Source organism: Camelina sativa, chromosome 20, assembly GCF_030686135.1.
Source record: "Camelina sativa cultivar CO46 ecotype springtype chromosome 20, ASM3068613v1".
NCBI classification, from domain to species: Eukaryota; Viridiplantae; Streptophyta; class Magnoliopsida; order Brassicales; family Brassicaceae; genus Camelina; species Camelina sativa.
The window spans coordinates 27,686,542-27,758,630 of NC_141899.1; the positions used below are offsets into that span (position 1 = coordinate 27,686,542).

Sequence of the window (72,089 nt, forward strand, 5' to 3'; positions counted from 1 at the left end):
GTCAGCAAGTAAACATCATCATCAATCACTCGCAGTCCATGGAGATCTACAAGGTACGTCATGTGCATGTCTTCATCGTCTGTTAAATATCTACATACAGCTACTGATCTGTTCATTCTCATAGACCGTTGGTTTGTATGTTGACCGAGATTGAATTTTTTTTAAACAGATGTGCCAAAAGAAAAAAGAACATGATATGTGGAGGTTGCAGATCATCAACGTTTGTCAGTCCTACAACTCAGTCAACAAGGGAGAGATTGAAGATACATTGTGTTGACAAAATTGTGAGAATGACAACAAGGCGTAAAGGAGCAACTTGTAAAACAGATAAGAGAAGATCACGATGACAGAATCCTCTCAAGGTAATGAAGATGCCAAAGTCTCAGTTACAACATGAAAGCTTGAAGATCATCAAGTGCAAGAATAGAGAAAGCTTGAGTTCTATAACTCAGTAACAAAGGGAGAGATTGAAGATATATTGATGTTGTTACTGGTTATAAGACTCAAGAGAGATGATCAAGAAGCAATGAGTAAACCTGATACAAACACATGTTCAGACACATAAGCAGTGAGCAAGTTGGAGCATGTGTAACCAGCTACAGACACAGACAAAATGATTCCTCAGATTGAGAATCAGAGAATCTACCACAGCCAAGACAGCTCAATGTGAAGTCACATGGAATGAAGTGACATGCGGAACCTTGGAGTCTTATTGTGAAGAACCAAGAAATGAGAACTCAGACAAGATATTCTTAATCAGCTAAGGAACCTGAAAGCGCATCAGAGCAGAAAGAAATGAGCAACTATAACAGAGCATAGATATATAGCAGTTGAGTAAACCTGAAGTACAAGAGAGCTGGAAACAGAGCAGCCAATGTTTAGTGGCTGTGTAGTGCAACAGAGCTGGAAACAAGGGAAGCCTCGTGAAGAGGTTGTGTAGTGCAACAGAGCGGAAAAGCTTCAAGTTTCAGCAAACAGTGGAACGGCTGTGTCAGAGAAGCACGCTTGTGTTAGGTGCGACAGGAACAAAAGCATGGGTCAAGTTGACGAAAAGAGAACAAACTTTTACCCAAAAGTCAAGAGGAAGAAGCTTGTGGAACCTAGGGTTTGTGGAGAACTCTAAGAGGTATAAAAGGAAGAGGTGGTAGCAAGAAGAAGCTTACGCACCCTAGACCTAAATTGAGAGAAGCACACATGTTGTGTGTGGTGTTGTCCCACCAACAAGATAGAGAATCTGTTGGTGGTTTTTGTAGAGGTTCACACTCGTTGGAAATGACAAAGAGTGGTGGTTCCTTCAATTCATGTAGATAAGAGTGGTAGGCACAAGTGTGTCATAGATATCATTGGCAAATGTGACTTTTGCGTTCTTATTCTAGTGAATGATTTTGGACTTGGTCTCGGGGATGTAGGTTATCCAAACCCCGTTAACAAATCTCTTGTGTCATCTCTTCACTATCCTTCTATCTCTCTGTTAAGCTTCACACATACATAAATGTCATACAAATCTGTAGATGTAGCACGCATCTCATTGTTTAAACCGCTACAATACTTGTTATTTTACACCACACAAAAAAAGAGAGAACAGTTATTTCGCTATTGGGAAAGAAAGTATTATTTTCTTTGTTCTTATCATCTTGAAGCCTACCAAACCTCAGTTCACACTAATCCCTGTTACATTTAGCCGTGTCAAAGCCTCTTTCCGCGATAGTCGTAGAAATTTAGCAAACAATATAATATGGTACCACGATGGCACGATCCTCTTTCTTGTGCTTAAAGAATCATTCATCCACGGTATTTTACAATGTTACGTATGGGTTATGGGCCAATGATGAGGCCTGGACCTATCAAGCTGAGCCGGCATAAATAAATTCTTTGAAAAGAAAACCAAGTTTCAAACTTATTTGTAGAAAAATTAGATGAAAGAAATTTTGAAAGTCTTAGCTGCTAGATTGGAATAGGTAATATTAATGTTAACCCTACGTGTTCATTATCGGATCTAGATGAAATAATTTCATTTAAATTGAAATATTGTCATTGATTAATAATTTTAATTAGGTGACGACGTATCTTGGTGTGTATAGTTTCACATGTCTAATTTGTATGGTTAGGGTTATTTATGTTTTTTTTTTTAATTGAATGTAGGGTTATTTATGTTTGCTATATCCACTATTTGTTTGTTGTCGCCTAGAAATATACTCCGTCTGTTTCATAACAAGTGTCATTTTGACACTTTGCACACAAATAAAGAAAACATATTAAAATATCTCTTATACCCTTAAAATTGAAATTGATTCTTGATATTCTTCAATGAATATGAGGTTAAAGTTGGAAATTTATGCTTAATTTTACATTGAAAATCTAAAATGACACTTATTTTGAAACAAAAAATCAGGCTAAAATGACATTTATGTGAAACAAAGGGAGTATCTTTTAGATTTCCGTTGATCATCGAAAAGTAAGACAGTTTTTTTAATGAAAATTAGAGAATTCAAAACTCAAATTTCAAGATGTTATAAAACAAAATGATTTTATGCTGTCCACTAGATATTTAATTTCACTTTTTAATTATTTTAATCATTATGATTACTCCAAGTCCAAGGTATTTGATGAGCACAAGCGTCCATGGGGAACAAAACCCGAAGTTCTGAAGGAAGAAGTTAAGGTCGCTGTTGGCCTTACGTAACAAAGCTAACGATCAAGACCAAAGATCATATCTTATTTTTCTATATTTTTAAAAAGAAATAAGCATTTCAATGAGCATGATACCAGCTTCTACCACACATCTTGCAATTTATTTTTATTGACCCATTATTCAATCTCACCAAATGATTTACTTTAAACTATAGATTTTATGTTTATAGAAAAAAAGTAAAACACAATTGACTATGTTACAAAAAATCTCTCCATATATACCAAAGTGGGAGCAGTGGAGCATACCAAAAGAGGAAAGAGGCAGTATAAACTTTTTAGTTACCAGAGAATCTTTTCCAGTTTGTATTAAAGTATGATAATTGAAGATTGAGATGTTTTTTTTTTGAAGATTGCAACAACAAAATTATCTCTACTTGACTTGAACTTGTACTCCCTTCTCATCTAGTACAACAATACCATAGCTACTACTTAATCCGATTCTCTTGTTTATACATCCGAAAACAATCATAGAACATTATAATTGGAAGAGGATCATATGTGACGATAATGATTCTTCCAAAGTCCATATGATCTAACAAGTTAAATTATGTTAAAACTGGCAATCTAAGCTGACTTATTTGTTGTAGTTCTTCACGTTAAACAATTAGCACTTGAGAAGGGTTAGATCGTTGGAGGGTTCCGCATAGTCCATCCCCCAACTCGGCCGCCCCAATGTGAATTCCAAATTGAGATAAACGTTTGTCGCCTCTTTCTCCTTGTTTTCCTATTTTTAAAAGATTACACATTTTAGGAACATAAGGTTATATTAGTGTATATATATATATATAATATATATATATGTGAAAGTGTACCATTTTTACCATTGTGGTTCCCGGTTCTAGTGACTACACAATCAATACACGAGATGAGGGAGAAGGAATGTACCTTAGTGTGATGAGTTGTTCCCAGTTGAGGCTCTGCATGCTTAGATATGCTCATAGATACTCCCTTTGTTGATGACCAAGAAGCCCTGTCCAAATTTTAATATTAAAATAATAAAATACATTTGAGAAATCTATTTATATAACTCGTATTATATTGCTGGACTCTATTAGTTATCTCTTCTTGTTATATCACTAATATCAAACATATTCAAAATGTTTTTCTTTTGATCTCAAGTTAAATTCTTTACAATCGTCAATTAATGTATATGAAGTTTGCCTAAGAAAATCAATAAGACCTTAACGGATTTAAAGATCAGGAGAAGTCCAAGTAACTCTACATAAAGCCCTAGGAGAAGGTCATATTCATCAACATTCACGCAGAACTAAGGCAAAAAGAGATTAAATGCAAAGCTTTTTAGAAAAAAATAAAAGAAATAATAAAGGAAACCTTTGGGTCTTTTGCACAGATGATGAGTTTGGCGAATTTGTGTCAGTTCCTTCATCAGCTTCTTCATTATTATTATTGTCCTCCATCCTCTGCTCTGCCTCTTTCTCTACCTTTCCTTCTCCTGTTTATTCCCAAGAATAAAAAGACAAATTTTATACAAAAAATAGATAAAGAAATTCTCTTAACATTTATATCTAACGGGAATACAAAAATCAGTGAAACTAGTTTGAATGCAATACCTGATGATCCTTTATCAGTGCATTTCACTGTTCTATACATCTGCATCCACAAACATACATTCGTGAAAAATAAAATAAAAATAAAAGGAAGACAAGAATAAAATAAATGGTTGGTTAAGTTTATTTCAACTGTGCAATCATATGTTAGCTAGTGGCCCAACTATATACATTTTCATAAATATTTACATATACTTATATTGCATTGGTATGAGATTCCATTAAGATTAATATTAAATACAAAACATAAGAAAAAAAGAAAAGAAACGGACCTGCAAGTGACTCTTGACATGAGCTAGGGTTAGATCCTTCACGTTCATCAGCTCCAACACTGATTTAGGCGTTGCTCCTAAGACCAAAAAAAAAAAAAAAAAAAAAAACAAATCTTAATACTTTGGTTTCAAAACGTTTTACTAAAGTAAGAGTCTAAGACAAAAGCATAAACTTGATTAGTTATGTCTCTCTTTATTTTATTTTTGTTTAAACAAGGAAAATGTAAGAAAAAAAAAAATACTTTCATGGCCGCCAAGAAGTTGAACAGCATGGACAAAGTGAGCATGAAGAGTGGAAGTCCATCTCATTCTTGGAGCTCGAATGCTTCGTTTAAGACCAACCATTGATGATGAGCTTCTCTTGAAATCTCTGCCGTAGATTTGGGGTTGGAACATGTTTGAGTGCCTTTGATGATGATGTTGGTGATGATGGTGATCAAAGCCTAAGCTCAAGAGAGGTTTGTTGAAGAAGTTGTTCTCATGGCTCAACTCACTGAGGCTGCTTCCGGAGTCACTGCTTGTAGAGCTCCGGTCCCCGCCGTGAAGAGGTTTCCCGGCTTGAGAGTTAGGAAGAAGGCTGATCTGAAGGGACAGATCTGGAACTGAGTTTGAAGCTCTCATGATACTGTTTCTTGACTCTAACATTATCATCTCACTACTTTCTTTATAGAACTTCTCTACTTAAATAGTGGAGATCAAGAATGTGCGGAGAGAGAAAGAGAGAGAGCTGCAAAAAACAACACTTGTATTTACTGAGAGAGAAAACTAAGAAAAAGGGAAAAAGTGGGTATTTCTCAATCCCTGTCACTATGTCATTAATTAAACAAAATTCTATTTTTTATTTATTAAGTGTTTATTATATTACTCGTTAAAAAAAGTGGTTATTATATTTTCACAAAACAATTTTGTACAATATAGTAACTATATAATCCCTCTGTATCATAAAGTTTGATGTTCTATAATTTTTTTCTTGTATTATAAAAGATGATTTCTTTAGTGTATTTAATATATTTTTATTCTTAAAATCAAATATATAATTAATGTTTTTTACCTTTATAATAAATAATTAAATATAGATATGCATTTGAATGACAAGTGTAAAAAATGTATGAATAAATGAGTTTAAACAAAATATAAAATAAAAGTAATTAATAATAATATACCATTAATTGTTTTCTTAATCCTTGTGAAAATCCTAAAACATCATGTATTCTGATATAGAGGGAGTAATTTATTTTGAAAATTCTTGTTACACCTCTCTTATCGTAGTTCTACAAAATGTTAGAGTCCTCACGTCCACAAAACATTATGAGTAAAAATATGAATGAGGAGTTATAAGATCGAATGATCGATAGTGGTTTTTTTTTTTTTTCTTTGGATGCGTTGATCTTTGGACTTAATGTTTAAATATTAAATAACAACTATTTTGACTTTACTAAAGTTTTCTTTGGACTTAATAATAATGTTTTTTTTTTCTTCGTTATAAGTGGAGTAACATACTAAAGCTTCATTGTTCTTGATCAGAGTTTGTGTAATGAAGTCTATAAATGGTAGTCGATATACAATTTGTTATGTAGGAATGATCTTCATACCAAACATTAGCTTTTTCCGAATTTTTTTTTCAACTCAATTAGTAGGGAGTCGAATTTTCAACTCTCATCAAACACCAAGAAATCATCTAAAAGACGAACGTAAAAGAAAGAGTGGTTATATTTCTATATAGTTGGAATTGTGAGAGTATTTTGGCTCGACACAAAAGTGATATGAGTTCACTTGAAGAAACAACTAATGATAATATATATTACCTCAACAATAATTATCTAAGAGAAACAACAAAGAGTAAAAGAGTTGAAAGACTATTATAACAATTGTATATTTTGATTAGTGGTTAAAAAGGTGAAAACCAGCAGAGAGAGAAAGAGAGACTGGATGTGAGATTATTAGATAATGAGTACCCTATGATTACTATTTTTAATAAATAAATAACAAAAACTTTAAATTTCCAATGCAATATGCTTTTAAAAGGTCTGCCTCTTTAGGGTTTTGATAGAGAATACAACAGAGGTTGTATTTAATATTTCTACTGCAAAACCTACAGATTTGAAAAGTTGACTGAGAAAGCAACTGCGGTTTTGTCATGAGGATTCTTGTTTGAACCACAACGTCGCTCCAAATAGAAAAATTTGTTTATCTTTTGAGAGTTGAAGAGAGAGACAAAGACAACTAATTAGTATTTACTCCCAATCGAATTAATTGCATTCTATTTTTTTTTTGTTTTTGTTAAATGCATTCTATTTATTTACCTCTATATCTATTAAATTTTCATGCTATGTTTCTTGGGTCGTGGCCATTAAAAAAAAGAATCGTACAGTCGGAATTATTTTGGTTCCATTCCGCCAATAATTCTGGTTTACAACTTTACATAAGCATGCATCTTATTATTATTATGTGTGTGTGTGTTTTCTTTTTGTTTACTATAGTCATCTTATTTTTCATGATTTGTAAGCCAAAAAATGTCCTATTTCTTTCATTGAAGTTTTGTATACCTAATATTTCTTATGAAAATTTAATATTTTCTTTTACCAATAACCAACGAGTTATTTTTTGCATACATCCAATATTATTATACCACATTACCGAAAAACAAAGTTTATATGTAAATTCTATATTCAGCCAAAAATAAAACATAAAAAAACTTCATTACTATCACTAAAAAGAAAAGGAAAAGAAATAAGTCATTTAATCACATTTTGGGTATTGGACTTATATAATATCACTATTTTAGCACATTTATAGCTAGTATATAGTATATACATATAACATATTACATGTCTCAAGACGCGAGATTAATGGTTTGGCATCGAAAATGCCGAAGTGGTAATATACGATGGAATATTTGGAAAGATAATTTGCTTTGTTATTGATTGATGGGGACACCTTTTTAAAAAATTTAGTAGTATATTGTTTAATTTTTTAATTCATATAATTTCTATCTGCTTCCTTTTGTTTGTTTGTTCTCTCTACTTTTGTTGACACTGTCAAGGCTCCTTTTTAGGTAAAATTACTGGAAACTCTCAAGGCTCTTGCTGCTCTTTGCTTTACCATTCAAAAACAATAAGATATATCACTTATTTATTGAATAAATGAATGGTAATTTGTTATTATATCTAATTTTGGTTTTGAGAACTAGACTTTATTTGAAGGGGAGTATGATATATTTATTATTATACTCATAGTAGATAAATAATAAAGAAAACGAATTTCAACATTCAAAAAGCTAAGATTGGTAGCCATGTGACACTGATTACTGTTGACTATATGGGTATATATGTAACATGTTCGAAGATGATTTTAATCAATAAACATATAAAAGTAGGCATTTATATGCATAAATAGTAGTATTATAACTCTTGAGAATTTCACCTATTCTTTATTTTTAAAGGGTTTAAGATGATAATCATGAGCTGTGAATGTGTATCCTAACTCCATGTCACATCTTATTCTTTATTTTATAGATTATTTTTGTATTATGTTCAATTTATATATAATTCGACGGGTTAGATCATAGTCATATAGATAAATAAGATATGTATTGATGAATGTGTATCCTAACTCCAAGTGTTATTTAAGCATTGCAAGGACGAGATTCATGTATACTATCATACATGTATATATATATATATATATATATCCCCTTTTAATAAAAGAGAAGTACACAATATAATTTTTGTAAACTTTATATTTTTAATAAATGGTTACAAATGCTTACAAATATGTTATAGACAGGTTATAGATTAATCCATATATTAATATTAATGGTTACACCTCAATATTAAAAATATTTCAAATTGATAATTGATATACTAATGGTAACAAATAAAATCATGGATATTTCAAACTGTATTTTTGGAAGATTTTAGTCCTATATCATGTTGTTTCCAAAGATCTTTAAACACAATATTACAAATTTATTTTCCACAGATTTTATCGATAGACCACAACGTTAACCAAAGATAGATTACGAAATTGATAGATTGATTGGTTACAAATTAAATAGTGGGCTACAAGATAAATTACGAAATAAAATTTAACCAGTGTTATAGCACATGTATTTATCTAGAATCGTTAACAATATAAAACTTACAAAATATGTGTTTTTTTCAAGGTTTTATATTTAGCATATGATTTTATTGCATAATGTTTTATCCAAAAAAAACTTTTAAAAACAATAACGTAAATTATATTTTATATAAAAATACAATATAAATAAAATGAATTTCACGAAATAACATTTAACCAGTGTTATAGCATGGGTACTTATCTAGAATCATTAACAATATAAAATTTACAAAATAAGTGTTTTTTTCAAGCTTTCATATTTAACATATGATTTTATTGCATAATGTTTTATCCAAAAAACTTTTAAAACCAATAACATAAATTATATGTTATATAAAAAATACAATATAAATAAAATGAATTTCAACCCGTACTCTAGCACGAATTTTAATTAGTATATATATATATATATATATATATATATATATAAGATTTCCAATGGAGAGAAACATGCACTAATATTTTAAATGTGTACCCATGTGGTGTGTGATATTGTCAAATGTCCCTTTTGTATTTTATCTTGTTTCTTCTCGCATTTTATTTATAAATAAACCATGTATTGGAGAATGCAAAATATTCCATTTTTTAGAAAGATTTGTATCATTCCCACGTACGTCATCGAGCTCATACATCGCTTTTGCATAACCCCACGGACCCTCATCACTTATAGAAAACCATTTAACATTCATAAAAAAATACAATTTGTTTCATTTGTATCATTCTAGCTAGTAGTTATCATTCTAATGGCCAGCTTCCAATCTCTCACCTAATATATATATATATATATATATATATATATATATATATCTTAGCATTTTCTACAACTTACATTCAATGTTCTCTTCCACATTGAAATTTAAAGTATAAAAATGTCCAAAAAAAAATGTAACTAATCTCACTAATAACCATATGAAACCTAAAACTGCCTTTATCGCTCGCGACCTAACATCCGAGGACTAATTTTATGTTAAATACGAAAGATAACGCGAAAGATTAATGGATAGACTAATAACTTAATGATTTAGAAAAACACAAAACACTAATAATCTTGTCATGGAATGGAAATCAAAATAAAAGATTCTACACGTCCTGTATTATAACTGGGCGCACGTACGTAGCAAATATGGACCAACCTGTACACGTGCTTGGACCCATCGAATATTGATTTGTCATAAATAATAACTGTGGTCAATACAACTTGCATATATTGTGATTACAGAAGGGTTAAGAAAATGAGAGGCAAGAAAGAAGAGTTGTTATTAGTAGTATACTAATTATGGGTAACTAAGAGTCTTACCCACACTTCCTTCTCCCATTTTTTATTCACCCGCTAGTTTCACACACACACTTCACAATTAACTTAGAAAAATACGTTAAAATACAGGAAGAGAAATTTTATATACATAATTATACCACAAACTTTCAAATTAACACTAATTGACATAAGTACAATATTTTAAATTTTACACTTCACAACACTCAAAATTTAATTTGAAACTAAAATTTATCGTGTTAATAATATATTTAATTAGAGAAATAAGTTGAAAAATCCATATATGATCTAAATACATGTAACTTAAGTAAGGAAGATCTATAAAGAATTTTGTTAAAAATTTATTTTAGTACATTGTAATAGCAATAACCAATAATAGTAATTAGTAAATAAAACAACAATATATATAGTAGTAAATATAAATAGGGAAATTCTTACCAAAAAAAAATAATATATATATATATATATAGGGAAATCATTAATTACAAAATGTTGATAGAGAGGAGAGGGCAGGGGAAGGCATTAGCATTCTATTCTGTTGGTGCGGGAATTAGCACCCCCAACATACCGATCTAAACCCGATTAAAGAAACCGGTTATCTAAATCGGGAGCTCGACCTTGATTTGGACTTCATCTCTGAAGGCCCAATAGTACCGAGAAGCCCAGTGCCGAGATGACGGACCGACGTCTCAACTCGCCCTACGGCTGACCTAGCAAGAAAGGAGGGACTTTCCTAATCAGCTCGGCCATAATTAGGAAAGTAAATATATTCAGTAGATCTTCGAAAACCTATAAATAGAGGGCAATCCTCTCATTGTAAGATCATCCAGCAATTAATACAAAAACCCTAATTCCTCTTTATTCTTGAGCAAAACCCTAACTTGTTTTCAAGAGATTTCAATTCCTCCTTGCTTGTTTACTTTGATCCGAGTTCTTAGAGAGATAGTGCTACTGAATTTGTTTCCCCCTTCAAACAAATTCATTGTAGAAACTCAGTTTCTACAATTGGCTTCGTCTGTGGGGATGCTAAGTTCTCAAAGTCACTTCTCATTTTAGATTCCTTCACAAACAAGCAAGAATCAACACCATGTCTCCGGCCTCCAAAAACGGTGTCACCAACACAGTTGCTCTGCAACAAGATGACCCAGCCACCGGAGCCACCGGCTCGCGAGACGTCGCCGCGAATCCAACTGGTGGCGCACCCACTGCACGTGTCTACGTCCGGACGGGCGTCCGCTGCACCTCGGAGAACCCAGCAGACGACTCAACGACACTCTCCGAAGGAGTAGAGGACGCTGAGGTACCCCACCACGGGACCCAGGAACCTGACGAAGTTCCACCAGTTGACGGATTAGTTGATAGACAGACTTCGTCTGCAAAAATCGCCCAACCTCCCCAGCTCGTATCCATGGACGGCCTCCGTCACATGTTCGGAATAATCTCCAAGGATCTCCAAGGATCTCTTTCAGGCGATCTCCGCAACAAACCAACGGTTGGACAAGATGGAGCGCAGCGCTCCCCCGCCACTCCAGCAGAATGAGGCACCACTGCAGGAGATTCGAAGGAACGATCCCCTAAACCGCCGCCTGTTTAGCGATCCGCCACCTTCGGCTTTCCGATTCCCAAGCCAGCGTGTACCATCGGTACTCACCTCGGGAGTACAGCCCCACACCGAGCAGCCTTCTCACGGAGATCCAATATAGCCTTCTTGTCCCGAACTGGAGGAAATCCACCTCAAGATTAAGGCTATGGGGTCCCTCCTCCACCGAGCTGTGAGCTCGGCACCAGAGATCGATAGGATGTTCGAGGCCACACAACGGACTCCATTTACCAAGCGCATCTTGGAAACATACGTTCCAAATGTGAAGATAAGACTTCCAACCTACGATGGGATGAAAGATCCGATGCAGCACTTGACCTCGTTCATGGCTACCGTCTACAAAGGCCAGATTCACCGAGGAGCAGAAGGACGCCGGTCAGTGTCAAATGTTCATCGACAACTTGATAGGGAACGCACTCACATGGTTCTCTCAGCTCCCGGCGGAGACAATCGACAGCTTTTCCCAGCTATTGACGGCTTTCTTACGAAATTATCGGGTCTTCATAGAACGCAACGTCTCCAGTGCCGAACTATAGGAGATAGTTCAAGAAACCGGCGAACTACTGCGGCAATACCTCACCTGATTCAAGGAAAAGTACGCCATCGTAACAGTCGCCGAGGACGTCGCGATCGCCGCCTTTAAAAAAGGACTCATTCCCGGCTCCAGACTGCATGTGGATCTCAATATCCGAGAAGCCAAGGACCTGGACAAAGCCCTTCATCGGGGGTCTTGTGTCACTTACGTCGAAGAGAACAAGGAGAAACGGGCCACCAAGCCCCCTCCTCCTCGCCCGACTGCGTCAAAAGAAAAAAGCCGAGAAACCTATCAGGAACCCCAGAAGCATCACGACCCAAGAGATCCCAAGCGCGGAGTGGTCAATGCAATATCCGAGGATGAAGGACAGAGTGCCGTCTCCCCCGACTCACACGAAGAACTTATTTGCGATTTCCATATGTTCGGCGGCTATTCGACGGCCGAATGCAAGCACCTGTCCAATTACTTATTTGAGAAGTACCTATCCGGCGAAATCAAAGCTGTCTATCAACCTAAGGCTTCCCGCGGCGGTCGCGGAGGCAGAGGCCGAGGAGGAAGATTCGGGCGATCCAATCCTGGTCGAGGTCAGAAGGGCGTTAACCAATCGAGTAACGCACCAAGTGCTCCGCAATAACCACCTCCCGTCGAGCAGCAAAATCCAGCGCCAGTAGAGGTCCTTCCCACACCATCCAAGTGTCAAAAAGGACAGCAGAGCGAACAAGCGGCACCTCGGGGTCGTATCTCTATGATCATTAGTCAGACCGATGAATGCACAGATTCTGTCCGAGCCCTGAAAAAGCGAGCGCGCCAGATTTGTAACGTTCAGGCGATTTCCGAAGAGGAGGCGCTAAGCACTGATCCCATCGTAGAAGTCATGATGGGCGAGTTCGATGTAGACCAAGTCTTGGTGGATACCGGCAGCACGGTTAACGTTCTGTTCTTACAGACATTGCAAAAAATGGGCGTCACACCGACGCAAATCAAACCAAGAGCCAGAACGCTGAGTGAGTACGATGGCGTAGCCAAAACATCGATGGGGGACGTGAAGTTGCAAGTCCAAACTGGTGGCATAACACGTAAAACTAAGTTCGTGGTCATAGACGCCCCACCAATCTACAACGCCATCTTAGGTTCACCTTAGATCTACTCGATGCAGGCGGTCCCTTCCACCTATCATCTCTGCGTTAAGTTCCCAACGGTTGCGGGAATTTATACGTTATACGGCGATCAAAAGATGGCCAGGACCTGTTCCGTTCTCGAGAAAAAGCAAAGGCGGAAGGACGACACGTAGCAATTAGAGGGCGAGAATCACTTCGGTGACCCTCACAAACTGGAGCGAGATCGGCTAAAAGCCACGGGATGCCGAATTATACAAGTCAACATCGATGGAGCAGACCCCTCTCGAACGGTTGGAATTGGGGCCAAACTCGAGGATAGAATCAAGACCGAGCTGGTAGCATTTCTGAAATCGTGATCCTTGATGTTCGCCTGGTCCACTAAAGACATGGTCGGAATTGATCCTTCAGTTACCTGTCATAAGCTAAACGTCGACCCCACTTTCAAACCAGTGCAGCAGAAGCGTCGGCGTCTTGGCGTCGATCGAGCAAAGGCGGTACAAGACGAAGTGGAGTGACTCCTGAAAGCTGATCAGATAATGGAAGTACAATACCCCGACTGGCTGGCAAATCCAGTGGTGATTAAGAAAAAGAACGGCAAATGGCGGGTCTGCGTCGATTTCACCGACCTCAACAAGGCATGCCCTAAAGACTGGTTCCCGCTACCTCACATCGACCGACTCGTCGAGGCCACAGCAGGTAACCAGTTGCTCTCGTTCATGGACGCGTTTTCCGGCTACAACCATATCGCGATGAGCCCGGCCGATCGCGAGAAAACTGCATTCATCATAGACAGAGGAACTTACTACTATAAGGTAATGCCTTTCGGTTTGAAGAACGCAGGGGAAACCTACCAACGCTTGGTCAACACGATGTTCGCCGACCTCTTAGGGAAAACGATGGAGGTTTACATCGACGATATGTTGGTCAAATCTCTCATAGCAGAACAGCATGTCCAGCATCTCGCCGAATGCTTCGATATCTTTGATCGGTTCCAGATGAAGTTAAATTCCACCAAGTGCACCTTCGGGGTGACCTCGGGGAAATTCTTGGGATATATCGTCACCGAGCGTGGAATCGAAGCCAACCAAGGCAGATCGAAGCAGTGTTGGGACTCCCATCGCCAACCAATAAACGAGAGGTGCAACTCTTAACAGGTCGAATAGCCGCACTGAACCGGTTCATCGCCCGATCAACAGACAAATGTCTCCCATTCTACCAGCTCCTCCGGGTAACAAAGATTTTCATTGGGATGACGCCTTTGAAATTGCCTTCAAACAACTTAAGGAGTACCTAACCAATCAGCCGGTACTTGTCAAGCCTGAAGAGGGAGAGATATTGTACCTCTACGTCTCCGTTTCCAGTTCGGCAGTAAGCGGGGTGCTAGTTTGGGACGATCGCGGCGATCAGCGACCAATCTTTTATAGTAGCAAGGCCCTTAACGATGCAGAAACGCGCTACCCAACATTGGAAAAACTGGCTCTCGCCTTAATTGTTGCCGCTTGAAACCTCCGACCTTACTTCCAGTCGCACTCCACTGTCGTGTTCACTGACCAGCCGCTCCGGACAGTTCTTCACAGTCCCCTTCAATCTGGGCGAATCGCAAAGTGGGCGATCGAACTAAGCGAGTATGACATCGAATATCGATCTCGCCCGAGCCTGAAATCGCAGGTCCTAGCGGATTTTATCATGGAGTTATCTCCTAAACTCGAAGCGACCTTACCTAAGGAGGAACCTTGGACTCTGTTCACCGACGACTCTTCTTCCTATCAGGGATCCGGCGTCGGGATTATACTCTGATCTCCAAGAGGCGAGGTCCTCGAGCAAGCACTGAAACTCGGCTTCAAAGCATCGAACAACGAGACCGAATATGAAGCCGTCTTGGCCGGACTATGGCTAGCGCAAGGCCTGGGGGTGACATGCATCCAAGTTTTTTGCGACTCCCAGCTAATGGTTAGCAAATTTAGTGGAGAGTATGGCGCTAAGAACGGGCGCATGGAAGCATACCGCCAGTTACTTCGAAATCTCTCGGAGCAGTTAGCCTCGTTTGAATTGATCAAAGTGTCAAGGAGGGAGAATGCATCGGCGGATGCCCTTGCCGCCCTGGCAAACTATTCTGATCCGGGTTCGCGACGAATGATCCCGATCGAGTGTATCGAAACCCCTAGCATCGATCACACCGACTTGGCGTGCACCATCAGCGACACCGAGGAACTAATGGAAGTCGACGAACCTGCCCAGGAACCCGTTAATGTAACACAACCTCCAGATGATTGGTAGCTTAAAATAAAGATGTATATCAAGGACGGCAAAGTTATTGATGATCGCTGGCAAGCTCGGCGATTGAAAGCTCGATGTGCACATTACACCATGATGAGGGGCAGTCTTTTCCGACGCAGCTCGACCGGAACTCACCTGTGTTGATCGAGAGGAGGCGGAACAAATAATGATGGAAGTTCACGAAGGCGACGGTGGCAACCACTCTGGAGGGCTTGCACTCGCGTTGAAGATAAAGAAAGACGGGCATTATTGGCTGACCATGGTTGTCGACTGCAAGGCATTCTCGGCAAAGTGCGAAGCCTGCCAACGCCATGGACAGATGAAACACGTACCCCTCAAACTGCTGAACACTGTCACCGCGCCATATCTCTTCATGCGTTGGGTAATGGATCTCGTCGGCCCACTACCCCCTTCAAAATCAAAGAAATTCCTTTTGGTTTTGACCAATTACTTTACCAAGTGGGTAGAAGCTGAATCGTTCCACAAGATACAATCGCTAGACGTCACCAATTTCATCTGGAAGAACATCATCTGTCGCCACGGGCTCCCTTATGAGATCGTCACTGATAATGGAACACAGTTCACTTCGCTTATCACAAGACGCTTTCTAGGCAAATGAGGAATACGCTTAAGCACCTCGACCCCCCGATATCCTCAGGGGAACGGTCAAGCCGAGGCAACCAATAAAACAATAATAGACGGATTGAAGAAGCGTCTCAGACAAAAGAAGGGAGCTTGGGAAGATCAGCTTGATGGCGTGCTATGGTCCTACCGAACTACTCCACGGCGAGCCACGGGGCAGTCTTCGTTCTCGTTAGCCTATGGTATCGAAGCACTGGCTCCAGCCGAGGCCGGAGTACCAACACTTCGCCGTACTATGTTGGTCGACGATTCCGAGCTCAATGACAGCATGATGCTCGACCACATCGACTTCGCCGAGGAATTGCGTGACAAAGCCCTAATCTGAATTCAGAACTACCAGAACGCAGCGGCCAAGTATTACAACAAAGCAGTCCGTCAACGACGATTCAACGAGGACGATCTGGTGCTGCGCGAGGTGTAAAAGAACACTAAGGAGATCAACGCTCGAAAACTAGACGCTCGTTGGGAAGGTCCATATCTCATCTCCAAGGCAATCCGCCCTGGAGTTTACGAGCTCCTGACCATGGAGGGCAAGCAGATCCAAAACTCGTGGAACGCGGCCCATCTTAAACGTTATTACCACTAGGTCATTTGGTCAATTTCAGTTTTGAAAGCATGTATACTATGAACTACGACTGGCTTGATCCCAATTTTGTGTACGTAGGCAGCCCTCGATCTCTCTGACGAGATTTCAAGGGCACAGATGGAAAAATAATAAGATTTCTTTCGAGAGGAATTTTATTACTTGTTTTACAATTTATGAAAAAAATTCAGTTCGACATTTTGCCGCATACAAGAAATCTCCTACTTCGGCATATCGCCCACATGAGGAACAAAATCGATAAAAAAAAATATATACTAAGGTGCGCCGACTTAGTGGAAGGGGGCAATGACAAGCCTTCTGATCTCGGGGAGCAGGTACGAAGTGTGAGCTCCCTCCTGTGATCTCAACCTCCTCGGCGAGTCACAGGCGCAGAGCTCGAGAGGTCGTACTCCAAAGGCTCTTCGACAGCTATACCTTCAAGATAAGTTCGCCAGCGCTGACGCTCTCGCCTTAATTCCTCGAGCCGACCTGCCGGCACATCCGCACCCATGTCCGCTATTTCTTCGAGAAACGCGCATGGACCTTCCACAGTATGGCTGTCCCGAAAATGATGATCCGTGGTTTTTAGATGAAGAATGTAGCACCGTAGCCTTTCTATGCAACCCCTGTAGATCTGGACTTCCGCAACATGCAGATTCTCCGATTCGCCCAGCGGCTTGTAATCACCTTCCGGCAGGTCGGATAACAAGGCCCTGACAACCTCCTCCTCACATCGATCACGATCAGCGAGCAGTCGGGTCATGCGCCAGTTCGCCAGGTAAAAGCCGTTGGCGATGAGCTCATCAAGAACCGAGATGGTCCCTTCCAGCCGGCAGAGTTGGAAGATGAGGTCGTACTTTAGATGAAAGGCCTTGATATACGAACTCATCCTTTGACAGCGAGCTTGGTAGATGCGGATTTCTCTCTGCAAAGGGTCCTCCTCAATTTCCGCAACAAGTTCATGGGATGGAGACGGAGCCGTCTCCTATATGGGGAGAGCGATATTCGTCGCTTTTGGGTCGAATCCACTGACACCAGCCGCACTCAGCTCTCGAGCTCGCCTCAACCATGCAGACCGAGTTGTGATAGTCATGCTTTGCAATTAATCTTTCTGAATTTTGGATGAGAGATGGTCAGCAAACGACCTTTTCACCTATTTATAGGGGAAGAGGGGGAGATAAATGCTGCGTCTCGCAAATCTCGCACCAATCAGATCGTGGGAAGATACGCAAATCTCGGGACGCAGCGCGTATCTTCCCACGATCTTTCAGCCAATTAAATTGCATCGTGAAACCGCGTCCTTATTTAATGACGCGTTTATGCCTCGGGAATGAGTAAAAAAAAAAAAGAGACTATTACGTCTACCTAGTTCGGAACCGAACTGCTCGATATCTCGGCCAGATGATCGACCTACTCTCCAGCGTGAGATAAACCGAACCCAGAGAATTCTGTTTGAATTGTTTTGATAGCAAATATCCAATGCGAGGCACATCGAGCCTAGAGAATTCTTTTAAGAATTGTCTCGATAACTCCTTGACGAGAGATAAACCAAACTCAGAGAATTCTTTTGAATTGTTTCGTGAGTCCCAGCTCGGACGGATATAAGCCGAACCCAGAGTCGTAAGTTTTGCTTTTTGCTTTCCGAACTAGGGCAAAGAGGGTAAGCTGAAGTTCCGTACTTCGCCCTTCGCTAAAAAGCACATTTACGCTTGGGCTAAAATTGCCCTCATAGAGGATTACTCAGTGTAAGCTGGGAGACGTTCCGCCTCGGGTAAATTTCTGAATAAAATAAAAACTTTATTGCAAGGATAAATTGTCTGAACAGGACAGAATCGATGGAGAATTAAAAATAATAAAGTAAAACAATGGGATCAAATCGCCAATTCCAAGCATATCAGCCGTCCAGATCAAGTCCCGCAGCGATCTTCCGAATATCTGCTTTAAGGCGCTTCGGCATGGGCCATAGGAGCTGAAGTCCCGTTTTCTCCCAATCAGCAGGATGCGGCTCCAATGCCCTAATCTTCTGTTCGGCCTCGTCAAGACGACCGATGGTTCTTCTTCTCTTCGCCCTTAAGGTGGCAATCTCGGCGTCCAGTACCGCTAGACGGTCGTTGATTTCATTCTTTTTCATGCGGTGATAGTAAAGCTTGTGGCATTGTTCGCGGTGCACGGATTCAATCTGCACACAAGGTCGTCGATCAATATAACAACAACAAAAAAAAACAAGAAATTCGCATAGACGAAGTTACCTGGCGAACGAAGGCATGAGCGGCAGCAGCTTCTATGTTGTTGGCATGTCTGTTCATATAAAACGGCTTCACCTCGGAAGCCATGAACTCGCCGCTCAGAGAAAAACTTGGCTCGCTTGGAATCGAATTTGCCGAATGATAGCATTCACTACAGTAATCGATCAAGCACTGCGGCATGTCTGCAACTCTGTCCAGACCATTTTCAATCCAAAACCTTGGATGGGAATCGAGCACTTTAAGTTTGAACAGCAGTTCACTTCACGACTGCTCTATGGCGGCTAATCGGTTACGGTACTCAGAATAACGTTCTTCGATGCGAGAGAGGAAGGTCTCTAATTCTGACCTTTTTTCCGGATTAACGCGGAACATCAACATCCAGGGAGCTCGGGTATTCGAATAATAGGGCATCTCTCGTTCAATGGCTTCTGAGTTCGAGAACGTCGAAACGTCATTCCCTATTTCGAGTGCGGGGTCAACACTGCCTATGGAGCTCGGCATCTTAGAATTGCTTTGTTTGGTGAAAGTTGTAATTATTTCAAGTATAGGGCTAACATATTTATATTAGACCTAGTAGAACGTTTTTTCAATTATGAAATTGGGAAATTCCCATTTTCGTCGTCTACCAAGAAAGGGGATATTTTACGCAAGCACGAAAGGGGAAAACTTCCAAAAAACACTGAGAGGCCGACCACAAAACGGGCAATGTCATCACAAAGTCTTTAAAAAAAAAGAAGCAACCGAGTTCGAAGCAAACATAAGCGGGTCCTAAAAGTTTCAATCAGGAAGCAACGGTCAGAGCTCTGGAGGGTCAGTCAGATTGGCCTGGAAGAGCTCGGCATTGGAGCCATACGGATGCCGAACAGAATCTGGAGCCGTGATCCCGGGGTGGAGAAGGCCGAAGCCGAGCTGGTCCGGCGACATGTCGAGCTCGCCTTCTCCGAACTCCAGGACATCCAGCGCGTCCACTTCGCTTCTTGCCACCTCCCGTTTTTCCTTGATCTTGGCAATCAAGTTGTCAGGAATGGATACTCCGTTCTTCAGAAGGTAGTCCATAACCTGCTCAATCCCTTGTGCCTGATTGAGGACGTTTTCTTTGGGGCGGGCTACCTTTTCCTGCTCGAGCAAATAAGCCTTTACCTTATCCAGACGACGTTGCGCCTTCTTCGTGGTGCCTTCGACCTTGGCCTGGGGATCTAGGCGTATTCGCCTCATTTCCGACTCCAACTTTGCTCCTAGGTCATCGAGCTCTCTTCTCAGCTCGCCTTTCTCCTCCTTCAGGGTTTTCTCCCGCGACTCCAGTTCGGCGATTGTTGCTTCCAGGCGCTTGCTGTTTTCTTCTCTGTCCGCAAGAAGGCCCCTCAGCTCCTTGATACTCTCGTTTTTCGATTTGTCCGCTTCCCGGAGATTATCCAGGCACTCCGTCATCTTTTCGAACTCGGCCTCTGAAGATGCCATCAACTTGACCTGCCTATGGTACATAAGGGTGAGTGCACCGGCATAGGCGGCGGTCTGGAGTAATAAGCGGAGTAAGATAGAGAGAAGGATGATCTAAAATAACAAGTAAAGAAAAAGGCCAACGTGGTTAGAAACTGAAGGGCGGACTGGGCAACTTTGATGTATTGCTCCTTCAATTTCAGCTCGTCCAGCGGCGGTAGCATGACGGAGGATACCTTCAGCTGCCTGCACAACTCCGCAGAAGCCTCCTTGTTACAAACGAGAGGAGTTTCCCCAAAATAATCAAAGACAAATTGATCAGATCGATCATTTTGTCGTTTGACTCGGAAGCGGTCATAGGACTCGAGTCCGGCTTCCTCCGCAGAACGCTTCTGGCTTGTTTCCTGGTCGGAACTTTTTCCCTTGCTCTTGTCCTTTTTAGCCTTCTTCTTTCTGGAACCGCTACTCAGTTCGGGGGCGAGCTGCATTGGGATGATCGGTTCGGCCGGTGGAGGCGGGAGTGAATCATTAGGGGCAACATTTTTGTCTCCAGGATCAGGAGCGGTCAAGTTGTTATCGAGATCTTCAACATTGACGAACTCGTTCCCCTCTTGCTCAGGATCAAGATCGACGATCGGCTCATCGTTTGGGGTTACAGATCGAAGCATGTCGGCCTTGACAATTGTGGTTGGCGGGACTTCGGAAGATTGACCCAATGAGCTTGCGAAACTTGCAAAGTTGGTTTTCGCCTTTCCCATAGCTTCTTCGACGCGGCGTCGGGTAATCTGATCCCAGCTACGATTAACTCCGGCGAAAAGAATATCCCTGACTTGTTGAAATTCAGAGGGAAGATTCCCAGCTGAGGTAGGACGAGCTGCAAAAAACATCGAAATCAAGATCAGGTCAGAACACGGATATCCAACCAAAACAAAACAAGGATCGAAATGATACCGGGTGACATGTTCCACACTCTTCGCCGACCGCATTTCGGATTTTCAAAAGAGCTTTTGTCAACTCGAACATAGAAGTAGCTAGCTTTCAATTTCTTGAAGTTGCTAACTTTCTTCCCGGGAAGTAAGTTGTGAGCTGGTTTCGTACTGATCATCCACGACGAGCTTCCTTGGGGATTTTTAAAATTTGTTAGTTGTTCAAAACATTCAATCCCAAGGTAAGCTCCGGCTTCGGCCATAATAGTGAGAGCGGCGATAAAGTTGCAGATACTTCCAGGGGAGAGCTGACATATCGGGATCTGTCGGCGATGTGCGTATCGAGTGAGCAGGCTAGGAAGTGGAAACCACAATCGGCATTTGGAAAAGAAACCCTCATACAAACATATGTACCCGAGGGGTGGGTTCTATGGACGCTGATGATCTCCGGGAATGATGATGTGGACGCCACAGTTCAGTAAACCGCATGAGTTCAGCATTGTGCGCACCGAATCAATGCTGCTGGTCGTCTTCTTGCCCCCAATTTGACCTCGGTGATCACGCCGAGGAAGGATGTCCTCAATCATAACACCGTCTGGAGCGAGTCGAGCTGTTCCTTCATTTAGATTGTCTGGCGGGAGATCGGGGATTGAAGCGGTGTTGCCAGAATTCTCGCGGATCTCTTCATCGTTTAGAAATGGGACTTTCAAGGTCGAAATTTCGTCTGACCTGGGTCTCGAAGAGCATTCGGCGTTTTCCTTGGGTCTATCGGGCACTTCGCCCTGATCCGATCTGTTAGCCCGAGAAAGCCTCTTGTTGGAATTTTTGCGGATCAGTGGATCGCTCTCTGTGGCAGATGAAGAGTCCATGGCCGAGGTGGAAGGTGACGCAGATCGCCGAAGAGTGTGGAGGAAGGTTCTTAGAAGTAATAACAAATTATAAAGGAAAGAAGAGAAAGAACAGAGTAAATACCTTAGACGATTTGGCGAAAATTGAAAATAAAGAGTGGGGGTCGAGTATTTATAGCACAGAGTGGGCGGCAACCGTACGCGGAGACATAATTGCCTACTTAGCCTATGCGACGTTTCGGCTTCCAAGTTGATGGATGCGACGTATCGGACGTGTGTCATTCAACCAATGGATGGCGAAGCGGCGCGACGATCCAGGTAATTAGATTCGGATTCCTTTATGGATTAAATCGGATATTTTCTCTTGAAGTCTGGTCATTCGAATTAACTTCTGAATGTACCAAACTGAGGGGGGACTAATTGTTGGTGCGGGAATTAGCACCCCCAACATACCGATCTAAACCTGATTAAAGGAACCGGTTATCTAAACCGGGAGCTCGACCTTGATTTGGACTTCATCTCTGAAGGCCTAATAGTACCGAGAAGCCCAGTGTCGAGGTGACGGACCGACGTCTCAATTCGCCCTGCGGCTGACCTAGCAAGAAAGGAAGGACTTTCCTAATCAGATCGGCCATAATTAGGGAAGTAAATATATTTAGTAGATCTTCGAAAACCTATAAATAGAGGACAATCCTCTCATTGTAAGATCATCCAGCAATTAATACAAAAATCCTAATTCCTCTTTATTATTGAGCAAAACCCTAACTTGTTTTCCAAGAGATTTCAATTCCTCCTTGCTTGTTTACTTTGATCCGAGTTCTTAGAGAGATAGTGCTACTGAATTTGTTTCCCCCTTCAAACAAATTCATTGTAGAAAGTCAGTTTCTACATATTCACCGGGTAGCATTTTGTCGTGGCACGTAGATGCTGCATGAGAGCCCCATTATTCCCTCCACGTTAATTTTCTATTCATTAATCTTCTTATATATTTTACTATAAGTTTAAAATGCATTGTTACATACATCTATAACCTATGGTATTAATGTGTTTGACGTTTTATATTTTGTTCGGAGGAAGCTGTCGAGCCCCACATTCCTCGGCGCCAACATGGCCTCCCCTCTCACGTGACATTTGTTTATAATTCTTGGTTGCTTAGTTAATTCCATTTTCCGACATCTACATATGCTTCTTGTGTATCCCACACGCACTCTATATAGATTAACATTGTAATTGCCGGATCCTTCTATCAAACATATGCTCCGATACTTTTTCAAAAGATATATTGTCCGATAAATCGTTGATCGAATAGATCAACTTTAGCTATTCTCTCTAACAGTCTAACTATAGCATTTTCCATACCCCAACAACTCATTTTCTAACTAACTTGATATCAAATCGGCTTAACTAATGTATCAGTCTAGTCAGTTTAGCTACCACATTTGAATTCTTAAATTATATTATATATAATCTATTTTGTCTACGATATCTTAGAACTTTAGCTGATCAACGGATATATCTTAACAAAAAGCCAATAATTTTAGTAAGAAATATCGTAGGATTTCGTGATGTTTTCTTGTTGGATCCAACGTTACAACAAAATACGGTCTATTAAGGAAAGTATTATAAGAAAATGATACAAAGCCTCTTATCTATCTCTTATACGATGCATTTGCATTATTGGTTGTCTAGTCCTGTAAATAAAAAATAAAAGGAAACTTGGTTTTACTAGACATAAGACTGATATGAAAAGATCTAAAAGAAAAGGAAAAAGCCTAACTCTTTTTTAGCTATTAAGAGTCATATTATTAAATTAGATTAAGAAGCAAGGGTCAGCGCCTAATGCGCTCTAGATTCTTTGGGAAATGTGATAAATTCTAACCTCTTATATATAAAAATCAAAATAGCAAATACAAGTGACAATAAATTATAATTAACAATTGAAATTGGTACTAATCGAATAATTCCTTTTTGATCTACTTGGATGTATCGAAAAGGTTGTGTGTAATATCCGGTCAAGATATCTCTCTCCTCTCTCGCATTTGTTCTTTATTCCATATTCCATGTGTTTGTCTTGTCACAGCTAGCTCGAGCTCCTCTTAATTGCATTTTAATTTTGTTGTTTCTTTTGCAATTTTATAAGAAATTGTTTTAATTAGTGCATTGGAGAAATGTACGGGCACATTGTCTACAATACGTAACTGGAATGATTTGTTTTTAACCTTTTTTCTAAAATACTTCCTTTGTTTTGCCAATTTGTGTAGGTTATTTGTTTACTTAATCATTTGTTTATTATTTTTATTTATTTTAAGTGAGCTAAATATCACATTCAAAATTACTGTTCGTTCATATGTGCTGTGCATCTTAATTCTTTTTTACACTATAGAGCTTGTAGAATAAATTACTTTTGAATCTTAAACTCGTCTCAAATGTTATATGGAATAATATGGTAATAACCCAGGATATACTCGATGACTTTGCAAATTGATTTTGTCACAAGGATCTTGGAGCACTGTGCCACTTTCTAAGGATTGAGGTAACTCGGACATCTGATGCAACATAAATATATCATGGATTTATTCACACGTATGCTTGAGATGAGGTAAAAATAATGACCACGAAACGGTTATGACTAGAATCTCACATTACAATTTGATACACTTATCTTGGATGCCCCTTGAGATTGTATGGTCGTCATTGCTAGCTTACAATATATCCTTTACATGAAGAAACCTCACCTATGTAGTTAATTATAGTTTATCTCTAAGTTTATGCATTATGCATGAGCATAGGTGCCAGTAGAGGGGGCAACTGTATATATAGTAGCAGAACAAAGTACCAAACTCACGGTGATTTTATTTATTCTCGACCAAGCGAGAACCTTTTAAAAGAAATTATGAATTCTCATGTTATAACTTCTCAGACCGAAACCTCTTGTGCTAACTGGCTAGCACAAACAAGGCTAATTCCCTAACGTCATATGAGATTATGTTTTCGGTTCTAGTCTAAATTACGTTTATAATTAGTATGAGTCATTTTCTCGCTCTTCGAAGCATATTACAATCTTATTTTGCGGTAGCCTAAGTTATATGCATGTTAGGTACGTAGTCTATTTTTCATGCTTCTTGACTATTTTTTTTTCCTTTTGTTTTTTTTGGTAAATAAAACTATGGAAGAACTTGAGTGGACATATAGTCATTGGTAGTGGAATCGAGAGACTCTATTATATCTTGTTGGAGGCAAAACATGGTGATGTGATCTATGTGATCTAGTATATTTCCATATAATTGAGTACTTCGGATTGTTTTCATGCAAATTCATCTTATTACAACACGAATTAATTAGATCTGTTACAATCTCTATCGTATTCAATTTATTGCAACACTAGCTATACACATCAGTACACATTAGCCTGCGATTTGGTTAGATGTCGCTATAAAAAACATTGAGTTAAAAACATAAGATATTCAATAAACACATGTCAAAAGTACCAAAAACTTATGTTATCAATAAGAAACTCAGAAAAATCTTAATTATGAGATGGAAACATCACAAAGCGAAGACATTTGTATCTTTTACCCGAATTTTACTAGTTTTGTAAGTTTTAGAAATGTAGCAAAAGGATTTTACGTTCTCAAATAGACAGATTTATTTTTGCTGTTGTGCCTTGTTTGTAAATTACAACAACAACATGGTACCCCATACTTTAACAACATTGTACCCCATAGACCATAGTGATAAGGTCACCATCAGTTAACTACTCATAAATGTCTCTGAATAAAACTGTTTTCTTACCAATTAATATTTGGGTTAAAGTGTTCAACGTTATTTGTAATAAATATAACGAAGAAACAAAGAATGGACCACAAAGCGCAAGGTACAACAACAGTTTCATGAAAATGGAAAAGATAAACTAAAATGCTTCTGTCTTAACATTCCTTGTTTTTTGACTCTTTCATTCTAAAACTGCCTTTTCTGGTCCTTTTACTGTCAGCTCCTACACAAGAATAAACAATATTCCATTTACTCATTTTCTTGTAAAATACTCATTAATGCTCTCTCTTACTACAAACATGTCTTTATCTCAAAGTCGTAATTACACATCTCATTTTCATTATCGAATTCAACAGAAAATTACAATATCGTTTTGGTTTTGGTTTGTGACGTTTGTTGTATCTTGTTTAATTCTGTGGTCGTCTACCAGTTTCAGAGGCATCTTTGTTATGTGGAGTGACGGTAATGATGCATTGAAAGACTTTCAAACATTGCAATTATTATTATTTTATTAATTTTTGAATTTTGTTGGTCTTTGGGTATATGTTCACTACGTAAGCAATTGAAATGTGTCGGACAACTTTTCTGTGGGATCTTATACAAAAAAAAAAAAGTATTTTGGTGGACAATTTTGAGTAAAATGTTATTTCTTTTTGGCAGAGAAAAATGGTTTTAAAGCAATACTATTTTTATTTGTCCAAAAACAAAAAAAAAAGCAATACTATTTTTAAAACCGATTTGGGCTGCAACTCCGATTATCTTCCGGGTCAGCGGATCACCGGATCAACTTAGATCAATCGCTCATTAGTTATATATAACTTTTAATTTTATACATCATTATCTATATATTATAAATATAAAATAAATAATTTCAATCCAGATGATGTGCAATAAATTATAAAATGAGATAAAAATTCTTAATAACATTAAAAAAAAACACTAAGATGTAAATTGCTAATGATGAAATAAATTAATAATGCATCATATTAACCAATCTTGTTTTTTTTTTCTGTCACCATTCCGTTTTTTTTTTTCTGAGCAACATGGTGAAATACTAATCAAAATATAAGGACTCATCTTGTTTTATTCGGTAGCTGGTTGACAAGTTCATACTGATATGAGATTAGAGGTTGTATACACAAGGTCTGTTCTGGTTGTAGAGTCCTCACTGAATCAAAGTCCTTGTTTTTGCAGGATTGGCAACAGTCTTTTACATGATTTTCTCATCTCGAATGTTCCAAGGCAACTGTCTGATCTTATTTCTTTTCAAGTCACATGCAAGGGAAGAGTTACTAGCTTTTGAATTCGGAGTTCCCAGCTTTTGAATTCGGAGTTCCCATGGAAGTACTTAAATTTTTTTATAAAGATGTAGAGTCTAGTTCTCTCAAGGGTAGTTTGAATTTCGGTGTGACTTGGAGGATTACATGGCCTAAATCATGTTCATAGAGTAATAAAAAAAGCCGGTTCAAAGTATTGTGGTTGTGTAACCAGTCAATCTCTAGGGCAACTAATGCCTAATGATGTGCTTTACATTACCAAGTCGTAAGGGCTAAAGTGTTAGGTGGTCATACTCCTCGAGTTATATTGGGCACTATAATATCTGTCTCAAATACCTGGCCCATGAGATCAAGTTCATCTAAAACTCAGTTTTACACTCATGGAAAACAACACATCACCATCGACTACTACTTCATTCGAAAGAAAATTTGAATGTGGATTTCTATGTAGCACATGTCTCTGTTAGAATTTAGATTTTGAATCCAACCCTCTGAAAATTCTTTAACCCAAGAAAGAAAAAGCACACACATAAAAGGAAGAGTATGATGCTGGAGCAAGTCAAGTCTTCGCCGAGCACTTAAAAGGAACTGCTCTAAGTTGGTTTTCACGACTCCCATCAGGATCGATTGATAATATCAAGGACCTGATAACCGAGTTCTTGAAGCAATTCTCCGTTCTGATGGAAAATAAGAACTCCCACGCCGACCTATACGCCCTAACTCAGGAACGTAACAAATCACTTCGATCCTTTATTGGAAGTTTCGAAGAAGTCGTCGTCAACGTCTCAATTCCAGATGCCGCAGCTATCGTCGCACTCAAAAATGCACTTTGGTATGAGTCTCGATTAAAGGAAGAGCTGTCCTTGACACATGTGGAAACCATAGCCGATGCTCTGTGTCGAGCTGCAAAGCATATCGAGGTTGAAGAAGAGAAGGTTGTCAACGCTAAGAAGCACGCCGCGAAGACAAACATCGCGACCAAACAACCAACAGTCGTAGCTGCAAAAGTCGAGCATGTCGAGCCATGGCAGCACTTTACTCGGAACCAAGATCGAACTCGTCGGACCTTCTCGATCGGCGAGAACAAGTACATCCGGAAGGAAGGAGGTGAAAATAGTGCGACTCAATATTGCGATTTCCATCAAAGTACCACCCACGCAACCGAAGAGTGTCGCTACCTCAAAAATATCCTGATGGAGCGGTACAAAAAGGGGGCAATAGTTGTCGAGTCTGACAGAAGTAAGACAGCCCGACCCGGAAAAAACGATGCCAAGCGAGCCAAAAATATCGCCCGAAAATTTGTAAAAGATTCCAAGACACTCGCCGACCAAAGTGAGGACGAGATGGAAGTCCCAAACGATGTCAATCATGAAAAACGACCGCGCACAGATCATCAGCCCGACCGACGTACCCCAACAATACGACGAATAAACATGATTATGGGCGGGCTAGCAGGGTGCAACGACTCGGTCAGATCGATAAAGGAGTATACCAAGAAAGCCGAAATGAAGAAATTCTGGCCATCAAAGATCAACTCCGAAAACACGCCGATATCCTTCAACAATAGCGATCTAGAAGGTTTGGATCTGCCACACAATGACCATTTGGTCGTCGAACTCCTGATCGGCGAAAGCAAAGTTACGAGAATCCTGGTCGACACCGGAAGCTCGGTAAATGTGATTTTCAGGAATGTCCTGGCGCAAATGGAGGTCAGTGAGGGTGACATCAAGCCGGAGTGCCATTCTTTAATAGGTTTCGACGAAGATCATATCATGTCAGTCGGCACCATTGATCCGCCGATCTTCGTGGGGGGGGGGGGAATGGCTAGATATCCGATTCGCCGTCATCGACAAACCGACTATCTATAACATCAACCTTGGAACCCCATGGCTTCATAAGCTGAACGATGTCCCATCGACGTACCATCAGTGCATCAAATTCTCAACCCCAAAAGGTGTGTATACACTGCACGGAAACCAGCAGAGTGTGAGGGCCTGCTTTCTGATTGAACACAAGATTCGCACGAAAAAGAAGTTATAGCAACCAAAGCAGCGGATCAGCGACGACAGCTCGTCACCGACTGACTGAAAGCCGACTCCAATCCAACAGGGCGTCGCTGCAACAGAAGAAGTGAACCTTGACGAGAATGATAAGAAACAATTCGTGAATATCGGAACGGAGAAAACTCCAGCCATGCGCAACGAGCTAATCCTTTTCCTCAAAACAAACATCTCGACGTTCGCATGGACTATGACCGACATGAAAGGAATCGACCCGACTGTTACAACTCACGAGCTCAACGTTGATCCTACGCATAAGCCAGTCAAACAGAAACGGTGCAAGCGAGGCCCCGAAAGATCGCAAGCAGTAAATGACGAAGTCGAAAAGCTCCTCGGCGTCGGGTCCATTGTAGAAGTAAAGTACCCCGTGTGGTAAGCTAACCCGGTAGTCATCAAAAAGAAGAACGGGAAATGGCGAGACTGCGTGGATTTTACCAACCTTAACAAGGCCTACCCAAAGGACAGCTTCCCACTACCACGGATCGATCAACTCGTCGAAGCAACCACAGGCAACGAGCTATCGACTTTTATGGACGCTTTCTCGGGGTACAATCAAATCTTAATGCACAAGGACGACCAGGAAAAGATGTCGTTCATTACAGATAAGGGATTATATTGTTATAAGGTCCTGCCCTTCGGCTTAAAGAACGCGGGAGCAACTTACCAACGACTAGTCAACAAGATGTTTGCTGAGCAACTCGGCAGGACCATGGAGGTATACATAGACGACATGCTTGTCAAGTCACAGCGCGCGGGTGACCATATCACCCATCTCCGACAGTGCTTCGATACTCTAAACAAGTATGGGATGAAATTAAACCCAGCCAAGTGCACCTTTGCAGTCAAATCGGGGGAGTTTCTCGGCTACCTTGTAACTCGGCGAGGCATTGAAGCAAATCCAAAGCAAATCAAGGCGATCATCGACCTACCATCACCAAGGAATGCTAGAGAGGTGCAGCGGCTAACTGGATGAATTGCCGCTCTAAATCGCTTTATATCCAAATCAACAGATAAGTGCCTGCCATTTTACCAACTCCTCAAGACCAAAGGGAAGTTCGAATGGAACGAAGCCTGCCACGACGCATTCAGTAAATTGAAGAGTTACTTATTGACGCCCCCGATTCTCGCCAAGCCAGAGTTCGGCGAGGTCTTGCTCCTTTACATCACGGTCTCCGAGTCGGCGGTCAGCGGAGTGCTCGTAAAGGACGACCGAGGAGAGCAGCGACTTATTTTCTATGTGAGAAAGTCACTTGATGATGCAGAAACTCGTTACCCAACAGTCGAGAAGGTCGCCCTGGCAGTCGTAACATCGGCAAGAAAAATCCAACCATATTTTCAGTCACACATCATCGCCATCCTGTCCAACCAGCCCCTATGATCCATATTGCACAGTCCGAATCAGTCCGGCCGATTGACGAAGTGGACGATCGAGCTCAGCGAGCCCAAGTATTGGCCGATTTTTTAATTAAACTACTATTGGGCAAAGCCGAGCCAATACCCACTGATCCATCGGACGGCCAGTGGACCCTACATGTCGACGGTGCATCCTCATACCTTGGTTCCGGCGTAGGAATCCGATTAACTTCTCCAATCGGAGAAATCTTGGAAAGTCTTTCCGTCTTTGGTTCCAGGCGACCAAAAATGTCGCCGAGTATGAGGCACTTATCGTCGGACTCAAGCTCACCAGTGGAATGCAAATCAAGCGAATCCAAGCTTTCTGCGACTCACAACTCGTCGCCAATCAGTTTAGCGGCAAATACGATACAAAGAGCGAGCCAATGGCTGCATACCTCGACGTCGTCAGGATCCTATCCAAGCGTTTCGACGAGTTCGAACTCATTAAGATCCCCAGAGGGAACAATGCTCTGGCCGATGCCTTAGCAGCACTCGCTTCAACATCGGACCCAGACCTTTGACGGATTATCCCTGTGGAAAGCATCAACACGCCAAGCATAGAAGAAACGCGAGCTGGGACATGCCTTGCCCTTCACCAGCCTAACAGAATCAGGACCACCTGACAAACGGCAACTTCGCGAAGGCAGTTCAAGCCTCCTTCGGACGACGACAAAACAGACTGGCGAGTCGAGATTCACGCAAATCTCGCCGACGACGATGTGCCAACAGATAAATGGGCCAAACGACGACTGAAGATGAAGGCCGCCCACTATACCTTAATGAAGGAATATTTACTCCGATGGACCGCATCAGGCGCCCTCTTGCTGTGTTTACACGGAGACGATACAGAACGGGTCATGATGGAAACTCACGAGGGAGCCGGAGGTAACCATTCAGGAGGCCGAGCCTTAGCACTACAAATTAAAAAGCACGGCCATTACTGGCCGACGATGATGTCCGACTGTGAGAGGTTTATCGCCAAATGCGAGAAATACCAACGACACGCCCCTATTATTCATCAGCCGACCGAGCTGCTACGAGCCATCATAGCTCCGTACCCTTTTAATGCGTTGGGCGATGGACATTATCGGCCCGCTACCCGCCTCCAGACAAAACGCTACATCCTCGTCCTCACCGACTATTTTACCAAGTGGGTCGAAGCTGAATCCTACCCCAACATCAAAGCCAAAGACGTCCAACTCTTCGTATGGAAATACATCATCTGCCGTCACGGCCTTTCATATGAAATAGTCACCGACAACGGCTCGCAATTCATCTCCCTACAATTTGAAGACTTCTGTGCAAAATGGAGAATCAAGTTAAGGAATTCAACGCCAAGGTATCCACAAGAAAAAGGGCAGGCCGAAGCAACGAATAAAACCATACTCGACAGCCTGAAGAAAAGGTTAGACGCCAAGAAAGGTGCTTGGGCCGACGAGCTCGACGACGTACTTTGTTCATACCGTACGACCCCGCGACAAGCCACCAACCAAACTCCATTCTCCTTGATCTATGGGATGAAAGCAATGGCGCCTGCCGAGTTCAGCAGTACAAGCCTTCGACGAACAATACTCGTCCAAGATATCGCATTCAACAGTCAAATGCTTCTAGACAGACATGACGAGTTGGAAGAAGAACGCGATAAGGCACTTCTGCGAATTCAGAATTACCAGCTCGCCGTGGCCAAGTACTACAACAAGAAGGTCCACAATCGACACTTTGACGAAGGGGACCTCGTCCTCCGGAAGGTCTTCGAAAACACCGCCAAGCCAAAAGCAGGAAAAATGGGGGCTAATTGGGAAGGTCCATATCAGGTGTCCAAGGTCGTCCACCCTAGTGTGTATAAGCTTTTAACAATGAGCGGCAAGCCGGTACCCAGATCTTGGAAGTCCATGCATCTAAAGTGTTACTACTACTAAAAAAAAAAAAAAAGAAACGAGCTCGGCTACGTTTAGCTCCCTCTTTTCAATTTCGAACAATCATGTAATGTGAACTACGAGCGACTTGATCCCTCATGATCGGAGGGTACGTAGGCAGTCCCGTCTAATGGGACACAACTGTCAGTAATATAATTTCCTTTTCTTTTATCATATCAAGTTTAAGTCGCTATCATTTACGAACGATTTCACGAACCACTTATAAATCGTTATCCTGGCCCCATAACGACTTGACGTTCTGATGTATTATCTAAGCCGAGTCGCAACTCGCATAATAGGGATAAGCCGATCATCACAGGTCGCACCTGATTTGATAGAAAAATTAGCTGAGTCGCAACTTGCATAACAGGAGTAAGCGGATCGTCATAGGTCGCACCTGATTTTATAAAAAAAACCAAGTCGCTACTCGTAATAAGGATAAACCAACCATCGCGCGTTGTACCTGAACGGTTAAACGACGACATTATAAAAAAAAGGAGAAGCTCCAATTAATTGACAAAGGATGTCGACCCTTAGCTCGACAATAGTTCAATACGGGAGCCGACCCCATTATGGCACATAAAAAAAAAAAGATAAAACTCGACGGGGCGAGTATTACATGCGACAAGCCCATCATTCAATTCCCAGATCGGCATTGGAAGGTTCGTCAAACTCCAACTCACTGAAAGTTACCTGCCAATAGCGGCACGACTCGTCAAGATACGAGTAAATCCCTTCAGCACGATTGCTCTCGCAGAAGTAGTGACTCTTGCTTTCCAGCTGATTGATGTAACGACGCAACACGTTGATACTCCAATCTCCGCGTGGTCTTCAAAGGGTCTTCGGCCGATAAATTCAAGGTCGCCTTCCTTGAGATCAGGAATCTCCACTATAGCAAATGATGCCTCGTGACGAGAGCGCTCCTCTAGCAATCAATCCCATCTCCACTTCGAGACAAAGAGTCCTTCGTCGATTAACATTTCGAGACACTCCACGGTTCCATCTATGCGACAGACTTGGAAGTAGCGCTAGAACGAACGACGAATGCCAATGATGTAGGCCCTCAGCCTCTGAATATGAGCACGATAGAATTCGAGCTCCGAACTGATTACGTCATCGAACCTTACAACGAGTCACTCCCGCACCCTTCGTAATTAAGCCGACCTCGTTGTTACAGGAATCAGAGCAGTCCCACCAATCTGAACAATGAATTACTCTAAAAAAAACGGAATGAGATGTGCAGAGTTTGGAAGCTTATTTATAGAATGAAGGGCACAATTTCCAAAGACAAACGACCAGTCAGAAGAACCTCAGAAATTGCACCCATTAAACGACCAACACGAATCATAGAGATTATCGGATAAAAAGAGGCTAATGCAATAAACCAATAAAATTTCAAAGGTAGCTGACCCCCAGAAATGGCAACTCAAAGCAAAAACAAACAACGAAGGGAGCCTACCCCTGAACACGACAATCCAAAGCTTACAATAAAAATATAATATTAGGAGCCAATCCCCAATACGGCTATGACCTTATAAAACCAAACCGACGACCGGAGAGTCTTCCTCTCGTTCTTGGGTGGAGACTTGCTCGTTTTGCTCTTCCCCTTGAACGGCGACCTGTCCACCAGTACGTTTTGTCCATCCTCCTGGCCGACAGCTTCTTTACTCTGCACTTCCACTCGTTCATTCCTCGGAATCTCCGTCACTAAGGTACTCCCCTGCGCCTCGATCGCCTCCTTCTCCTCGTCGCTGGATGCCCCGTCTTCACACTCATGCCGAGTTTCCTCAAAGCCCGGTGACCTAACCCATTCTGCCTCTGGGAGGGGAGTAACGAAACATGAAGACATGTCGAAGTCGCCATCAACGATATCGGGAATGAAGACCTGTTCAACTTCCTCCTTAAGCTGAGCAGCCACGTCTCAATAACCCCGTCAGCCAGGAGAGAGATTTGACCATCCGCGACGAGTGCCTCCAACATACTTTTATTCTCGACGGCCTGATTATACTCCAAGAACTTCGGACGAGAAGACTCAAACTCATCAACATAACTCTTATGCTTCGAAAAGAGCCTCTGAGCACGACCGGCGAGATGGCGATAGGCTGAAATTTTCATGTAATGACCATAGTCCTCTCGACAATCCTGCAACCTTTTTGTTTCAGACTCCAGCGCCATCTTCAGCTCGTCATGCGACGACTCAGCAATCCCCAGCTTGACACGAAGCTCGTGCCTCTCGGCTACCAACCCGCCATAACCATGTTCGAGTTTTGCGGCCTGTTCCTTCAGCTTTCGGTTTGAACGCAAGGCCTCCGCCTGTTGATCTTCGAGCCACTTGACTTTGTCAGCAGAGGGGTCAGGACGATCGGCAGCAGCGGCTTCCAACTCGCAGATGTTGCGCTCATAACGGGAAACCGCCCGATTGATCGTCGCAATAAGGTGCAAAACAAAAAACTCAGTTAAAAATATTCAAGAGGATGACTGTAACAACACACATCCAAAAAACAGAAATACAAACCTCAAACGACGTCTTTGCAACGTCTGTGACCGAGTCCTTCTCCCTCAACCGATCGACCAGTATAAGGCGTCCTGTACCACAATGAATTTTGCGGAATAAATCAGTACAGGAGAGAGTGTCATTTGGGAAAGCACGAGCCACCGTGGAGTAACGGAGTTCCCACTCGTAGCCCACCCTTCTCTGCCTTTTAGCTGACTTAGGTTCAGATGAGCCTGCACCATACTTCCTCTTTTGAGGAGTACTCGCTCCAGCCTTTCAACAGTGTCCGGACGACCAGAAGTGTCATTTCTTTTCCCTAAGGAAAGTGTTTCAGCCAGGCCGACCTGACTCTTAGGAGGTGAAGGAGGAACTACAGCCTTCTTCCCTGTGCGTGCCTCGGCCAGACAGGCGTCCTGCGACGACACAGTTTTCTTGCCCGCCAAAGGCTCGGGCAAAGAACCCTCTGAACGATTGGTTGGACGAGGAGGGTCGGAAAGCTGAATGGACGGTGTCCCGGTGGATCGACGGAAACGAGCAGAAACGTCAAGAACTTCCAAGTTTAAGCGCCCCATTCCTACTAATCGACGAGATATTAAAAAAAAAAAAATGAGCTCGGTCACCCGTAATTCGCTCAAATAGTTACTTGTCGGTTTGGAAGCTTTTGACGACAATATATTCCTCACTGATGTCTTTCTTGTTGCTTGAGTTGTCCCTGGCCAAACGTAAGGACCAACCGACTTGATCTTGTCAACTTCAGAACGAAAAGCAGCAGGATAGGGAAGCACACACCTTGGCATAGAAACTGGAAGACAAAAACAGGGTTAATCACGATACCAGAAAACCAAAGTAAAAAGCTATAGAGCAAGTCGGCTACCGGGTGAAAGATTCCACCCAGAGTACAAGGGAATTGAAGGATCTTCGACGACCCCCAAAACTACTTTCATAAAGAAATACGATCCGGCCCAGTTGTAAGTCTTCCCCTTCATCCCCTCGACAAGTATTGGCCTTCTCGAGCCAACATAATAGGTGCCCGGTGTTTTGTTTCGGTTTATGGGAATAAACTGGGTAAGTTCCTCAAAGTGTTCGACTGAAAGAGTGACCCCCACTGCCTCGGTTAAGATAGAGATGCTGACCGCATTCCAAAAAGTCGCCATCGCGAATTGGGATATCGCCATCTTACGGTTGGCCAAATATAACATTAAGAAAGCAGGGAGGGGAAATGTAATCGCACACTCGGTGAAAAGCTTCTCTGAGAAACAGATGTAATCATCTGGAGCATCCTAAGGACGCTGACTTTTGTGCGGAATAATAATAGGAGGAAGAGGGGATAACCCGCCGAGTGTAACTGCTCTCTCAGCCGAGTCAAGCTTAATAGTCGTCTGGGGAACGTGTGAGAGGATGTGCCTCCTAGCCCCAGAAATGCGAAGAATAACCGGCAACGACCCACGAACAATAACATGATCCTCGGAGATGGGATCGCACAAGGGAGATGGGACGAACTCGTAGTCGCCGCATGGGAGAAAGCCCAGCGTTAAAGTTCAGCGAATAAAGCTGAATCAGAAGACGAAGACCTTGGCCCACCACGACTCAGCCTGTTGACATCGTCGAAATCCGAGGAGGTCGCTTGTCGGAGGTGACTTGCCGCAGAAGAATCGGAGGAAGCAGATCTGAGGGAAGACATCGGAGGCGAACAAAAAAAAAAAAAGATGAACGATTTAAAGAAAGAAGAGAAGGAAGAATACCTGATGACTCGAGAGCAGAGGATAACTCGTAGACATGATGAAGAAAATGGAGAAGAGAGGAAGTATTTCTAGGAAGAGGTGGAGGATTATCGAGACGCAATCATTACAACATGCGTTTGGTGACAGTACGAATTCCGGATTTCACGCGCGTCAAGAACCGCATACGGAGATTCAACCCCTAGCATAAAAAATCGAGGAATCTCATGCGCGACCGTTCACTCCCTCACGTCCTCTCCAGAATTACTGCCCCAACGATCGAGAGTTAAAATCTGAAATCGTACTGACAAGCTAAGTTCCCACGCCGAGCCACCAGGGAGAAGACGAGTCCTTTGGACAAAGTTCTCCGTCTAAAGACAACGAACTGGTGATGAGGGGGGAATACTGTTAGGGTTAGATCCTCACCCGAACAAAAGGCCCGGCCCAGAAAAGGCCCAAATAAACCTCCAAGGAAAGAGGGGTATTTGGTCCTTTCGGAGGATGAACCGACACAGTTCCCTATAAATACGTGCATATGGTGTTAGAGAAAGGGGGTTGCACGAAAAGGGAAAGAATACGGAGAACAAGTACAAACTATCTCTCATCCAAAGTTAGAATCGACGAGCTCACAGCTCGTCAATTATCTTTCATCCGCTGTTTTTAACTCATTTTAATTACGTTGTAACCCGTCCTTTTATGCTTCGGCACCGATCAATAAAAGAGAACTTCGACCTCCTTTTCACCGAACTAAAACATTCTAATTGTGACTGATTTGGACATCAAAAAGAATCAATCTGAAAGGCTTTGACGTCATTGCCACACTTTGTTAGGATTCTGATTTATAGACACATTCTTATGATATAAGAGTTTTCGTTTTGCTCGTTCTCCTTTATCCCTAGAGAGCATAATCAGTAAGCTAAAAACGTTCTTTCTCTCGCTTGTATGTGAAACGTCATTTTTAGCAATATAAGAGTTTGGTTGATAAAAAAAAAACAAAAAAAGACACATCCTTATGATCTATTATTTAAGCCTTTACCTAATCTCTTTTTATCATACTGTCTCTATTTGTTATTAAGGGAAGGTAATTTTGAGATGCTAATTTTCAGAGAATATGTAGTTAGATTTGGAGACGCATGCATTATTAAGCTTCGGCCTCCCGCAACGCTTCTTCTCCTCTCTTGCCAACTCATATCAGGTGATGAATGTCTTTTTTGACATGATGACGGGACCTCTCTAGGTCCTCTGCTTATCTGCTAGTTATCACTGCTTCTAACGAATTTAGACGGTACCCCAATTTATAGTAACTCCATCGCAAATACGTTGCAAGCTGCAACCCTCGCAACTTTGCGACATCGATTTTATTTTGCCTATCCTGGACTCGGTATAAGTTGGGAATAGAATTAAAATTCCTAATGAAATCCACATTTTAAATAAAATCCAAACTGAAAAATGAAATCTAAATTGAATTTACAAAACATATTGTCTTTAAAATAGGGTTGATAAAGGGAAGAGTTTTTAAAAATATTCAGAGAGAGAGAGGTGATGTTTCTGGTTTCTGTTCCGCTACCTACATTTCCTGTTTCATCGGTGTTGCCCTCTTCTCCAGCTTCTGGGTTGGCTTTTGGGTTGGTCCTTGTTGGGTTTCAAAACTTAGCAGCAAAGTTCAGATCTTTTTCAGCAAGATACTCGAAGTATGCATCATAGCTATGCATCCTCTCTGCACTTGGTTGAATTTGAGTCGCCTGAGTTTGAATACCTTGCTCAGTGGCAGCTAGCTTCTGAGCCAAAATAACCGGATCATTAGCCGGAGACATAGGCGGTGGACCGCTACTGCTAGAGGATGCTTCAAACTGCAAAGAACCAACCCCATAAATCCTGTGTTTCTTCTTTAGAGCAACCTACCAACAAAACAACAATACAACAATGAACTTTAAAGAAAGACAAACACAAAACTCAAAGAAAGACAAAGACAACGAATTATGCACCACTTAAACAATGAATTTGGCATCCACAAGACATTAAAAGTATATAAAACAAACAAGTATTTAAAACTTACCGATGTTTAAATTTTGTTTTTGACATGAATGGGCACCCCACCATAAGCAGTGCTCTCTCCATTATCTCTTGTACAAAGCTCAGATTCCAACTCTTGAATCTTGGACGACACCTCATTGAACATATACTTAGACTTTCCATCCGTAAATGACCCATAAGGCTTTCGATGAGTCTCTTCTAGGATGCGTACAAAATCAGGAGTTAACTCACCTGTTAGCTCAGACTGAAAAGGAGAAAAAGAGAGATGATTAGTCAATTATTTATTGTCGGTCAATGCTGCTGAAAAAGAGGGCTTAAACACTTACATGTTTTCGAGCATGGGCTTTAAAAGAGGTTTGGCCTGAGCGGTGCTTATATATGCATGTGCCATCAGGATCATGATATCGAGCATTACGGCTGTTGGTACTCTTGACTTATAATTTGGGATCAAGCCAAAATTTAACAAGACCACCCCATACTTGAGGATCAATCCACCTTGGCGTTGCCTCATCACCTTTTACTTTCCACTTTAAATTCCACCTAGACACTTGATCACACATCCTGTTCTGAAGCTTGTCTTCAAACTCCTTCCTAACTCTACCGTTTATGGAACGGTCCCAATTATATGTTTGCTTCAAAAAAAAAAGAAGTAAATTAGTATATGTTTAAAAACGACAAACAAAACATATTGTAAAGTAGCAAAAGAGATTTGACTTACCGCAAAAGATTCATACCAACGGTCTACCACTTTAGTCGGCGTCTGTGTCCAATTGGCATGAGGCTCTTTGAAATCTCTTTCAAAGATGCTTTGTACAGTAGCAGCAACAGAGGAATCTTGGTCAAACCTTCAAACAAAATACAACATGAAAGGAGTTGAATGAAGAATGATACTTGAATGATTCAGATTCAAGATGCTTCGAATCATTCTTCATTCTTCATTCAAGTATCATTGAATGAAGAATGAAAGATGATTCAGATTCAAGGCTTCGTACAGTAGTGGCATACTTGAATGAAGAATGATTCAGATTAACCATGCAACTATCAGATTTCAACATCCAACTATCATACTCCTAACTGAAGAAACTATCAGATTTTATTCTAAATAAAATGAAAAACATTAAAGTGATTTCTTACTAGAGAGTTCCTGGAGGTCGACGCGGATGTAGCTTCGTTAAACCTCCACGCCCAGGAATATCAAGTAACTCTTCTAGTGTAAGATTGTTGAGACGTGTAGAAGCTCCTGTAAAAGATGAACGAGCGTGTGAAGACGTCTCTTGATGCTCCCCAGAGCCAAGATTCCCATTAGAGGGTGAAGGAGAAGGAGTATGATAAGATGGCGTCTGAGGTAGTGTTTGCGAGGTTGAACGGCGAGAATTTGAACCGGTGGGAGTCCGTGTAAGGTTATAACCGGTGGGAGCAGATACACCTTGATATGACAGGAACCTTGTGTAATTGTTGTCATTAAACATCTATAAGAAAAATCAAAATCAATTTAATCAAATCTAAGAAAATTATTAGAAACAATTGAAGTAGAAAAAACAAAAGAGAGATTAGGGTTAATACCTTGATGGAGAAGAGCGGCGAAGACGGAGAAGACAAAGGAGATTAGGTTCGGGTTTGACGGAGAAGACGAAGAAGAAAGAGAGATTAGGGTTTGACGAGGAGGATAAAAAAGACAAAGAAGAAATCGGGAAAGAGGATTAAAACAGAGCCTAAGAAGAAATCGGGAAAAAGAGCCAATTAGGGTTTAACGGAGAAGACGAAGAAGAGCGGCTAGGGTTTGAGAGAGTGAGTTTGAGCTTCGCTCAAACCAGAGCTCACTTGTATATATAAATATTTTTTGGCCTCGTAAATCCCTTGCAGGCATTGCGACGGACTAACTACGAGCCCTCGCAAACTAGTTGTAATAAACCGACAAACATACCAATAAAAAACACCAAACTTTACGAGGGATTAGCGTGTCCTGATCGCACATCCCTCGCAAACCAGTCGTAACAAGCCGACAAACTGACCAATTAAAATACACTTACTTTGCGAGGGATTAGCGTGGATTAATCGCACATCCCTTGTAACTTTGCGATGGATCTGCAGGGCCCAATAAGAAATCTCTCACAAATCCCTCACACCAGTATGCTTTTAATCAAATTCATTTTCAAACGTGTATTTAGTTCATGTTTTTTTTGGAAAGCTCATTGCTTGTATCATCACATCTTGATTTAATATATATCTTATGTGTCTTAACGTCAAAGTTTCTTTAAACATCTTAGCATTTTTCAGCATGTGCCAATATATTCCTTAATTTCAAAAGTTTCTTGTCTCTTGATGTTGGTTAGTAATGCTCTTCTTTAGTTTGCCTGTAAAATATCAAATTGCGAGGGAACCGTAAGGAGCTATAGAGAGATTAGCTAGGGTCAATCGCACATCCCTCGCAAATTGTGAGTGATTTGTGAGGCTCTGTAAGAAATCCGTCGCATATCCCTCGCAAATGTATATATTTTTTTAATCAAATTCATTTTCTTAGTGATACAATCTCTATTAATTTCATGTTATTTCCTATGTTTTGGAAAGTTCATTATTCGTATGGTTGGTGATTACTGGACTATGGACTCTACATTGCAATTGTTGATCAAAAAACTTTAACACTCGGTCTCATGATCATAATGAAAGTAAATCACATTTTGATATATATATATATATATATATATATATATTCCATGTCTTCACGTCAAAGTTTATTTAAACATGTCAACATCTCAAAAGTTTCTTGTCTCTTGATGTTTAATGGGAACTTCACTTCAGATTTAAACCTAAACCCTAAACCCTAGATCCCAAGGACCTCACAAATCCCTTGCCGCTTCATCGCAAATTTGCTAAGGATAAAGCCACTCGCTAATGCTTCACAAATCTGCGATAGATTTGTGAGGGATTGTTTCCCCCTTGCAAATCACTCGCAAATTTGCAAGAGATTTTTCCCTAGCAATTTTGCGAGGGATTTGCAAGGGTCCTCGTCTTCGTATCAAATTACCCGCAAATCCATAGCAAATTTGTGATGGCATATATCCGTCGCAGGGATCCATCACAATGAGTGTGTATTCTTGTAGTGCCTGCGGCATAACGGTGCGACGAACACTACGTTCTGTGGCTAAAAAATTTAAACGCGATTAGATTGCTGATGTCGCAGTCGTATGCGGCGACGAAACGAACATGTCACTAATCCTATAAATAGTAGATGAAAAGAGAAAATCATAATACTACAATATTTAATATTTATAATTTATGAAATATATTATTAAATATAAATTTAAGGGTTTTAGTTTTATTTATGCTTTTATAAAATTTGATATGTTTAAATTTGTTGATTAAAATAACATAATTAATTTTATTGAATTAATTTATATATGCAAAGTTTAAGGGAACACATGTAAAATTTTTATATAAGAAATGAATAGTTAATGCATTGTCTTGTTTTTTTAATTATATTAAAATGAAGTAAAATTTAAGGCATGTGGCATGTTGAAGTGTCAAACTCTGGAAAAACTATTTAACTATATTATATAAGATTGTTAACTATATCTTTCTATTCACATGCTTAAAATAAATTTAATTTAAAAATATTCCTTAATAATGTAATGAAAATCATAATTTTTATATTTTGGTACTTTTATATCTTTCTTAAATTATTTAGAAATACATATTTTTGAAATGGAAATATACATTATTATTATTATTCTCTCATTACTTTTTCAAAAATAATTAAATTCAATTCAACACTAGAATATAAAAAAATAATAATATTAGAATACTTTTTTTGAAGGAATTCCTCAGTATTTACTAATTAGTCAGTATTTACCAGGTGGGTGTCGGTCGACACCATGGAGCAGCATCGATCGACACTGTGGGGTAGTGTCGGTCGACACCAATAGCCAGTGTCAATCGACACTTGGCTGGTGTCGGTCAACACCTCCGTTCCAGCGAAGACAATACTTGTTTCCCTAGTTTGTATGTCTTGATTGTTGACTGTTCTGACATTGGAATCTCAGTTTCTTGTGTGTATAGCCCAGTAGACGGGTGGATTGCCTCACTGAGTGTTTATAAAATACTCATGCATCTTAATTTGTGTTTGTGGTGCAGGTCAATTGGTGACAGCTTGTCATGTGGGAAGGTTGTTGATAACACTCTAATTTACATGTTTTTAGCATCCTTTTTTGTCCATATTTTGCATTGTTCATACCTCTAACTTAGCATTTTTAGGTCATTTACTGTAAGAATCAAGTTTTAGAGCATTTAGGGTGTTGCATTTCTGCATTTGCATATATTGGATGAAAACAGGTGCTAAAGAGCCAAAAATGGGGAAAAACAAGGACAATTCGAGCATATACCCGAAGGAGCCATCGAGCTACAAGAACAAGTCCGAACCCAAACATGATCGAAGAGGATCCAAGAGTGCGAGGAGCAACCCGAAGATCCACCCGAGGAGTTACCCGACTTCACCCTCGTGTACCCCATGGAGTAGACCATCGGGCAGGTCTGGGAAGCTAGGTCAAATGGGTTTCCATATATAAACCCCCTCTTTCCCTAGCTCGCAAACGAGCACGCCGCAGACCCTGAACCAGAGAGCGAGAGCTTCTGTGAGAGAACTGAGCGACTCAACATTTTCTTCTTGTTTTTGTACTTTTGTTTTGTAGTTTTTCTTAGATCTTTATCCCATACTTTTTCTACTCTACTCTATCTTTTAATATAATGTCATTTTCGTTTATTTCTATTGCTTTGTCATTCGTTTCTATGTCCGAGTAGTGTAGCAAAGTTTCTAGGGATGGGATAGATGATTAGGTGTTCTTGATCGGTTAGGATGCTTTAGTTGATTGTTATGATTAATAGATTTCCTTCTAGGTTGATGTTCTTAATGCGGTCAACAGACCGAAAGGTTGAGATTAGATCTAGGGCGTTTACAATGCTACATGCCGAAAAGAGTAGATAAAATGCTTGATTAGGTCAATGCTAGAGGTATAATTAACTTTGAGTGACAAAATTAGATAAGTCTAAGTTTACTGACAAAAATGAATTGTTTCTTAATGCCTGCTTCATCATATTGCTAGTGCAACAATGTGGTAGTATATTCAAGGTTGATTGTTGCTAGTGCGAAAGTGTGGTGACATGGTTTTAGAGGTTCATTGTCTAGGAATTAATTGCTTGAGGCATGTAAGGCATCCGTACTGGTCTAGAACACTTAGGATTCGATTACCCCCATCCTTAGGAACTTTCACATTTCATTTCATGCATTTTCTTTACTTACTCGACCACTTACCCGATCAGGTACACGATAACCTGCATCGAGTAATACCTCGAGCTGTTCATAATTTACTTGCATACTCGATCACCCCACTCGATCCTGTACTCGATTGCTTGCATCGAGTGCTTAAGTCGTGTGGTTTACTTCTTTATATTCTTTTACTTGGTTTATATTAGGACTGTTAGAACCAAAACCTTAATTGCTTGGCTTGACTTGTATTGTGCTGATCATATCCTTCCTGCTAGCAATACACAATCATTTGGATTGATAACCCTTTGTACTACAACTGCATAGGAAATTTATACACTGGGTGAAAACCTATCTATCAATTTGGCGCCGTTGCCATTTGGTTGTTTTAAATTTGCTACGTTTAGGATTTCAGGACTTGCTAGATCAAGTTCGTTTGTTTATATTTGTTTCGGATACTGACTTGTTTGCCTTCGCTTTTGTTTGTTTTGAATCTCAGGTACAACCCGAGCACCCACCCGACCCGTCACTCGATCACCTGGATCAAGTTGATCCTCGTGTACACACTCGGATACTTACCTGTGCATGCAAACACGATCCAAGGGTAGCCAGAACCTGAGTCATTTCATCGACAACATCGACAGACCTCGGCTACTCAGACACCAGCAAGTTCAACCGAAACCAGCAATCATTGAGGAGACGATGAATAATCAGAACGGTCCACCAGCTCCTCAAGCAAGGACCAACATAGGAGCAAGAGATGCTCCGACTACTCACACTCAGAGGAATGGCATTGTGCCACCAGCTGTGCAGAACAACAATTTTGAGATCAAGAGTAGTCTCAACCAGATGATACAGAGCAACAAGTTTCATGGACTGCCAATGGAGGACCCATTGGATCATCTGGACGAATTTGATAGGCTCTGTAGCCTAACTAAGATAAATGGAGTCAGTGAAGATGGATTCAAGCTCAGGCTTTTCCCATTCTCTTTGGGAGATAAAGCACACATCTGGGAGAAATCGCTCCCTAAGGAGTCCATCACCACTTGGGAAGCGTGCAAGAAGGCATTCCTAGCCAAATTCTTCTCCAACTCCAGAACCGCAAGGCTGCAAAATGAATTTTCCAGCTTTGTACAGAAGAACAACGAAACGTTCAATGAAGCTTGGGAATGTTTTAAGGGGTACACTACTCGATGTCCACATCACGGCTTCAGTAATGCTTCATTGCTGAGCACACTATACAGAGGAGTGGTCCCCAAAATACGGATGTTGCTGGACACCGCAAGCAATGGTAACTTCCTCAACAAGGATGTTGATGAAGGTTGGGACCTAGTTGAGAACTTGGCTCAATCTGATGGCAACTACAATGAGGAATATGATCGCTCTGTGCGATCTACAGGAGAGGAAGATGCCAAGTATAAGAGGGACATGAAAGCCCTCAATGAAAAGCTCGATCAACTCCTCAACCAGCAGAAGCATGTACATGGTATATCAGAGAAAGAGCTGTTTCAACAACAAGATGGGGAGACTATGCAGCTAGAGGATGTTAACTACATCAACAACCAAGGAGGTTACAACAGAGGGTACAACAACTTCAAGCTGAATCCGAATTTGTCTTATCGGAACCCGAATGTTGCGAATCCTCAAGACCAAACCTACCCATCTGCAGTTCAAGGGAACCAGACTCAACAGAAGCCTTTTGTCCAGTACAACCAAGGCTATGCACCTAAGAGGCAATACACAGGGACCTACAACCAACCACCTGGTTTCCAACAACACCAAGGTCAACCAAACCAATCCCAAGAAGCCGAGTTACAAGGTCTTATTCAGCAGATGATTAAGCAACAGGCTACAGCTTCTATGGATATCGCGAAACGGTTCGCGGAGATGAGCAACAAGATCGACTCAGGATACAATGACCTCAATGCCAAGTACAAATCACTCAACAAAAAGGTTCGATACCTGGAAGGCCACCACAACAACCATCCCGCACCAAAGGTCAATCAACTCCCAGGTAAAGCTGTTCAAAACCCCAAGGATTATGCGACTGCTCAGGCCATTTTCCTAGATGATGACTATGAGGATTACCTCACTGGGGACAGTGATGATCAAGATGGGGAGGATGTGGAAAACTCAATGAAAAATGAGGCAAAATACTATATATCCGAGTATGAACACGAGCCTTCACCCGAAGAGACTGATCGAGTTGATGATCGAGCACTGGTTCGAGAATCACAAACTGAAGAACTACCCGAAGTGGAACCCGATGACCTACACGATGGTGTTGATCGGATGATGCATCGAGTAGATGTTGAGAAGGGAGATCAGCCTCAACCACCTGCACTGGTAGGAGGGGAGTTGGAGGAAAGTTTCAATGCTGCACTTGACATCTAGTTGGAGGCGCTTGCAGAGCGAATGGCTAAGCGCAAAGCTCCACCACCTAAGCTTTTGCCCCCACACGAGCTTCAGCAGGAAGCTGCTAAGGAAACAGCTAGATTGGAGGATGAGGTTAAGGAAGCTATCAAGGAGATCGGATTTGAGATTCTGAGAAGTGGAGTTTGCTTGGATCCTGAGGTGAGAATTGAGGAAAAACTTGAAAATCCTGGCTCTTTCACATTGCCGTGTTTGATAGGACTTCGGATCTTCAAGAGCTGTTTGTGTGATCTTGGAGCTTTAGTCAGCATTATGCCGCTTTCAGTTGCTAACAAGCTGGGATTCACTGATTTCAAACCAAGTAAGCTGTATTTGAGTCTAGCTGATAGAATGGTGAGACATCCGATTGGCATTCTGGAGAATCTGCCTCTAAGGGTTGGGAGAGTGGAAGTGCCTACCGACTTCATGATCCTGGATATGGATAAGGAACCAGATGATCCACTGATTCTAGGAAGACCATTTTTGGCAACAGTTAGTGCGGTGATCGAAATGAAACAAGGCAAAATCAAAATAGAGCATTGTGAGCACTTCAAGATGGAGTTTGATGTGAAGAAAGGGGTTAAGAGGCCAACCATAAATGGTTAAGCTTTCTCCACCAGGACCAAACACAAGAAAATGCTACATCTTGAAGAGGTCAAAACCACATTTGCTATAGAACTTGGACAAAATCTAGAAGATCTTTTGAACCAGCCTACTGTAGTGGAGAGGATTCCAGAACCTCTTCCACATGGATCCCATGCATAAGGAGCATGAAGAGTCAAGCTTAGTGACTTTAAACAAGCTCACTTGGGAGGAAGTCCCAAAGGTATCCTTTAATTTTAGTTTATTTGCTTTATTTGCTTTTATTTATTTTTTCTCTTTTTGCAATTTTATAAAAAAAAAAAAATGGAAAATTGGAAAGAGGGAATTGGTAAACCCGAGGGTCAACCTGACACCTTACTCAACGCGCCTGATCGTGTCCCTGCTCGGGTAGTGAGTGGAGTCCGAATTCCGCAAGGAAGCCCACTCTCGGTGAAGCCCACCAACCGAAACCCTAGCCTATTTAAAGGAGTCGAACCCTTCTCCCTCTTCATCACCGATAAGTCTCCCTTATTCTCTTAAGCTTTTCAATTTTCATAAGTTTCTATTCTTCTCTCTCGATTCCAAGCTCATTCGATTTTCTTTGGAGACTAACCCTATTAACCTCGAGAATTAGCCTTTCTTTTTCTTCTCAAGGAATCGACATGGAGCCAACCGCTAGAACCTACCAAAGGAAGGGAAGAAGATCCACCTCCGCTGCTGCCACAACCGGAGGAGACGCCGCCGAAGTTTGACAATCTCAAGGGAGAGGAAACGTTCCACATTCCCAACCGTTGGATGGACGTTTAGCCTCCCCTACCCGATGCACAACTCGATCCACCACCCGACCTGATGCTCGAGTAACCGATCGAGTAGGCCCCCGAGTTCGGTCACCGAGTCCAATGGCGAGTGCTGTCCACCGTTCTCCTCGACGTAGGGACCTGTCTACGTCCGAAAAGACACTTACCGACCCTATGGAGGTCGATTCTGATGCTGGAGGGGAAGACCAAGGTGAGATCCAAACCTCTTGATCAAGGAGTAGAGCCGCAATTGCAAGGGGAAAGAGACCAGCTTTGGAGAAGGCTGAGAAGGTGGTTGAGAAAGCAGAGTAGGAAGAAGATCAACACGCCGAGGAGGAGGAAAGAGAAAGAGAAGAGGAGCATAGAGAGAGAACCCGCCAAGCCTCGCGGAGGCTAAAGTAAAAGGAAGTAGACACTCCGGCAAGACTATTCAAAGTCTTCCGGAAGATGAGCTTTGTTGGTACCCGATACCCTCACCGTGAGACCATGAAGCAATTGGGCATCGCTAGACATGTAGAATTTCTGTTCGATATGTGCCACCTGGGCAATATGATGCGATCCCACCTAGAAGCATATGAGGAGGAGACGGTCCACTTCCTTTCGACCCTAAAGCTGCACTATTTTGAGGACCACCCGACCCTACTACTCGATGGGGGATCGGGTTCATCACCTTCTCCGTTAGGAACATGGAATACCGGCTCACTTTCAAGGAGATGGAGACGCTGTATGGCTTCAAAGCTGGTAGTGGGGAAGGTATGGAGGTGAGCAAGGAAGAGATGAGGTCCCTATGGCTGAAAATAGGAGGCAAACACCCCTACAAGTCCACGAGCTCCAAATTTGCTCAAATAAGGAGCCCTGTTTTGAGGTATTTTCACAAGTCCCTCGCATGCACTCTTTTTGCTAGAAAAGAGACTGGAAATGTGAACGACCATGAGCTTCAGTTGTTAGATGTTGCACTGTGTGGAGTTTTGGATAGTGCTACGGATGGAACACCGCTAGTAGGAGACATAGCTGATACTAGTATGTTGTTCGTGCTACTCGATCAATTCCTCTACTTGAAATCATGGGCTGTGAAAAGGAGAGAAGGAGGCGGAGAGATCTCTATTGGGGGCCTAGTCACACCAATCTTAGTGGCATGCGATGTGCCCTTGAAGGGAGTTGTTCACGAACCAAGGTGGCAGGATGCGGACTACCTCGTGCTGGCGAGATTTTTGGCCTATGAGAGGCCTAATGACATGACATTATTCAAATTTGTCCATCCAACCGCCGGAGCTGCTCAAATGGTTTTACCCAATGTCATATGCACCAAGGTTCGGCTAGGAAACAACATTGACTTTGCACCACCGTTGGAAGAGCTATACAACCCAGAGGAGGAGTCTGAAGCTGAGAAGAGACAGGAGACCGGGCAGAGACAAGGAGATAGCTCGGAGGAGTTTGATTTTGAGGAGTATGCATGCTCTCAAAAGCAACCAGTTGGAGTGAGGGAAGCTCACAAGAGAATTAGCTGGCTGAAGAAGATGAACAAGTTCTTGGTGAAGAAGGTGAAGGATCTTGCCGGTTCGGTTAAGATAATGGGAGGTCAGATCAAGGAGTTGCAAGACAAGGCAAGCTGTGCCTCAGCTCCTACCGCGGCACAAACACCTACTTGGATGGGGAGAAGCGGACCACTAGGAGGAACTCGAGGACTGCCACTTCCGAAACCTCAAAGAGCATCATCATACGAGCCCCGAGCTGAGGAGGACACCACCCGACCAGAAGCATTGAGGAAAAGCCATTCTGACGCCTACCCGACACCCAATCCGATGGGTTATACGATGCACTATCCGATGCACCCATCGAGCACCCAATCAGGTGATTATGCTAGACTTTTTCCTCCACCGTACCAGATGCCATTCACGATGCCGTACACGATGCACCCTGCGAGTTGATACACCGTTGATCATTCTGGACCTCTTCCACCATTTCCATCCTACTACCCGATGTCCTACCCGATGAGCTACGCGATCCCACCCTCGATCAACACCTCGGATGCTGGTTCGAGTAAGTTTTCTGTACGCATATCTAAGCTCTCTGACGAGCAAACACCGGCACCTGCTGAAGCCGGCGGCGACCCTCGCTACACGTTGGCAAGTATGGAGGCTGCTGCAACCTCCTTCTTCACCAACCCATGAGGTATCAATTTCATCTAACACTTATATATACCATTGCATTTAGTTTAATTAATTTTGTGTGATTCTTGGATTCTTTTCCAACTTTTATTTACACAGGGACTGTGTAATTTAAGTTTGGGGGAGGGTCCTAGAATGTATTTAACATTGTGTTTTATTTTCTTATTTTTATTATTTCAAATTTTTGTATGCTAGTTTTATTCATTTGAGTCTGCATCTATGTGCATTAAAAAAAACCCAAAAAAATTTGAAAATTAAAAAAAAAAAAAAAAAAAAAGAGTGTTCATGTAGTTGCATTTACATATTAGGATTGAGTCTAGTTTGTTTCATATAATTGTTGCATATGCATCTTAGGGGACAATGATTAACACCACCTTGTTTAAAATCAAACCTTAGGATTGAAGCTATAGCCCTTAATCAAAGTTCATTGTTGCTAGATCAGTCTTTAGAAACAAATGAAAAATCTTTGCTTAGACCCTTTGTGTCGATTGAATGCTTCTTCCACCTGCTTGAACATTAGAACATCTCTATATTATTGGATTTAATTTGAACTTTAATTGTCTTGGTTATGGAACTTGAATACTTGCTCATGGTAACTCTAAACTCGTGTTAGCACTCCACTTTTTGCCAATCTTTTCGTTTAACCCGATTCGCTTGTCCTACCCATGAACCCAAACCTTTCTTTCAAACCTTGTTGTGAATTGTTGAGTGAGGCCTCTTTCATTGTGCTATAGGTTGTGAAACCTTGAGAGTATTGAGAACGAGAAAGAACTGCCTCTTGATTTAGCTAAGTTAGATTTGAACTAGCTAATAGATTTGGTTTTGAAAGATAGGTGGTTAGAATGTTTATTTGGGGTTGGGTTGTGGAATAAAAAAAAAAAGGAAGAAAGTCCCCAAGGTTAGAATTAATTAGCTCTAAATCTCTATGTAAAAAAAAAAAAAAGTTCTTGCTATAGTCTCCTAGAAAAAAAGAAAATAATATATGTATATTAGGAGTCTAGCAAAGATAAGATAAAAAAAAAAATAGAAAAAAAAAGAGAGATTAAGAGCTAGAAGTTTAAAGTCTAAAAGTCTAAACCTTAGGGAGTAAAAAAAAAAAAAGAGTTAAAATCAATGGTGTGGGTAGTTAAATTCTAGGAGGTTTAAATAAAAAAATATATGATGAATGTATGAGAAACGGGTAGATCATCAAGAGTTAAGCTTTGTATGCCCAAATTGTTCTCAGTCTTAGATAGTTTTCACGACTGTCTAGCATTCCACTTTTTGAGAGAAAACCACCTAAAGAATTTGCTTGAAACCACCTTATCAAAAATCCTTACCCTTGAAACCGATTGAGCTTGATTCACCTTCCATTTGCAAGAATTCGCCAAACACTTAATTGAATGTGAAAGAGATGTTCCGTATCTTTAGTTGGAGGTTGAGCTAGATCGATGCATGATAATAAGCATAGAAAAATATTTGTAAGTATGTTGATTGATCTTAGCACCATTAAACTATCTTTAAGGACGATAGCTTGCATCCTTCGGTTAGCATCTTAAGGTTATGAGTCCCCACTTTCAAACCGTACCTTCTTACTTCCTTGCTAGAGGACTAGCAAGATTTAAATTTGGGGGTCTGATAACACTCTAATTTACATGTTTTTAGCATCCTTTTTGTCCATATTTTGCATTGTTCATACATCTAACTTAGCAATTTTAGGTCATTTACTGTAAGAATCAAGTTTAAGAGCATTTAGGGTGTTGCATTTCTGCATTTGCATATATTAGATGAAAACAGGTGCTAAAGGCTCCATCGAGCTACAAGAACAAGTCTGAACCCCTACACGATCGAAGAGGATCCAAGAGTGTGAGGAGCAACCCGAAGATCCACCCGAGGAGTTACCCGACTAAACCCTTGTGTACCCCATCGAGTAGACCATCGGGCAGGTCTGGGAAGCTAGGTCAACTGGGTTTCCATATGTAAACCCCCTCTTTCCCTGGCTCGCAAATGAGCACGCCGCAGACCCTCAAACCAGAGAGCAAGAGCTTCTGTGAGAGAACTGAGCGACTCAACATTTTCTTCTTGTTTTTGTAATTTTATTTTGTAGTTTTTCTTAGATCTTTATCCCATACTTTTTCTACTCTACTCTATCTTTTAATATAATGTCATTTTCGTTTATTTCTATTGCTTTGTCATTCGTTTCTATGTCCGAGTAGTGTAGCAAATTTCTAGGGATGGGATAGATGATTAGGTGTTCTTGATCGGTTAGGATGCTTTAGTTGATTGTTATGATTAATAGATTTCCTTATAGGTTGATGTTCTTAATGCGGTCAACAGACCGAAATGTTGAGATTAGATCTAGGGCGTTTACAATGCTACAGGCCGAAAGGAGTAGATAAAATGCTTGATTAGGTCAATGATAGAGGTATACTTAACTTTGAGTGACAAAATCAGATAAGTCTAAGTTTACTGACAAAAATGAATTGTTCTTAATGCCTGCTTGATCATATTGTTAGTGCGACAGTGTGGTAGTATATTCAAGGTTGATTGTTGCTAGTGCGAAAGTGTGATGACATGGTTTTAGAGGTTCATTGTCTAGGAAATAATTGCTTGAGGCATGTAAGGCATCTGTACTGGTCTAGAACACTTAGGATTCGATTACCCCCATCCTTAGGAACTTTCACATTTCATTTCTTGCATTTTCTTTACTTACTCGACCACTTACCCGATCAGGTACACGATAACCTGCATCGAGTAATACCTCGAGCTGTTCATAATTTACTTGCATACTCGATCACCCCACTCAATCCTGTACTCGATTGCTTGCATCGAGTGCTTAGGTCGTGTAGTTTACTTGTTTATATTCTTTTACTTGGTTTATATTAGGACTGTTAGAACCAAAACCTTAATTGCTTGGCTTGACTTGTATTGTGCTGATCATATCCTTCCTGCTAGCAATACACAACCATTTGGATTGATAACTCTTTGTACTACAACTGCATAGGGAATTGATACCCTGAGTGAAAACCTGTCTATCAGTTGTTAAAGGGTGGGGACCAGGGTTTGAGGAACGCCTGGTGCACCAATAACCTACTGTGGATTTGGATGAATAGTTTCATTTGCCCAGTGAGGGGTTAGGATCGATGCCCTGCAGGGCCAGCTTGGGGTCCGTTGGGGCGGCTAGCCTCACTGCTAGTCCACTAGCCTCACTGCTAGCCGCCTAAACGGACCCCAAGCTGGCCCTGCAGAGCATCGATCCTAACCCATCACTGTGGATATCCCAATCCACTAGTAGGTTATTGGTGTGCCAGGAGTTCCTCGAACCCTGGTCCTTACCCTTTAACAACCTTCCCACAGGACAAGTTGCCATCAATTGAGCTGCAGATCAATTGGTGACAGCTTGTCCTGTGGAAGGTTGTTAAAGGGTGGGGACCAGGGTTCGAGGAACGCCTGGCACACCAATAACCTACTGTGGATTTGGATGAATAGTTCCATTTGCCACGGTGAGGGGTTAGGATCGATGCCCTGCAGGGCCAGCTTGGGGTCTGTTGGGGCGGCTAGCAGTGAGGCTAGTGGGGTCCACAGACGGTCCGTTCGGGCGGCAAGCAGTGAGGCTAGTGGGGTCCACGGGATGGGTTGTCACAAGGATGTTCTAGTGGCTCGATTGGTTGTTGTTTGGTTTCTGTTAGGTTGCTAGAGTTGAGTCCTTAGAATGTTGTTTAGGATTGCTGCTTCTTTGATTCATGTTGATTTGGATTATTGGTTTAATTTTTTTTGGAATTAATACTAGTTATTTGAGTATTGGATATTTATTAGTTCCATGGTATCGTTTTATGTTATCCGCTGTGGTGTGATTGTGGTTAGGTTGTTAGTGGGTATTGGACCACTAGCTTAGATTATTTTTATTATTATTAAAAAAAAACAAAACAGGTCGGATCGTTTCAATTAATTACCAAACGCGATTAGATTGCTGATGTCGCAGTCGTATGCAGATCGTTTCAATTCTGTGGCTAAAAATTTTAAATGCGATTAGATTGCTGATGTCGCAGTCGTATGCGGCAACGAAACGAACATGTCACTAATCCTATAAATAGTAGATGAAAAGAGGAAATCATAATAATACAATATTTAATATTTATAATTTATGGAATATATTATTAAATATAAATTTAGGGATTTTAGTTTTATTTATGCTTTTATACAATTTTTTATGGTTAAATTTGTTGATTAAAATAACATAATTAATTTTATTGAATTAATTTATATATGCAAAGTTTAAGGGGAAACATGTAAAATTTTCATATAAGAAATGAATAGTTAATGCATTGTCTTGTTTTTTTAATTATATTAAAATGAAATAAAATTTAAGGCATGTCGCATGTTGAAGTGTCAAACTCTGGAAAAACTATTTAACTATATTATATAAAATTGTTAATTATATCTTTCTATTCACATGCTTAAAACAAATTTAATTTAAAAATATTCCTTAATAATGTAATGAAAATCATTATTTTTATATTTTGGTACTTTTATATCTTTAATAAATTATTTAGAATTACATATTTTTGAAATGGAAATATATATTATTATTATTCTCTCATTACCTTTTCCAAAATAATTCAATTCAATTCAACACTAGAATATATATAAAAAAATATTAGAAAACTTTTTTTGAAGGAATTCCTCAGTATTTACTAATTAATCAATAATTAATTGATTATGTTTATTTATGTTTCCACTAGATTGACATCTGGATTCTCCCACTATATATATGCATGTATCTAAATTTGTTATATATAGTACCACTACTCTCATTGTTTTATACATTAAAAATGACTAAATGCACAATTTTTGTTGTCTTCATCATTCTCTTCCTAGGTTTGTTTTATATTAATCATTTTTTAAATATATTTTGAGACCAAATATTTTTTTTGCATTTTGTGTTCTCTAATCAGAAAATATTGTTGTCTAGGGATAAAGGTGAAAGAGATGGAAGGTAAACCAGTACGATATTGTAACCCTGAACTGGTTGGAGTAGATTGTGCTAATAGCAATTGTTGCTGAAATGACCCGATCCGTTTTTTTAATAAATAAATAATAATAATAGATAAATACACTACAACTAGTGGTCCCATACCCACTAGCCATCTAACCACAATCACAACCAATAGCGGAAATAACAAATCCCAATATCCAATAATAAATAACCAATATTCAAAACATAACCAATATCCAATAACCAAACAACAGGAGACATAGAACCAGCAACCTAACATTGTTTCTAATGACCCAACTCTAGCAACCTAGCAATGCCAGACAACAACCAATCGAGTCCCTAGAACATCCTCCTCTTCATTGCCTTCATTCCACGATCACACTTTGCCTTTACCTGCACCACGAACACAAATTGAGATGCATGAGTATTTTATAAACACTCAGTGAGGCAATCCTCCCATCTATTGGGCTATACACACAAGCAACTGTAATTCCAATGTTCCAACAATTAACAAACAAAGCATACAAACCAGGAAAACAAACATCAACTCGCTGGAAGGGAGGTGTCGACCGACACTGGCTCTTGGTGTCGACCGACACTACCCCACAGTGTCGACCGACACTCCCTCCGCAACCGCGATCCGCACGAAGCCAAGAGTCGAATCTCGCTCCTAAACTCCATCAAATCGTCCAATACTCAAAACCCAAGCCATATGCATCCGTAGGAACCTGTAATAATCAATCCCAGCAACAAAAACACACAAACACAGCAACAAACAAACAAGAACAAAGAATCACAGGCTTAGATCAGCCATGGTCATGCACTCACCTCTCTACAGGAAGATTCTGACCAACAGCAACGAATCCAACCTTTCTAGCAAGCTTCTGACACGTTTCTAGCCTTGAATACTCACTCGCACAACAAGATCTCACCCAAAAAGCCTTGAAATCTCACCAAAACTCACAAAAACTCAAGAACAAACTTTTCTCTTCATTTTCTCTCTGATTCAGCGGCGAGACAACAATAAAAGACGACCTAGGTCGTTTTTTCTCACTTAATAGTCCGGTTTTGAGGTTTTCCTTAAACGAAACCGTCTAAAATCACCAATTGAATCAATCTGTTCTAACCAGAAATTAATGGTGTCGACCGACACCACCCTTGGTGTCGGTCGACACCCACCCCCAAAACGCAGAGATTTGGTTCGCGAGTGTTACAATTCTCCCCCACCAACATTGATTCGTCCTCGAATCTCGAACAACCATCAGCCAAGGACTCTCGTGCAAGCGTCTCCACGGCCCGCACTCCTCCGACCAATCTACGGAAGGTCACCTCTATGCGATAGACTCACGCTCCAGGCATTATTTTCTCTCGACTTTTGGACTTTCCTTTACCCATAGGTCTAATCTTTAAGTTTTATTGGCTCCTCATCAGACCTAAGTCTGCATGCCATAATGTTGGCTCCTCATCGGGCCTAAGCCCGCATGCCATAATATATAAGGAAGTCCAATATTCGTCTCTCGGGTTGCCACCCTACAGCGCGCCCCTGGATCGTCATCCGAAGTCGATATACAAACCATACTCCCAAGCCACAAAGTCTCAGAATATGGTAGTACTAGGAGAACCAAAGTCCCCCAAGAGTCGCGAGCAAACAATTCTGAACACGTCTGAGTCCTATCCCTATCCAGGTTTCCTTCTTGTGGCTCGCGTAGAACATCACAATATCCCCTCTCTCGAATACCTCACGACCACACAAGGATCATATACATGCCACAAGGCCAAAAAAATGTCCTAAACAGGACCGCCACAAAAGGCCAAACAAATGTCCTAAACAGGACCGCCACCAAGGCCAAACAAATGTCCGCAACAGGACCGCCACCAAGGCCAAACAAATGTCCTAAACAGGACCGCCACCAAGGCCAAGAAAATGTCCTAAACTGGACCGCCACCAAGGCAACTCGTCCCGAAGGACCACCATTAAGGCCACTTGTCCCGAAGGACCGTCACAAAGACCACTTGTCCCGAAGGACCGTCACAAACACCACTCGTCTCGAAGGACCGTCACGAAGACCATACATCCCGAAGGACCGTCACAAAGACCATTTGTCCCAAAGGACCGCCTCAACAGGCACATCTGGCTAACATCCCGCCAGAAAGGCCACACAATTGGCTAAACAACCCGCCACAAAGGCCACACAATGTTTCAAAAGACAGCCACATACGACACAATGACTCAAAAGTCCGCCAAGAAGGCCACACAATCCCATCCAAGGCTCACAACCACTAAAAATGGACAAATTCTAGCTCAAATAAAACTTTCCATTTTTAGCACTTTCCACTTTTGAAACTTCTATTTCAGGAAAAATTTCCCTCAACACCATCACAGTCCCAAAGGACTCTCATCAAAGGAATCTTCTTCTTCCAAAGTTTCTTGATCCTCCTCTCGAGAACCCTCACTGGTCTCGTTTCCAAAGTCATGTTAGGCTGAAGATCTTTAGAAATCTTAGCTAACAACTGATCATCCTCACAGAGACACTTCCGCAACACAGAAACATGGGAACCCTTGTGGAACGTACACATAACCTCAGGCAACTCATGCCTATATGCCACCGGTCTCACCCGCTCAATCACTCTGAACGGACCCATATACATCGGACTCAACTTAGTCTCTGTCAATGACCTGTTCGGACCCTGCAACATGGCCATCTCTAGGTACACTCTGTCTCCTACCTGAAACTCAAGATCTCTCTTCCTCTTATCAGCATAAATCCTTTACCTATCCTGAGCCTCCTTCATATTCAGCTTGAGAACCTGAATCTCCTCTGAGGTCTCCTGAATAAAACTAGCACCAAACATGCTCCTCTCCCCCACCTGATTCCAGCATAACAGTGTACGACATGGTCTCCCATACAAAGCCTCATAAAGAGCCATCTTAATACTCGCCTGATAACTGTTATTGTAAATAAACTCTACCAGGTTCAGGTGATCTGCCCAATGGTCACCCCAAACCAACACACACATCCTCAGCAAATCCTCCAGCGTCTGGATCGTCCTCTTTGACTGTCTATCTATTTGGGGATGTTAAGCTGTACTCATAAGCACCTTAGTGCCCATATCTGGCTACAATGCCTTCCAGAACACCGAAGTGAACTTAGAATCCCTATCAAACACGATGCTCGCTGGCACCCCATGCAATCTGACTATCTCATTCACATACTTCTTAGCCAAGACCGCTGCTCCATCAGTCTTCTTAATGGCCATAAAATGTGATGTAAGATTCAACCGGTCCACCATGACCCAAATAACATTAAAATTCTGAGACACTGGTAATCCTACCACGAAATCCATCGTGATTATATCCCACTTCCACACTGGAATGGGTAGACTCTTTAGTAATCCGCTTGGAACCTGATGCTCAGCCTTCACTAGCTGACACACGTCGCACCTCGCGACCGAACTAGCTACAACCTTCTTCATCCCGACCCAATGATAGTACCTCTTGAGATCATGGTACATCTTAGTCGCTCGTGTATGAATAGAAAAACATGCTCGCAAGAGCCTCCCTCAAGATCTCCTATCTCAAATCATCATCCTTGGGCACACAAATCCGAGCGTGCACCAAGATAGTACCATTAGCTGAGACCTGATACTCTGAATCAACATCCTTAGAGGCATTCACCAGCCCCAAATCTTTCTCCTGAGCCAACCACACCCTGCTCAGAAGATCCGCTCTATAAGCCGCCTCCAAACCCAACGGTTCTCAAGCCAACCGCATCCTGCTCAGCGCACTAATTTCTCCTACCAGAGACTTCATCTCCTGCTCCTGTAGTTGTTCTTTGTTACTCTGCAACAGCCTCTTTCTCTCTTATCTCAAAAGTTTCCTTAACACCATTAAACACCTTACATCACAATATTTATACTTAGGTTAACACTTTAACCTATAGTTTGTAGAATAACAATAACCCATTAACATGTGGGCTTAATTAACTAAGACAGGCCCAATAATAAAACCATTAACCCTTCTTCTTCACTCACGACTTCTCTTCTTCTCTTCCGATCAAACACATCAATGGCTCTTTCTTGATTCTTCTTCTTCCAAACTCTGATGATACCAATCTGTGGATTAATCAAAGATTGACTTCCAACAGTAGTAACCTGGCAAACCAAGGAAACTCTTGATCTCCGTGGCATTCTGCAGTCTAGGCGAAGCCCTGATAGCCTGAATCTTCTCCGGATCTATAGAAACCCCCTCTACAAAAACAATATGACCCAGAAAACCTATCTCACGCTGCCAAAAACTGCACTTGCTCAACTTAGCAAACAACTTCTGCTCCCGCAGCTTCTCTAGAACTGCCCTCAAATGCACTGCAAGCTCCTCAGGACTTTTAGAAAATACCAGGATATCATCGATGAAAATAATGACAAACACGTCCATAAACTCCTGAAACACACTGTTCATCAACCTCATAAACGCTGTCGGTGCATCAGTCAACCCGAAAGGCGTCACTATGAACCCATAATGCCCATACCTCGTCCTGAATGTAGTCTTCCTCACATCTACCTCATCTATCGGAATCTGATGATAACCCGACGCCAGATCTATCTCAGAGAACCAAGTAGCACCTCTCAGCTGATCCAACAACTCAACAATCCTGGGAAGAGGGTACTTGTTCTTCATAGTGACCCGAATCAAACCTCGATAGTCAATACACAAGCGGAAACTCCCATCCTTCTTATTAACAAATAACACCGGCGCTCCCCACGGCGATACACTAGGACGGATGAATCCCTTGCTCCATAAATCCTCTAGTTACTTCCTCAGCTCTACTAACAAAACTCAAGTATGCCGACATCAACTAGCCAACACCTGAATATCAACCCGCTTGTTCGTCCAAGAACCTCTAGTTACTTGCCTCTTAGGGAAACTTCCACAAGATAGCTTATTCCAGAAATAGCTTTTCCACTTGGCAATTCTCCACATCAAATCATCAATACGAGCGTAATAAAACAAACAAGTACCATATGTTCACATATTCCGATTCACCACATCATACGCCTTGCAAGCCGCCAACTTAACCTACTTGACTTGTTTCCCCCCCCTCCCCAGCAAGCTTACCAAAACCTTGAATCTAGCAACCCTGTCCATCTCCAATGAACTTCATCCACCATCGTCATAACGATTAGTTTATCCTGCCATGAAGGCTTCTCGTGAATCTTATGTACTTGGCAACCATGCCCTTGCTGGCTCATACCTGCTGCAGCTCTCCTTCCCGGGACTCCAGCACCACCGGCCACCCAATCCTGGCACATCAGCCACACATTCATGACTGCACCGGTCATAAAACCCTGGCCCACCGGCCAACATAATCCTAAAATCCAAGATTAAACCACCATCACTCTCGAGGTCTACATTCCGTCGTTATGTTTATACTCACGTTCTAAACATTGCTTGCTCCCAACTCTTCCACTCTTAGGTCGCAACCTTCGAGCTATACCGATCTCACTCTCAGACCAGCGTCTTCAAAATTATACCATCTCAATCTTAGACCACAATCCTCAAGATCTTGGTATCACGGGAACTACTCATCCCCTCAGGGGAACATCATCCCCTCTGCCACTCTCGGAGCCCTCAGCCCATTGAGATATCGGTATTCAAGGGAATCACCATCCCCTCAGGAGCAACAATTTTTAACGACTATAAACATCTCTCGACAAAAAGTACCTCATGTGGTCCGAGTATAACATTGGAATATTACACCTGCCCACTCACCTTCTAATATCCAACTGGATTAACCACCAAGCTGCAAAATATCTGCTCCCACTGCATATATCCACCTATCCGCCTCTCTAGGCTCGATACTTCTTGAGAATAATCTCATACCGGTCATCTACAACCGCTCCATCCTCTTAACATAGGATGAAAACTCCTCAACATCCACAGCCCTCGGCTGCACCTCGCCACATTCTACAACTGGAGCCTGCAATGGTACCCTCTCGGTAACCGCTCCAACAGCATACCAACAGATCCGCCAAACAATCATCTCGACCCTGGGCTCTACTTGCTACAACCCCACACCTGGGTTCCCAGCACCTCCGGAACGCTCACCGGCTAACCCCCTCTGGTCCCTCCAGATACGCTTGCGACCCTCTGATGGTACCTCCTTGTGGAACTCTGAACAACCCACTCTCTGGCCTCGGGACACCCCCGACCATGACCACGACCACGTCCCCGTATACGACCATCAACTCAACACCTTTAACCACTGCACTTCCAAGAACAGAGGCTAACAAGCAATCTTAACTTAACACAAAAAGAAAAAAAACACAAACTCACCGTGGAATCACATTGTAGGCTCGAAGAGGATGTTCTAGGACTCTATGCCACACACAATTGACTAACTCACATAATCAATCAAAGCATGCAAATCCCAAACATCTACAGCACAAAGCCTAGTGAACCCAAACCTAGAACCGTAAGGGTTCTGATACTAAACTGAAATGACCCGACCCATTTTTTTTTAATAAATAAATAATAATAATAATAATAATAATAATAATAATAATAATAATAATAATAATAATAATAATAATAATAATAATAATAATAATAATAATAATAATAATAATAATAATAATAATAATAATAATAATAATAATAATAATAATAATAATAATAATAATAATAATAATAATAATAATAATAATAATAATAATAATAATAATAATAATAATAATAGATAAATAAACTTTATTTAGTGGTCACATACCCACTAGCCACTTAACCACAATCACAACCAACATCGGAAATAACAAATACCAATATCCAATAATAAATAACCCAATATTAAAACATAACCAATATCCAATAACCAAACAACAGGAGACATAGAACCATAAACCTAGCAATGTTTCTAATGACCCAACTCTAGCAACCTAGCAATGCCAGACAACAACCAATCAAGTCCCTAGAACATCCTCCTCTTCATTGCCTTGATTCTATGATCACACTTTGCTTTTACCTGCACCACAAACACAAATTGAGATGCATGAGTATTTTATAAACACTAAGTGAGGCAATCATCCCATCTACTGGGCTATACACACAAGCAACTGTAATTCCAATGTTCCAACAGTCAACAAACAAAGCATACAAACCAGGAAAACAAACATCAACTCGCTGGAAGGGAGGTGTCGACCGACACCAGCCAAGTGTCGACCGACACTGGCTCTTGGTGTCGACCGACACTACCCCACAGTGTCGATCGATGCTGCTTCACTGGTGTCGATCGACACTCTCTCCGCAACCGCGATTCGCATGAAGCCGAGAGTCGAATCTCGCTCCCAAACTCCACCAAATCGTTCAATACTCAAAACCCAAGCCATATGCATTCGTAGGAACCTGTAGCAATCAATCCTTGCAAGAAAAACACACAAACACAACAACAAACAAGCAAGAACAAGGAATCACAAGCTTAGATCAGCCATGGTCATGCACTCACCTCTCTGCAGGAAAATTCTGACCAACAGCAACGAATCCAACCTTCCTAGCAAGCTTCCCACACGTTCCTAGACTTGAATCCTCACTCCCACAGCAAGATCTCACCCAGAAAGCCTTGAAATCTCACCAAAACTCACAAAAACTCAAGAACAAACTTTTCTCTTCTTTTTCTCTCTGATTCAGCGGCGAGACAACAATAAAACACAACTTAGATCCTTTTTTCTCACTTAATAGACCGGTTCTGTGGTTTTCTTTAAACAAAACCGTCAAAAATCGCCAATTATATCAATCTGGTCGAACCAGAAATTAATGGTGTCGACCAACACCACCCTTGGTGTCGATCGACATCCACCCCCAAAACGCAGAGTTTTGGTTCGCGGGTGTTAGAGTTCCAAAGCGTGCAAACAAAAATATAATGATGGAACTGGTCAATGCATGTCAACGATGGAAACATTAAAAACCAAAATGAAGAAGAAGAAGAAGCAAACCTTAAAATGCCTATGCAGTCATCCTTGTGATTTCTAATTTTTTTTTTCTCTCTTACGTATTACATAAGATAATCAATATTAATTATAATAAAATAAAGTTCTTTCTCAAATCGATTTCTATTTTTAAGACAATGTGAACTTTAATCCAGCATGTTTTCAAAGCTGACTGAGGTGGTGAATTTGAATCGAAATGTACAACCTCCTAATATAAAAACGATATATACAAAGAGAAAAATATAGTACAAAAATATTTTAAACCAGATAACATAACACTAATGCTTTCTTCTAGCATGGTTAGAAAATCATCAACAAAAGTATTTAGACCACGTTTCACAACAACACACATAGCTGCTGTTGATATGGTAGAGTTAAGACCAATAATTGGTGCTTTCCTATATTGGCTAAATGTACACAAAATTTAGAAGAAAAAAAAACAATCAAAGAAAAGAGTTCATGTTTGTTGTATTCTTAATCAAAATGTGATATTTTTTAGAAGATATTTTAATATCTCAGATTAACAAATAAATAACAAAATATATAGATGAACTATGAAATAGTGGAATCAATTTTGATTATGCTATTTTGTGTAATATATGAAATATATATTACAATTTTTTCTTTCACACACACACAAACTTTCCTCTTTCCCTTTCTTCGTTGGATTTTATTTTTAGTATTGAGCGTTTGGTCTTGGTATTCACTTCGATTGTGATTAGCCGTTAGCGTGATGCATGAGTAATTTGGTTAATTAAAAATTGTATGTGTAATTTTACAGGAAAAAGACTTATAAGAACAATTGTAATTGTTGCACACAAAAAAAAAAGAGAACAATTGTAACTTTTTTTTTGTTTTTTTAGTGTAATTTTGAAAATGTACATTTGTACAACGTTTCATTGATAAATAAAGCTGAAAAATCAGAAATTTGTGAATGTCTATCCCTGATGGCCTGTATCGATCACAGCCAGTTACAAACTTGCTTATCAATCTTTTTGATTAAATGAGAAGTTGCGTGTGGATTCTTCCTATGCTTGAACACTCGTAATTTTACACTAGCTAGCAAACCTTTGTATGAAGTTGAATTTAGTTTTTGTAAATTAAATAAAATCCAATGCTAGCTACAGTTTATTCTCTTGATTACAAAAGGAACAGAGGTGAATAACCTTATCAATTAGAAATAAACATATGTGGATCGGCATCATTCATTCTTCTAAATCCTTTGAAGAAAATTTGTTAAGTGATTGTTAACTCGCACTAGAGAGTTGGCCAGTTGGGCCTTGGGCTTATGAAACTTAGGCTTAGAGAAGTTTTTGGTTTATTAGTATATTTCTTGGGTTTGTAATCGAAGACAGAGTGGTTCACCAGATATACAAAGCAGCTCCGGATTGTTATTGCTCAGTTCTCAGGACTTCCATAGCCTCCATGACTCTAGATTTCAAGGAGTCATGTGATTCCAACAAGTGAAGTACTTCGGCTTCGTCCTTTCCAAGAATCATTCCAGTGATCTTCGCAGCTAAAATGTGGCTCAACAAGATTGTACAGATTCTCACCAAGCATCTATAAAATCTAAAACCCATTTGTTATAAAACGAACATTTGAAAAGAAAAAAACAAAACAAAAAAATGTTTGTGGATATGTAAAGATTTTAACTATTAGTATGTTTTAATCATTATTAATGTAACATCCGCAAAACAAATTGTGAGTTTTGGGGATAAGTGTCGATCGTCGATCGACACCAAGGGTAGTGTCGGTCGACACAAGCAATTTCTTGTTTGACCAAATTGTTTTAAATCGTCAATTTGGCACGGTTTGGTTTAAGTGGGATCACAAACCGAGGTATATAGGTGAGAAGTCAACCTGAAGGTTTTGGACTTTTAGCCGTTCCAGGGAAAATTTAGAGAGAAAAGAGAGAAGAGAGAGTGTTTTTGAGAGATTTTGGAGATTTTAGGCTTGTTTGGTGAGATCTATCCCTGAGAAGTGGAGATCTGGTGCTAGGAATGAAGGAGAAGCCTTTTAAGGTGTTGGATTCGTCAGTTTGGATCAGAAACTTCCTGCAAAAGAGGTGAGTGCATGAACATGGCTGATCTATTCCTGAGATTTCCTTTGTCTTGCTTGTTTGGTGTTGTTGTGGTGTTTTTCTTGCTTTTTATGGTTGCTATAGGGTTTCTACAAATTTTTATGGCTTTTGATCAAGTTTTGGATGGATTGGAGGTGATGAGAAGTGAGATTCGACTCTCGGCTTTGAGCAGATCGCATCTACGTAGTCAGTGTCGATCGACACCAGGTGGGTGTCGGTCGACACCATGGAGCAGCATCGATCGACACTGTGGGGTAGTGTCGGTCAACACCAATAGCCAGTGTCGATCGACACTTGGCTGGTGTTGGTCAACACCTCCGTTCCAGCGAAGACGATACTTGTTTACCTAGTTTGTATGTCTTGATTGTTGACTGTTCAAACATTGGAATCACAGTTTCTTGTTTGTATAGCCTAGTAGACAGGAGGATTGCCTCACTGAGTGTTTATAAAATAATCATGCATCTCAATTTGTGTTTGTGGTGCAGGTAAAGGCAAAGTGTGATCATGGAATCAAGGCAATGAAGAGGAGGATGTTTTAGTGGCTCGATTGGTTGTTGTCTGGCTTCTATCCCATAACCATAACCATAACCATAACCATCGACGGATCAAGGTGGAAGAACACTTACCGTTCTTCTCGACTCTAGACTTAGGATCTCTCTCGGTTTAATCTCGACAGAAACTCTCCTCTTTCTCTCTTGCGGCGGCTCTCGGATTCTTATGCGGAACTAGGGAAATTCTTAAGCGTTTTATCCCTTATATAGGATCCACGAATCGCCCTAAGTTTCCTTGGAACGATAAGTCTCACCGCCCATAACTTCCCATAATTCTCGCATCTGTCCTTATCCGATCACCTTTCCATTACCGCGAGTTTCCATTTCCCTCGGGTTTCCTTTCCCGTAGGTCGGCTTAAATCTCTGCAAGATTTCGAGTCCTTTCTAGTCCATTATCGGCCCACCGGCCAAACCATGCCACCTCGTCCATCGGCCCGGTCCATCGATCGCCGATGCAACCATTTCCGGATAGTGCACTTCACTGTCACTATCACTTCACTATCACTTCACTATCACTTCACTATCACTATACTATCACTATCACTATCACTATCACTATCACTATCACTAGGACCTCCATTCCCATTTTACTTGGACTGTCTCTCGGACTAAGTACCGAAACCTCCCATCCCTTTTCTCGGCAATTTACAAACCTGTTCGACCGAACCAATTTTCATCCAAAAACTTGCAAGCCTGAATGATCTGATCACTGTAAACTTGGGATTCCATTTCCCCAGTTCGAACGTCTGTTCACTACTTTAGTAGTTTCGAACTCTCCATTTCCATCGCTCAACCCCTTAACTGTCGGATCCTTCCATCGATGAGTACCGGCAACTCTCGATACAATCCTCGATACATTCCTCGATAGAGTCCTCGATAGAATCCTCGATGGAATCCTCGATAGAATCCTCGATACCTTCCTCGATAGAATCCTCGATAGAATCCTCGATACAATCCTCGATACAATCCTCGATAGAATCCTCGATAGAATCCTCGATAGAATCCTCGATAGAATCCTCGAGACAATCCTCGATAGAATCCTCGATAGAATCCTCGATACAATCCTCGATAGAATCCTCGATACAATCCTCGATAGAATCCTCGATAGAATCCTCGATTATCTCGACTCGGATTTCTTGACTATCTCGACTCGGATTTCTCGACTCTCCCCTACCGAGGTTCCGGGTCGTTACATTTCTCCCCTACTTAGGACTGATTCGTCCTCAAATCTTTACTCTCCTTACGAGGAATCTCTCTCTTGTCGAACCACTTCTTGAAGTTTACTTTCATAACTTCTTCTGGTTCCCAAGTCGTCTCCTCTATCCCTTCACAATCCCATACGACCTGAATTAACTTCGTCTTTTTCTTTTTATGCGGACCTCTCATCTTCGTACCAGTTATCCGAACTGGCCGACCGATGATGGTCATATTCACTTGCAGGTCAAGAGGGGGTTCGGAGATCACATTCTCCCGTCCCGTGATGCATTTCCTTAGCATCGACACATGAAACACCGGGTGAAAAGCTGACATAGCCGGAGGTAACTCCAACTTATAGGCCATCGGACCAATCCTTTCCAGGATTCGGTACGGTCCCATGTATCTAGGCGTCAACTTAGTGTTCAGTGCTACCCGATCCTTACCCTTATAAGTCACGGTTTTGAGATAAACCATATCTCCAACCTGAAACTCCAACTCCCTTCGTCGCTTGTCCGCATTACTTTTCTGTCTATCTTGAGCTTCCTTCATCTTCAGCTTCAAGATTTTGATCTTCTCGGTCGTTTCGTCCACGAAATCCCGACCGTAAACACTACGCTCCCCTACTTGTGTCCAGCACAAGGGTGTTCTGCAAGGTCGACCGTATAAGGCTTCGTACGATGACATGCCTATACTAGCTTGGAAGCTAATGTTGTAGGCAAATTCTGCTAACGGCAGATGTCTTCCATATACCAAATTATCTCCCCAATGCAAAACACTTTTGCAAGGCCTTCCATATTCCTGAAGTAAACTTCGAGTCTCTGTCTGATACTATGCTCGCTGGAACACCATGCAACCGTACTATCTCTTGTACGTATACCTCGGCCAATTTCTCGGCCCCGTCCTTTTTGTTTATGGCCAAGAAATGCGCCAACTTGGTCAGTCGATCCACAACGACCCATATAGCATCCTTCTTGTCACACGGCGGTAAACTTGTGACGAAGTCCATGGTTATCATGTCCCATTTCCACTCGGGTATCGGTAAGTTTTGCAACAAGCCGCCCGGGACCTGATTTTCCGCCTTAACTCTTTGACATGTCGGACACGCTGCGACCCATTCTGCTACTTCTCTCTTCATGCCCGACCAATGGTAGTACCTCTTCAAATCTTGGTACATTTTGGTGGATCCAGGATGGATTGCCAACTGAGACTGATGCGCCTCCCTAAGGATTTCAGCCCGAAGGTTTTTATCCGAAGGAACACACACTCGTCCCTTAACCAAAATGGTACCGTTATTCGCTGTCTCATACTCGGTTCCGTCCACCTTGGACAAACGAATCAATTCTGTGTCTTTCTCCTGTTCTAACCTTACCCGTGTTAGCAAATCTGCCTGATTCGCGGCCCCGAGGCCCAACGGTTCCAATTGCTCTGTCAATGCATTCAGCTGCAAGGTTCTGATCATACCAACTAAGTCCTCAACTTCTTTCTCAGCACTGATAGCTGACCCTCTTCTACTCAAGGCATCTGCTACTAAATTGGCTTTACCCGGATGGTAACTGATCTCCAGGTCGTAGTCCGCGACTAACTCAATCCATCTCCGCTGTCGTAGGTTCAATTCTGATTGAGTAAAGATGTACTGTAAGCTCTTGTGGTCCGTGTATATTTGCACCTTACCACCGTACAGGTAGGACCTCCAAATCTTTAGTGCAAAAACTATGGCTGCCATTTCCAGATCATGAGTTGGGTAATTCGCTTTGTGCTTCCTCAATTCTCTAGACGCATAAGCTATCACCTTCCCATTCTGCATAAGTACCCATCCCAACCCTCGACCCGACGCGTCCGTATATACTACGTACGACTCGTTCGGATCCGGTAGTTCCAACACCGGAGCACTAGTCAGCATATCCTTAAGTCTCAGGAAACTCTTCTCGCACTTAGCCGACCACACATACGGTGCGTCCTTTCCCGTTAGCTTGGTCAGCGGCTGCGCCATGCTTGTGAATCCTTTCACAAACCGTTGATAGTATCCGGCTAATCCTAGGAAGCTTCTAATCTCGGAGGCATTCCGTGGTCTAGGCCACTCTGCTATGGATCGAATCTTCTCCTGATCCACGGATACTCCTTTGTCCGATACTACGTGCACTAAGAACCCAATCTCGCGCTTCCAAAAGCTACACTTACTTAGCTTGGCGAAAAGCTTCTGCTCCTTCAACTTTTCTAGCACTATCCTCAAATGTGCGGCATGCTCCTCCTTACTCTTCGAGTAAACTAAAATGTCGTCTATGAACACGATCACAAACTCATCTAGATGCTCTCGGAAAACATTATTCATGAGTTTCATGAAAGCTGCTGGGGCGTTGGTTAACCCGAACGGCATGACCACAAATTCGTAATGGCCATACCTTGTCCTAAAGGCTGTCTTCCGAATGTCGGTCTCCTCTATAGGGATTTGGTGATATCCCGAAGCCAAATCAATCTTCGAGAAATAGGTGGCTCCTCGAAGTTGATCTAACAACTCGTCGATCCTTGGTAAAGGATACCGATTCTTCACCGTGACCTTGTTCAATCCTCGGTAGTCGATGCAAAGCCGAAAGGTACCGTCCTTCTTCTTTACAAAGAGTACCGGTGCTCCCCATGGTGAACTACTTGGTCTAACGAATCCCTTTTCCATTAGCTCTCCCAACTGTTTCTTTAACTCGGCCATCTCTGCCGGTGCCATGCGATACGGAGCCTTCGATATTGGAGCCGTACCAGGATCCAACTCGATAGTGAACGGATCTGACCATGATGGTGGTAACCCGGACAGAGGTCCAAACACACTCTCATACTCTCGTACCACTGGTATCTCCATTACTAATTAACTGCTCGGCCTGCGTCGCCGAGACCAAAAGGTTTCCCGACAATGGCCTGATGCCCTGATATTCTAACATGCCTTTCGCAGTTTCAAACAGTACACGCCCGCGGTAGCAGTCCAAGTGAGCTCGGTGTTTGCTTAGCCAATCCATACCCAATATCACATCATGTGCCTTTACTCGGCATATGACTAAGTCTGCCGGCATATCCATACCGCTTACCATGACCGAGATGCCACGTACCACTCCGTACGTAAACATCACTTGACCGCCCGCTGCTTGCACTAATCCAAAATGATCTCCGGGTTCCTTCCGGAAACCTCCTTTACCAATCATATCCGGACTCACAAAACAATGCGTAGCCCCAGTGTCAAACATTACATGGGTTTCCACACCGCCCATGAGTAAGGTCCCTACACAATTCTACTTGCTAAGAACTTACTAGTGATCTGCTATGAAGTGCTCGCTTCCACCTGCCCGTCCGCGATCGAATACACTCTAGGCATAATTGCCGGCCGTTTCGGCGGTGGTGGCAACGGCAGCACCTCGCTGGCCCGTTTCTGCCCTTGCGTTCCCAACTGTGGGCAATCTGGCCGAATGTGACCCAGCTGTCCACATTGGTAGCACACTCGTGTGTCACTCCCCCTCTTCGGACAGCTGCTTGCCATGTGGCCCTTCTCACCGCAATTGAAACATGTGCCCATCAACTGCCGGCACTGACCCGAGTGTCTCTTACGGCAAGTCGGACACAAGCGCACACTGCCCTTACCCGTAGGTTTCCGACTCCCAGTCTGCTTACTCCCGGTTCCCGGTTCGGTTTTCACCATCGGCGCCTGCTGCACCGTGATTCTTCCAGGATTCTGCCGAGCCTCCTCAGCCAGTCCGTCCTCCAACATAGCCGCCTTCTCCACCAACTCAGCAAGACTCCTAAAGTTCTGAATCATACACCGGTTCCGGACATCCACTCTCATGCCCCGCAAGAACCGACGAATCTGAACTTGCTCCTCTACCATCTCATTTCCACCGTACCTCTTGAGTCGGTTGAACTCGGTCTCATACTCTCGCATGGACCGGTCCCCTTGCTTCAAGTTTAGAAATTCCGACTCAAGATGGTCGATAGCTTCTTGCAGAAAATATTTCGCAAGAAACAACCCGCGAAAAGTTTCCCATGAACAGTTCGGGTTGACCATACGGTTTGCCATGCATGTCCACCACGCATGGGCTTCTCCGGACAGGTAGTGGGTAGCGATGTCCTTCCGATACTCCATCGGACAACGCACTGAGTCAAAGTTCCTCTCGAGGCGACTTCTCCACTCATCAGCCTCGGTCGGATTTGCTCCTCCACTAAAATACTGCGTACCCAACTTGAGCATGTGATCCATGATAGTCAAGTATGAAAGAGCTGCCACCATTGGCACCACATTGGGTACAGGCGGGTTTGCGGCCTGAGGTGGTGTCATTTGGTCCAGTAATTGGACCAAGGTCTCCAATACTTGCCCCATCCCCACGTTCGAAGTCGCATTAGCACCCGTACCCCCTACTGGTATCGCTCTCGTACCGGCTCCCTGGGTTCCATGCCCTCCGGTTTCCGTCCCGGTCCTCGCACCCACTTGCTCAACATTCATCACAGCAGTGTTCGGTGCTTCCTCAGTGTTCCCTCCGACTCCTGGTCTAGTCGAGGTATTAGCCGAGTTGCGAGTGTTAGGTGCCATCTGAAATACCATAACCGATTCTAAGTTAGCGTCCAAACCAACTTAGCCTACCACACCCTATAATCTATATACGACCAGTCTTACCGTGAGACGTTCTTGGCAAGGAAGGATGGCTTTAGTAACAATAACCCATGCACCCGCTATATGAACATGTCCTAGAACTATAACCGTGCTCTGGTACCAAATGTAAGACCCCGACCCTAGAAACCATACTCGAACTTAAACAGACCGATAAAAATTTTCTAAGGCCGACAAATTCTATGCGCATATTAACAAGTATAACAACAAGTATGAATAACAGGTGAACTTAACTTAAACTTGCGAATTTATTAAAAATATTATGAGGTTCAATTCAACGAAATAACAACTTGTCCCATGCATGGAAATAACAAAACTAAATAAAAATAACGCCATGAATATTTCTACCCAAAGCCACCATCCTCCTTCCTCCCTTGCCTCCGTCACACGAGCTGGTCAGCCACTATAATCCCGATCATCGGACCTATCTGTTCCTGCGTCCATAAAAGGAGGCGTAAGCAAACAAAGTTTACTTAGTGGAGCGGTCATCCCGTCTCACTAGGCTCAGTTCAACGATCTCAATCTAACACAGGGAATATTCCAATCAAGTCACGCAAGTCAATCAAATACCATGGATAGTCGCCTAAATCTCTTAGACCAACCATCATTCATATTGCAATAGAAACCATAACCATAAGACAAGCAATTAACAAG

General features: G+C 41.7%; 5 protein-coding genes, 1 long non-coding RNA gene and 1 other non-coding gene across 7 annotated transcripts; 3 read left to right on the top strand and 4 right to left on the bottom strand.

The window, feature by feature from the left end:
* Positions 1-2,963: 2,963 nt before the first annotated feature.
* LOC104771389 (putative transcription factor KAN4) lies at positions 2,964-5,322 on the bottom strand. The gene is made up of 6 exons (XM_010495899.3): positions 4,774-5,322; positions 4,532-4,608; positions 4,263-4,302; positions 4,024-4,144; positions 3,577-3,661; positions 2,964-3,415 (listed from the first exon to the last, which is right to left on the bottom strand). Exons 1-6 carry the CDS (start codon positions 5,180-5,182, stop codon positions 3,296-3,298), a joined length of 852 nt encoding a protein of 283 aa, XP_010494201.1. The 5' UTR covers positions 5,183-5,322; the 3' UTR covers positions 2,964-3,295.
* Positions 5,323-11,671: 6,349 nt separating this feature from the next.
* Positions 11,672-13,199, top strand: LOC147919464 (uncharacterized). The gene is made up of 3 exons (XM_087503975.1): positions 11,672-12,038; positions 12,136-12,642; positions 12,763-13,199. Exons 1-3 carry the CDS (start codon positions 11,672-11,674, stop codon positions 13,197-13,199), a joined length of 1,311 nt encoding a protein of 436 aa, XP_087360101.1.
* A 6,520-nt stretch (positions 13,200-19,719) lies between these two features.
* LOC147919465 (meiosis-specific protein ASY2-like) lies at positions 19,720-21,550 on the bottom strand. Its single transcript, XM_087503976.1, has 3 exons — positions 21,313-21,550; positions 20,598-21,235; positions 19,720-20,475 (listed from the first exon to the last, which is right to left on the bottom strand). Exons 1-3 carry the CDS (start codon positions 21,548-21,550, stop codon positions 19,720-19,722), a joined length of 1,632 nt encoding a protein of 543 aa, XP_087360102.1.
* An 878-nt stretch (positions 21,551-22,428) lies between these two features.
* LOC147919466 (uncharacterized) lies at positions 22,429-31,159 on the top strand. Its single transcript, XM_087503977.1, has 7 exons — positions 22,429-22,453; positions 27,805-28,892; positions 29,293-29,615; positions 29,709-29,998; positions 30,254-30,546; positions 30,636-30,689; positions 30,875-31,159. The coding sequence occupies exons 1-7, from the start codon at positions 22,429-22,431 to the stop codon at positions 31,157-31,159; spliced, it is 2,358 nt and encodes a 785-aa protein (XP_087360103.1).
* A 14,002-nt stretch (positions 31,160-45,161) lies between these two features.
* LOC147919467 (small nucleolar RNA R71) lies at positions 45,162-45,268 on the bottom strand. The gene has a single exon (XR_015594254.1). It is a non-coding gene; the product is annotated as a small nucleolar RNA R71 (small nucleolar RNA).
* Positions 45,269-54,822: 9,554 nt separating this feature from the next.
* Positions 54,823-55,114, top strand: LOC147919468 (uncharacterized). Its single transcript, XR_015592901.1, has 2 exons — positions 54,823-54,873; positions 54,968-55,114. It is a non-coding gene; the product is annotated as an uncharacterized LOC147919468 (long non-coding RNA).
* Positions 55,115-66,805: 11,691 nt separating this feature from the next.
* On the bottom strand, positions 66,806-67,480 carry LOC147919469 (uncharacterized). Its single transcript, XM_087503978.1, has one exon. It carries the CDS (start codon positions 67,478-67,480, stop codon positions 66,806-66,808), a length of 675 nt encoding a protein of 224 aa, XP_087360104.1.
* Between the last annotated feature and the right edge of the window lie 4,609 nt (positions 67,481-72,089).

Coding starts and splice junctions, on each gene's coding strand:
- LOC147919466 (XM_087503977.1), top strand. CDS start 22,429: ATGGCGAAGCGGCGCGACGATCCAG. Junction 28,893..29,292: donor ATGTCCTGGCGCAAATGGAG/GTCAGTGAGGGT, acceptor CCAATCCAACAG/GGCGTCGCTGCAACAGAAGA. Junction 30,547..30,635: donor AGAAGGTCGCCCTGGCAGTC/GTAACATCGGCA, acceptor CATATTGCACAG/TCCGAATCAGTCCGGCCGAT.
- LOC147919469 (XM_087503978.1), bottom strand. CDS start 67,480: ATGTCATCGTACGAAGCCTTATACGGTCGACCTTGCAGAACACCCTTG.
- LOC147919464 (XM_087503975.1), top strand. CDS start 11,672: ATGGGGTCCCTCCTCCACCGAGCTGTGAGCTCGGCACCAGAGATCGAT. Junction 12,039..12,135: donor GGGTCTTCATAGAACGCAAC/GTCTCCAGTGCC, acceptor CCATCGTAACAG/TCGCCGAGGACGTCGCGATC. Junction 12,643..12,762: donor GCGATCCAATCCTGGTCGAG/GTCAGAAGGGCG, acceptor AGTGTCAAAAAG/GACAGCAGAGCGAACAAGCG.
- LOC147919465 (XM_087503976.1), bottom strand. CDS start 21,550: ATGGCCGAAGCCGGAGCTTACCTTGGGATTGAATGTTTTGAACAACTA. Junction 21,236..21,312: donor AGTGTGGAACATGTCACCCG/GTATCATTTCGA, acceptor TGTTTTTTGCAG/CTCGTCCTACCTCAGCTGGG. Junction 20,476..20,597: donor AGTTGTGCAGGCAGCTGAAG/GTATCCTCCGTC, acceptor TTGTTATTTTAG/ATCATCCTTCTCTCTATCTT.
- LOC104771389 (XM_010495899.3), bottom strand. CDS start 5,182: ATGATAATGTTAGAGTCAAGAAACAGTATCATGAGAGCTTCAAACTCA. Junction 4,145..4,262: donor CACTGATAAAGGATCATCAG/GTATTGCATTCA, acceptor GGGAATAAACAG/GAGAAGGAAAGGTAGAGAAA. Junction 3,416..3,576: donor GAACAACTCATCACACTAAG/GTACATTCCTTC, acceptor TTTTAAAAATAG/GAAAACAAGGAGAAAGAGGC.